The sequence below is a fragment of the Tachyglossus aculeatus genome (genome assembly GCF_015852505.1).
Source record: "Tachyglossus aculeatus isolate mTacAcu1 chromosome 12 unlocalized genomic scaffold, mTacAcu1.pri SUPER_6_unloc_2, whole genome shotgun sequence".
Taxonomy (NCBI): Eukaryota; Metazoa; Chordata; class Mammalia; order Monotremata; family Tachyglossidae; genus Tachyglossus; species Tachyglossus aculeatus.
This window is the reverse complement of record NW_024044829.1, coordinates 6,870,899-6,942,987: the sequence shown is the minus strand read 5'-3', so window position 1 is coordinate 6,942,987 and position 72,089 is coordinate 6,870,899. Positions and strand designations below refer to the sequence as shown.

The 72,089-nt window shown below is 49.9% G+C and overlaps 2 pseudogenes; both read right to left on the bottom strand.

The window, feature by feature from the left end:
* Window positions 1-39,787: 39,787 nt before the first annotated feature.
* On the bottom strand, window positions 39,788-49,226 carry LOC119921309 (annotated as a pseudogene).
* A 13,305-nt stretch (window positions 49,227-62,531) lies between these two features.
* LOC119921308 lies at window positions 62,532-63,278 on the bottom strand (annotated as a pseudogene).
* Window positions 63,279-72,089: the final 8,811 nt, after the last annotated feature.

Sequence of the window (72,089 nt, the reverse complement as noted above, 5' to 3'; positions counted from 1 at the left end):
ATTGTCTTTGTCCCGAAACGCTCTGGGCATGTTACTCCTCTCCTCAAAAATCTCCAGTGGCTACCAATCAATCTGCGCATCAGGCAGAAACTCCTCACCCTGGGCTTCAAGGCTCTCCATCACCTCGCCCCCTCCTACCTCACCTCCCTTCTCTCTTTCTACAGCCCAGCCCGCACCCTCCACTCCTCTGCCGCTAATCTCCTCACCGTACCTCGTTCTCGCCTGTCCCGCCATCGACCCCCAGCCCGCGTCATCCCCCGGGCCTGGAATGCCCTCCTTCTGCCCATCCTCCAAGCTAGCTCTCTTCCTCCCTTCAAGTCCCTACTGAAAGCTCACCTCCTCCAGGAGGCCTTCCCAGACTGAGCCACTTCCTTCCTCTCCCCCTCTTCCCCCTCTCCATCTCCCCATCTTACCTGCTTCCCTTCCCCACAGCACCTGTATATATGTATATATGTTTGTTCATATTTATTCCTTTATTCATTTATTTATTTATTTATTTTACTTGTACATATCTATTCTATTTATTTTATTATGTTAGTTTTTTTGGTTTTGTTCTCTGTCTCCCCCTTTTAGACTGTGAGCCCACTGTTGGGTAGGGACTGTCTCTATATGTTGCCAACTTGTACTTCCCAACCGCTTAGTACAGTGCTTTGCACACAGGAAGCGCTCAATAAATACGATTGATTGATTGATTGATTGATTTACCCAAGGTCACAAAGCAGACATGTGGCGTAGCCAGGATTAGAACCCACATCCTCTGACTTCCAGGCCCATGATCTTTTCACTAGAACATCTAATCATATGCAATTGTTTAAATACTTAATTTTATTATGTAGTATTACATTTCTATTTGCATATCTGTCTCTTTTGTATGATTCATGTGGGCGGGGCATCAACCAACTACAAAAGTGCTTGCTATAGTGCTTTGCACACAGTAAAACCTCAATGAATACCATTGCTGGCTTTACTGACCACCCATCTCCATAGAAACTGCTACCATTCTGATCCAAACACATCATTTACCACACTTTTTCATTCATTCATTCATTCATTCATTTATTCAACTGCATTCTTTGAGTGCTTACTGTTGCAAAGCACTGTTCTAAGCACTTGGAAAATACAATTCGGCAACAGGTGGAAGCAATCCCTACCCAACAACGGGCTCACAGTCCAGAAGGGAGAGACATACAACAAAACAAAACAAGTAGACAGGCACTAATAGCATCATAATAGATAAATCGAATTATAGATATATACACGTCATTGATAAAATAGATAGAATAATGAATATGTACAATTATACACAAGTGCTGTGGGGCGGGGTGGGGGTAGAGTAGAGGGATGAAGTAGAGGAGATGGGGAAGGGAGGAGGAGCAGAGGAAAAGGGGGACTCAGTCTGGGAAGGCCTCCTGGAGGAGGTGAGCTCTCAGTAGGGCTTTGAAGGAAGGGGGAGAGAACTTTTTTTAAAAAAGTGTTTATTATTCATAATAATAATATTTCTTAAGTACTTACTATGTGCTATGCACTGTACTATGTGCTGGGGGGATACGAGCAAACCGGATTCGCACAGTTCCTGCCCCATATGGGGTTTACAGTCTCTATTCCCATTTTATGGTGGAGGTAATTGAGGCCCAAAGAAGTTAAATGATTTGCCCAAGGTCACAAAGCAGACAAATAGGAGGGCTGGGATTATAACTCAGGTCCTTCTGACTCCCAGGCCCGTGCCCTACCGACTAGACCATTTGGTTTCTCTGCCTTGACTACTGAATCAGCCAACTCGCTGATCTCTCTGCCTCCTATCTCTTCTTCTCCAGTCCATACTTCATTCTGCTGCCGGAATCATTTTTTCTGAAAAGATGGTCAGTCCACATCTCCTCACTACTCAAAAATCTACAATGATTGCCTACCTACTTCTACATCAAATAGAAATTCCCTAAAACAGGCTTGAAGGCACTCAATAATAATGGTCTTGGTATTTGTTAAGCACTTACTCTGTAACAAGCACTGTTCTAATGACTGGGTACTGATACAAGGTAATCAGGTTGTCCCACGTGGGGCTCAGTCTTAATCCCCATTTTACAGATGAGGTAACTGAGGCTCAGAGAAGTTAAGTGACTTTCCCAAAGTCACACGGCTGACAAGTGAAGCAGAAGCGGTATGGCTCAGTGGAAAGAGCACGGGCTTTGGAGTCAGAGTTAATGGGTTCAAATCCCGACTCCGCCACTTGTCAGCTCTGTGACTTTTGGCAAGTCACTTCACTTCTCTGTGCCTCAGTTACCTCATCTGTAAAATGGGGATTAAGACTATGAGCCCCCTGTGAGGCAACCTGATCACCTTGTAACCTCCCCAGCGCTTAGAACAGTGCTTTGCACAGAGTAAGCGCTGAATAAATACCATTCTTATTATTATTATTATTATTATTATTATTATTATTATTATTAAGTGACAGAGCCGGGATAAGAATTTACGACCTCTGATTCCCAAGCCCTTGCTCTTTCCACTAAACCACACTGCTTCTCTATCAGCTCACTTCCTTACATTTCACCTCTCTAATTTTCTACTACAACCCAGTATGCACACTCATCTCCTCCATTGCCAGTGTACACTATGTACTTCGAGCTCATCTATCCTGTCGCCAACCCCTTGCCCACATCCTCCCTTGGGCTTGGAACTCAGCGTGGTGTAGTGGATAGAGCACAGATCTGGGAATCAGAAGGTTATGGGTTTAAATCCTTGCTCTCCCACTTGTCTGCTGTTTGACCTGAGCAAGACACTTAACTTCTCCGTGTTTCAGTTACCTCATCTGCAAAATGGGAATTGAGACTGAGCCCCTCATGGAACGGGGACTGTGTCCAACCCGATTTGTTTGTATCAACCCCGGCACTAAGTACAATACCTGGCACATAGTAAGCACTTAACAAATACCATAATTACTATTGTTATTATTCATATACCACTGTCCACAACTCTCCCCACCTTGAAAATCCTCCTAAAATCACATCTCTTCCAAGAGGCCTTCCCTGACTAAGCCCTTATATTGCTTATCTCCCCTCTTCTCACCATCAACTATGCACTTTTCTGTGTACCCTTTAAGCTCTTTGATACTCATTTCAGCCAAATGGAACTTATGTAAATATCTTGATACTCAACTATCTCTCCTATCTGTATTTTATTTGAATATCTGTCTCCTCTTCTAGACTGTAACCTCCTCCTTATGGGTAGGGATCATATCTACCAACTGTATTGTAATTGTAGTTTCCCAAAATCTTTGTACAATGCTCCGTACACAGATTGTTTCTTTGATTGACTGATTCAACACCTTCTCTGTTTTTGCTTCCCAATCTATTTTACCCTGAAGGTAATCCTCTCTTCCTGCTACAATCAGCTTCCCCACCTCATCCTTCCTGCTTAACCTTAATTATTTTCCCCCAAGGACTTTTGCCTAGCACACCCTAAACATTTTACCTCAACCAGCCCAACAGTCCCTGTTGGTACTGCCACCCTCAATTGACTTTCCCAGTCCTCCAATGGTTCATTAAGTCTTTCAGGGACTATGGATTTTCCACCCAATTCAAACAGCATTTTCCAGCTACAGAGATAGTCAGCAGGCCACTCTTGGCTTTCAGGATATTGCAGGATGCAGATTGGCAACCACACTGCAAAATTGTTACCATTGTGGTCAGTAACGGGGTGCCGATGAGTTTCCATTCCCCGAAACGGCTGCCTCGGCCCTCTCGGCTGCTGCCTTTGCAGTCCTGCAGAGGGAACCCTACTGTCAGGAGAGCCAGGTCTTTATTCTATTTCATTTTCTCTACCTACTGTCCTCAAACCAAGTTCCCACGCCGATTTCTAGGGTTTCCACATGCATCCTAGGACAGATGGAGGTGCATCAGGGAGGCAGTAATAACAGGTAGGCCTGCCCTCACCACGTTGAACCAATGATTCACACACAATTAAGATGCCCAGCATCCTGGGCTCCTGCAGCCTGGTCACAAACAGGTTGGGCAGGTTGAATCAGACCAACCATCCTTTAGTCCTAGTGGGACTCTTTGCCCCTTGGTGGAGATCTCCTAGCCAGGAACCATTGCTGTTATTATCATTGTTATGGTATTTGGTAAGTGCTTACACTGTGCCACACACTGTTCTAAGCACTGGACCAGATACAAGGTAATCAGGCTGTCCCATGTGGGGCTCACAGTCTCAATCCCCATTTTACAGATGAGGTAACTGAGGCACTGAGAAGTTAATCTACTCGCCCAAGGACACACAGCAGACAAGTGGCAGAGCCGAGACTAGAATCCACATCCTCTGACTCCCAAACCCGTGCTCTTTCCACTAAGCCACGCTGCTTCTCTTATTGATCCATCTTGATCACAGTGCTCCTACCCTGTCTGGCTCCACCTTCGGACCCTGCTCTCACTCCAACTAGTCTGCACCCTCTGAAACTTTCGAACACTCCTATGCGGACTGGTGGTAGTAGCAGAGAAGTTGTGGGAATGGATGGGTCATGGCAGGCAACTTCTCATACCTCTTTCCCTAACAGACTAATATATTCACTTCCCCAAAGCCCAGGTAAACACATAGTCCCTTGAGCAGGACTCTTGAAAAGCGCACTAGGACAGAGAAAGTTTAAACTCTGGGATCAGTAAACCGGTCAGTGGTATTTATTAAGCATTTACTATGTGCAGAGCACTGTATTAAGCCCTTGGGAGATTACAGTATAGCAGAATTAGTGGCTACATTCCCTGCCCATAACAGGTTGACAGTCCAGAGGGGGAGACCGATGTTATTACAAATAAATAATTTATAATATATAATTTAAAAATAGGTAGAAGGTATTGTGAGGTTGAAGGTGGAGAGAATATCAAATTGCCCAAAGGTCACAGATTCAAGTGCCTAGACGAGGAAGAAGGGAGAGGGAGCCAGGAAAAAAAGGGCTTAATTGGGTAAGGCCTCTTGGAGGAGATGTTACGTCCAAGAAGGGAATTAGGATTGAGGAGAAACGGGCAGGGAGAAGTTGAGGACAAGTATGTCCACTTACCTACCTTTTCCCTATCTCAGTTTCCATGGTTTGGTACATCCCCCAGCCACTTGCTATAGAAGCCTTTTGAGGTGGGGCTCCATGTAAAAAGCAGCTCTGGCTTAGTTGTCTACTAGTGGACAGTGGAGTGTTTAGCTCGCTCTACCTTCAACAACTATGTTGGGATGCCTGTCTAATTTCCAAGAGAGGCCCCAGTGTCCCTGACGCCAAAGGAGTTTGGCAAGATTGGATGTTGCAAGCCTTAGGGGATAGTCATATAATAATAATAATACTAATAATAATGATAATAATAATAATAATAATAATAATGGCATTTATTAAGCTCTTACTATGTGCAAAGCACTGTTCTAAGCGCTGGGGAGGTTACTAGGTGATCGGGTTGTCCCACTGCGGGCTCACAGTCTTAACCCCCATTTACAGATGAGGCAACTGAGGCATAGAGAAGTTAAGTGACTCGCCCAAAGTCACACAGCTGACAATTGGTGGAGCAGGGATTTGAACCCATGACCTCTGACTCCAAAGCCCGTGCTCTTTCTCACTGAGGCAGGCTGCTTCTCTTTGTGTGTGCTGTGGGCAATGTCAGGCAAAAATGAATTCCTGAAGCTCACCTTGGGGTTTCCCTTGATCTGCCTGGCTCTGGCACTCCTCAGCTGTTTGAATCTGGGTAAGTCACTTCATTTCTCTGTACCTCAGCTATCTCACCTGTAAAATGGGGGTTAATAATAATAATAATAGTTATTATTATTATTATGGTATTTGTTAAGTGCTTAACTATGTGCCAGGGACTGTACTAAGTGCTGGACTGGATGTAAACAATTCGGAGTGGACATAGTCCCTGTCCCATGTGGTGCTTACAGTCTCAATCCCCATTTTACAGATGAGGTAACTGAAACCCAGAGAAGTGAAGTGACTTGCCCAAAGTCACACAGCAGAAAATTATGAGCCCCATGAGGAAAACCTAATAACCACGTGTCTACCCCAGCACTTAGAACAGGGTTTGGAACATAGTAGGCGCTTAACAAATAACATCATCACCATCATCTGTTTTGCCACATCAGAATAGCATCAGCCACTATGGCTTCCAGTGCTCATAGGACACAGCATACCCCCAAATGTCTTTCTGGCCAATGGTAGAGAAGGTAGAGAAGGCCACTAAGGGCCGAGACCCCTCTACCAGCATGATGATTCTCCTATAGCTGAAGGTGCCCAAGAAAACACAGTTAGGTCTGGACTTCACACATTGTTTGTCCCCCCATTTGTCCATTTCCAAGACTTTAAGCCTTCATCTCGTATCCTCCACATGGCCTTGGGTGAGTAACTTGAGAGCTGTGCAAGAGCCATCAAATTAGGGCTATCCAGTCCATTCCCCCTGCCTCTATAACCTTGCCAATCAAAGTCAACAGCTTCCCCTTCTAATAAACAATACTTTGCATATCAGTTATGAGATCCTCAATTAACAACAGGGTAAAGGCCAGATGGGGTTTTGAATGAAAAATTGTCACAGACACTTTACAGGATGCTGCACCTATTCCTCACTCCTGGCTTGTGGCAACCACTGCCCAACAGATAGAAGGACCTTTTATGGGCCCTCACCAATATCAGGCAAGTAGACATGGAATATACTAGGCCTGCAGGAAGCTGAGATGGTGTTACATGTGCACTTTGCCCAAGTACATAGACCTCACTCCAACTAAAAGATTTATCTGGGGGACAGGTCCAGATAAAGACTCCCATGCTCCCAGGGGTATTCAATTTGGGGGCACCCACAGGGCCTGTGACATCATTATACAACGCTGCACTTACCAAGCCTCTCCTCCTCCTCTATCATGAATCCAGAGTCAGAGTTCTCCCCTCCCTCCTTCTGCCCTTACTCCCTTTTGTCTCTGTCAGGCTCCTGCCCCTCCCAGGAAATGGTTGGTAATTGTCCAGACCTCAAGTCTAGGGAATGGTTGGGGTTGTCCAGGCCTCAGAGCCATGGAACAGGTTGGTTATCAGAAAGCAGCCAAATCTAATTTGCTTCCCCTTTCTCCTCAGTCACCTGAGAGTCATTTTCCTACCCCTAAATGGAGAGACCTTCTCCCACCTTCCTGCCCCGCTGGCCCATGGAGTGAAATAAAGCTGGCTCCTTCCATACATCTGATTAGGCCTCATATATAACGCAGAAACTGGGGCCAAGTAGCATTTTGTCACTGCTCTCTTTCTGGAAGGTCTGCAAGGGGAAGGCTTGAGCACCATCTGTCCCTGGTGAACTTCACTTTGACCTAAACTCAGCTCTGTATATTTGACTCTCTCACTAAATATGTTTTCCCTGTGATAGGCCATCTCCTTACAATCAGCTCTAAAGCACTCAATCACTTTGTCTCCTCCTACCTCACCTTGCTACTCTTCTATTACAATTGAACCCAGACACTTTGCTCTTGCAATGCCAACTTTCTTACGGTACCTTTATCTTGTCTCTCTCCCCGCCAGCCTCTTGCCCACATCCTGTCTTTGGTCTGGAATACCTTCCCTGTTCATATCTGACAGACAAAGACTCTCCCCACCTTCAAAGTCTTATCGAAGGCACTTCCCCTCCAAGAGGCCTTTCCTGATTAAGCTCTCCTTCACTCTTCCCACTCCTTTCTGTGCTGCCTTGACTTGCTCCCTTTATTCATCCCCGATCCCAGTCCCACTGTGCTTATGTAAATATCTGTAATTTTATTTATTTATAATGAAGTCTATTTCCCCCTCTAGACTTTAAGCTCCTTGTGGGCAGGGAATGTGTCTGTTATGGAGCTCTCCTCCCTCCTCTAAAGTGCTATTCCGGCCACCTGTGTTTCAGACCCCATTCCCTCTCATCTCATGAAATCTCTCGCTAAATCCCTTGTCCCCTCCTTAACTTCCATGTTCAACTGCTCACTCCCCACTGGTTCCTTCCCTTCTGCCTTCAAACATGCCCATGTCTCTCCCATCCTAAAAAAAAACCCTCTCTTGACCCCACCTCACCTTCTAGATATCGCCCCATATCCCTCCTACCATTCCTTTCCAAACTACTTGAACGAGTTGTCTACATGCGCTGCCTCGAATTCCTCAACATCAACTCTCTCCTCGACCCCCTCCAGTCTGGCTTCCGTCCCCTACATTCCACGGAAACTGCCCTCTCAAAGGTCACCAATGACCTCCTGCTTGCCAAATCCAACGGCTCCTACTCTATCCTAATCCTCCTCGACCTCTCAGCTGCCTTCGACACTGTGGACCACTCCCTTTTCCTCAACACGCTATCTGACCTTGGCTTCACAGACTCCGTCCTCTCCTGGTTCTGCTCTTATCTCTCCGGTCGTTCATTCTCAGTCTCTTTTGCAGGCTCCTCCTCCCCCTCCCATCCTCTTACTGTGGGGGTTCCCCAAGGTTCAGTGCTTGGTCTCCTTCTGTTCTCGATCTACACTCACTCCCTTGGTGACATCATCCGCTCCCACGGCTTCAACTATCATCTCTACGGTGATGACACCCAGATCTACATCTCCGCCCCTGCTCTATCTCTCTCTCTCCAGGGTTGCATCTCCTCCTGCCTTCAGGACATCTCCATCTGGATGTCTGCCCACCTCCTAAAACTCTACATGTCCAAGACTGAACTCCTTGTCTTCCCTCCCAAACCTTGTCCTCTCCCTGACTTTCCCATCTCTGTTGACGGCACTACCATCCTTCCCGTCTCACAAGCCCGCAACCCTGGTGTCATCCTCGACTCCGCTCTCTCATTCACCCCTCAAATCCCAGCCATCACCAAAATCTGCCAGTCTCAGTTCCGCAACATTGCCAAGATCCGCCCTTTCCTCTCCATCCAAACCGCTACCCTGCTCGTTCAAGCTCTCATCCTATCCCGTCTGGACTACTGCATCAGCCTTCTCTCTGATCTCCCATCCTCGTGTCTCTCCCAACTTCAATCCATACTTCATGCTGCTGCCCGGATTGTCTTTGTCCAGAAACGCTCTGGGCATGTTGCTCCCCTCCTCAAAAATCTCCAGTGCCTACCAATCAATCTGCGCATCAGGCAGAAACTTCTCACCCTTTGCTTCAAGACTCTCCTTCACCTCGCCCCCTCCTACCTCACCTCCCTTCTCTCCTTCTACAGCCCACCCAGCACCCTCTACTCCTCTGCCGCTAATCTCCTCACCCTGCCTCGTTCTCGCCTGTCCCGCCATCGACCCCTGGCCCACGTTATCCCCCGGGCCTGGAATCCCCTCCCTCTGCCCATCCGCCAAGCTAGCTCTCTTCCTCCCTTCAAGACCCTACTGAGAGCTCACCTCCTCCAGGAGGCGTTCCCAGACTGAGCCCCTCCTTCCTTTCCCCCTCGTCCCCCCTCCGTCTCCCCCATCTTTCCTCCTTCCCTTCCCCACAGCACCTGTATATATGTATATATGTTTGTACATATTTATTTCTCTATTTATTTATTTATTCATTTATCTTACTTGTACATATCTATTCTATTTATTTTATTTTGTTTGTACCTTTGGTTTTGTTCTCTGTCTCCCCCTTCTAGACTGTGAGCCCGCTGTTGGGTAGGGACTTTCTCTATGTGTTGCCGACTTGTACTTCCCAAGCGCTTAGTACAGTGCTCTGCACACAGTAAGCGCTCAATAAATACGATAGATAGATAGATTGATTGATTATATTGTTGTGTTGTACTCTATCAAGCACATAGTACAGTGCTCTGCACACACTAAGCACTCAAATTCGATTGACTGGCTGAATGACTAACTCTAAGATGGCCATGGATCAGAGACAGAAGAGAAAGAATTAGTGGGAGAGTGAGTCAGAAAGAGAGAGGGTGAGGGAGAGGAAGAGAGAGAGAAAGAAAGAAAAAGAAAGAGAGAAAGAGAGAGAGAAAGAGCGAATGAGCATGTGAATATAAGAATGAAATAAGGAAATTCTGGAGGTGATCTGCAGGAGCACAAGTCAATGCCTGCTCCTGCTTACCACCCATACAATCTGAAGAGAAACATGTGCTCCCTGAAACTCTCCATGATGCCCTCCAGCAGATTTCACCTGGACCAGGTTAGGAGGGGAGGTAGAGTGGTTCACAACAACCATATCTGACCTGTTGGCTCCGGAAGGCATCCAGGCTCCTCTTCCTGCATACCCATCCTAATAGGTGGGCTGGCAGTGGCAGGAGAGTCAGAAGCATGCCAGAACAAGATCGGATTGCCACGTAATACCTAGGCTCCAGGTATGGCCTCTCCCTACACCCTCTCATCAGCCAAACTAGTCTTTCCAGACCAGAGAATTGCAGAAGAAACTAAAGATGCAGAAAGTAAAGATGGCTGCAGCAGGTAGTGTCTGAGGGGATGTAGGTGTCCAAGGTGGGGTGGTGATGTCGGGCGATGAGGACTCCTGGTTAGCTTCATCGCCTCCTCATCCCCTCAAATGTTGTGTATGTGTTAAAGCCATGTTAAGAAGGTCCTGTTTGAATGCCAACTTAGTAGTGTCCTAAGCAGTAGCCATGTTGTTATGATTAAGATTACTACCGGAAGTGGGAATGGCTCAGGTTGCATATCTCTGGAAGGTGATTTTGAGCTGTCTCCCTCTCACTCCTTTATGCCACTTATTCCAGGACTGCAGCTCCTAAAGTACCTCCATTAATCTGCCCAGCTAGGGACCCTTGAGTTGGTAACTGTTGGCAGAAGTTGTGGGGAAGGGAGGGAGAATTCCTTTAATTTTCAGTATCTGGCTCACTCTACCTTGATTGCTGCCACGTCTCAGAAATTGTACCTATGTTCAGAGGGACCAGGAAGATAAATGTGACAGCTCTGAAGAAAAACAGAATGATCAGCGTCGCCCTAGAGAAACACTCTAGTTCCTAGCTGATTCCTGCCAAATACTCCATACAATGTCATTGTATTACATTGGGTGAAAAGCCTACTGTATTAGCCTCCCTGTTGATGTCCCTACCTTCAGTCTCTCCCCACTTCATTCCGTAATAGTTACCTCTGCTGCCGGGATGACTTTTCTACAACAACGTTCAGTCCATGTGTCCTGAATCCTCAAGAACCTTCAGTGAATGCCCACCCGTCTTTGCATCAAACAGAAACGCCTCCCCATTGGCATTTCCCCAAGCACTCAGTCACCTTGCCCCCTTCTACCTCACCTTGCTACTCCCCTACTACAATTCAGCCTGCACTTTTTGCTCCTTAACCTACTCGATTTCTTCTATGTTGCTGCAAACCTCTCGACCACATCCTGCCTCTGGCCTGGAATGCCCTACCTCTTCATATCTGAAAGACAACTACTCTCTCCACCTTCAAAGCCTTAATGAAGATACATCTCCTACAAGAGGCCTTTCTTGACCTTCGTTTTCTCTTCTCCTATTCTCTTCTGAATCACATCATCAGCACAGTGGCCACATGCATTTTCTCTCCACACTTGGTCCAAACCTGGGAACATTTATGCTGAAAGTCTGCTGTCCTCTTATCACAGGAGACGGATGCAAGATCAAGAGCTGCCCACTTTCCGCAGCAGTTCCTACCTCTGCTCAGAATTTCCCTCATAAGCAGGTAATAGTCTCCCCGACTCCCCTGTCACCAGCCAGGGGAATACTCTGAATGATTATTTGTAATTCAGTCATGCAAAGCAGCTCAATTCTGATGGTTGGGCTATAGCAGCAGCCAGGATCAGGTTTAAAGAATATTTTCAGAGGGGGATTAATGGCTCATTCTTGCTTTATGAGGACCTAACTAGCCTTCAGCTGGTTTAGAATACACAACTGACTAGCTGTGGCAGCAAATCAGGAGCCCAGAGCCTAGGAGTATACGGTAGCCTGGAAGGAACCATACTCTGCAAGCCCAAGGAAAAAGAACATTATTTTCTAGGTGGAGGGGGGCGGAGGGGGAGTGTGCATGCAATACAGGGAGGAAAACAGGACAAGGAGGACTTGCCTGAGTCCTGGCCAAGATCTGAAGAAAAAAAATGATCACAGGATATTTTTTCAAAGATACTTTTTCATTGAAGCAGTAACCGTTTGGTCAGACACTGGCTGGAAAGAGGCAGTTTCATGATTCTGAAAAACACTTTACAAAAATACTGCAGCACAAGATTCCCGCTGTAAAGTAGGCTTTGCTGTAAACTTCCCTAGAGTTATGTGTTCATAAGACTTCAAAACTATTCTTTCTACCTCTCCAGGATGGTCTTGTGCTCTTGAAAAACTACAGAAGGTACTTGAAAGCTGCTTTAGGATTTGGTCAAATTATTTTGTTTGCTGTTAAGGTGTTGCTGTACTGGGCAGCGATGCAAGTTTTCATTCTAAATCATCATGGTGTTGGGATGTTTCGTTGATGACCTGTGAATAGCAAGTCGAGGGGAAGGACCAGGTAATGAGTGAACAACTGTCTGATGGCAGAGGTATGCGATTTAGAAACCTAATCAGATAACACATGCATGTTACCCTGGTGCTACCTTCAGAACCTCATTTTCCTTTAGAGAAGCTTGGTTTCTCCATTCTGACAGCTTTGTTTCCCAGAAGGAAGGGTGCAGGGTTGAGGGACAGTCAGAGTTTCAAATGCAGGCATGAGCTGCTGCCCCCAAGACATTGAAAATGCCAGTGGTTCCAAGAAGCCCTTCAGGCAGTAGGGTCTACCAAACGCTTATTCACATTTCAGAAGAGGCCAAAAGGCATGTGGAATACAGCCTAAACTAGAGCCTACTCATGGGAGCCAACTCAAGAACACCCAACAATGCTGTGGTCTTCCTACCTCCTAGGGAAGGTATCTGGATGACCCCCAATTACCTTTAGTTGTCTGGGCATGCATTAATGTAAACTATATGCTCCAGGGACAGTGAGGTGCAAAGGCTGGCTGCCCGTATAGGGCACTGGCCCTGTACAGTGGGGATCAGTTGGGTATATCCTTGGGACCCATCAGTGAGGTGAAGGGAATGGTCTTCAGGGTCAGGCCAGGGTCAACTGCCTGGACTTATAGAGCGTCCAAATATTTGTATGTGTATGGGTACTGGAGACAGGGATAAGAGACGTGCCAAGGTAAGGAAGATGTCCCTCTGAGCATGCCTGCCATTCCCAGCTAGCCCTGGGAACTGAACTAGTGAGAGTCCTTTCCCATAATCCCTGGCTGGGTGTGGGGCATATTGACGGTGACGCACGGGCCTTTCACTTCTTTCTGCAGACCACTCCTCTTCCCCCCGACTCCAGCCCCGTGATTTAAGAAATTCACATACTTGTCAATCCCTGGTTTCAACAGTCATGATAAGGAGTGTTCTTTTGGAATGGGTGTCCACCAGAGGGTGGGAGTCAATGTTGGTTTCTGAAAGATGAGAATAGCAATTTGTCAAAATGAGAGTTTAATGGTCCCTGCATATCACCCATGAGTTCTCTACACAGGAATAAGAGTCTTGTGTTTACTCCTGTTGAGAATCTTTCTCTTTCAGCAGGCACCATCTCAGTGCCTTGGGAGGTTTTAAAAGTTGCCAATATTGGCTTCATGATCAGCAATCCATGTACACAGGCTGTGTGAACTATTGATTGCAAAACTGAATAGCTATTCATAAAATAGGGATTTTTGGCTGTAATAAGTAAAAAAAGTTTAATCAACTTTGTGGCCCACAAAAATGAACAGTTACAAGCCTAGGGGTAGTCAATGATCAAGTCAATGAGAACATTGTATTAAGCAGAGTCAACTATTCAGGAATTGTGGGGTAAATTTAGTCAGGGTACATCTTGATTCTGACTAGCTCCTTTTATCCTAATCAATCATGTGACCAGCTAATTGGTAAGAATAATCTAAATTTCAGGGGAGCCACATTCTATTATTATTATTATCATATTATTTTTTAAGTGCTTAGTATGCATCAGGCACTGTATTAGGAACTGGGAGGATAGAAACAAGTTGAGTTGTCCCATGTGGGGCCCACAGTCTCTATCCCCATGTTACAGATGAGGTAATAAAGGCACAGGGAAGAGAAGTGACTTGCCCAAGATCACACAGCCGATAAGTGGCAGAGCTGGGATTAGAACCCATGGCCTTCTATCTCTCAGGCCCATGGGCTATACACTAAACCATGTGGGCCACTGTCACCTTATGCATGCATGATGTATGCATGGTAGCATACAGCGTGGTCCTGAGAAACCCATCTAGGGAAATAGGTGAGTCCTGTGCAAGCCACGGATACTCCCAGAGGGAGCCCCTACCCCCTAACTGCCGGTTTGATGAAGTGAGAGTATGCATGCATGCACCGTACCCCCAATTCCTGCACCTCCTCTCCAGATGGGTGACCTGTGCCAACTGCTTGGTTTAATCCCCAGAGAGCTGGTTTAGGGACTATGTTTGGGGTCCCACCCTCAAGGAACACCTTCCCCTAGAGTCACATCTTGGATTTGTACTATTCTTCAGCTTCATGGAGGTTCTTTGCAGCCACATTTTAATACTACTGGAGAACATCACGCAGCCACATTTTCGTACTGCTGGCGAACATCACTTAGGGCAGCAGTGTGATCGGGCTTAGTCACATCCACATTGATTTGGATGTGCTGTTCCTGAATCTGGGCCTGCAACTCCTGGATTGCATGGTGAAGAATAAGTAGAGAAAATCAAGTTCCTGCTGGCTTCCCTGAGAAGATCGGCTTAATTTACATTTCCCGATTAAGAGGAAGTCCATTACCTCGTCGTGAAATTTCTTCAAGAAGTCTATCTCTACTTGTAAGGATTTGACTTTCTGCTTGAGATCAAGGCGTGTCAATGAAGCACTGTCAACATCCTAATTGAAATGAAAGCCAAATTACTTATTCTAACCAAATCATTCATTGACTCACATTTGTTTTTAGAAAACATTTGTTGAAAATAAGCAGAGTCTACCATGCCAAAGCATCCGGAAAGAGTTGAGCTGAGCTTTCAAGTCTGAGGTTTGGAATTTGGCCATATCAATCTGGTTCTCAATTTGGAAATGCCGAGGTGAGAGGCGGTCGTTGTTTGGTAATTAGTCATAAGGGTAGGCCTGGTATCGTGAGAGTCCAAATGGGGACTTCTTTATTAAGACAGATCCTGGGTGGATCTTGTAGGCCCTGGTCACCAACAGGCAGGCAGGTTAGAAAGGCATAGCTCTGGCTCTGATTCTGGCTTCAGAAAGTGAAAAACAGATGTGTCAGTCTATCAGTTCAACTTGCTTTTCCCTTCTTCCAGAGGACGTCACAGCTTGGAGACAAGGGAGACAATGTAGCCTATTGGAACAAGCACAGGGCTGGGAGACAGGAAACATGGGTTCAGATCCTGGTTCTGCCACTTGTCTGCTGGGTGACCTTGACCAAGTCACTTAACTTCTCTGGGCCTGTTTCCTGTAAAAGGGGAATTCAATTCTTGTCCTGCCTCCTTCATTGACTATGAGTTCCGTGGGAAAAATGTACTCTTTCCATTCTGATTATTTTTTCTCTGCCCCAGCGGCTAGCACATACTGAGAACAACCACAGTAACTGCATATAGTATAGTAGTCTGAATACAGCAGGCTACGGCATTCAATGTATACTACTGGATGAATGAATTAATTGCAATATAGTGCCTTCTTCCCGTAGATGTTCTTTCTCTAATTGCTGCCCAAGCCTTCTCTCTGCTTTCCCTGCCTTCAACCTTTAATATTCTACCCAGATCATTTCTTAAAAAAAAAAATTATTCTGGGCACATCTCCCCACTCCTTAAAAATCCCTCATCTCAGTACATTACTCAGCACACAGTAAGCTCTCAATAAATACTATTGAATTAATGAATGAATGCCCCTCTGCTTTCTGCTCCTTTGCTTCTCAGACCCTCTGCCCCTCAGCTCTCTTCCCCTACCTTTCGTCTCTCCTTTCTCTTCCCCTCTGCTTTCTGCTGTATGTCTCCAACCTTCTTGACTGTGAGCCTATTGTTGCGTACGGATTGTTGATGACGTTGTACTTTCCAAGCTCTTAGTACAGTGCTCTGCACACAGTAAGCGTTCAATAAATACTAATGAATGAATGAATGAATTCCCCCTGCTTTCTACCCCCTGCATTCCGCTCCTTTGCTTCTCAAACCTCTGCTCCTCTGCCCCTCTGTCCTGCTGCCCTCAGCTCTCTTCCCTCTACCCTTCAGCTCTCTATTCCCTTCCCGTTTTCTGCTGTCTATCTCCCACCTACTAGACTGTGAGCCTGTTGTTGGGTACGGATTGTCTCTGTAGATGAACTGTACTTCCCGAGTGCTTAGTACAGTGCTCTGCAAACAGGAAGTGCTCAATGAATACGCTTGAATGAATGAATGAATGCTCCCTTCCCCTCTGCTCTGTACCTTCCTTCCACCCTGTGATCAGCTCTCTTCTTCTCTGCTCTCAGCTCCCTGCCCCTTTGCTCTCGGCTACCTGCCCCTTTGCTCTCGGCTCCCTGCCCCTATTCCCATCTGCACTCTTCCATTCTGGATTCGGCCCCACTCCTCTCTACCCCTGGTCTTTTCCCTCCTTCCCTCCTTCTCTTCCCCCCTTGTCTCTGTCCCCAGAGTTTCTGCTCCCCTAGACTCTAAAACCCAGCTCTCTGCCCCCCGTTCTATGCTTTCTGCCCTGAGCTCTCTGGATCCCCAGATTTGCACCCCTCAGATTTCTGCCACCGGCTATCAGCTCCCCTTGGTCCCTGCCCCTTAGTTCCCTGACCCCCTTCTCTCTGTTCCCTGCTTTCCTACCCTGCCTCTCAGTTCTCTGCTCCATGCCCCTTTAATCTCTGCTCCCTGTCCCTCCTCCCCCGCCCTCCCCGCCTCCCCCCACCCCCCACACTGCTCTTGACTCTCAGCCCCTCAGCTCTCAGATCTCTGCCTTTAAGGTCTGTATCTTTCTGTTCTCTGCCCCTCAAACGTTTCCCCTTGAATCCCTTCCCCCCTGATCTCTGGCCCTTGTTCTCTGCCTCCCCACTCTCTATCCACCTGCTCTCTGAATCTCTGTCCCCCTGATTTCTGCCCCTCAGCTTTCACCTCCCTGTGCTCCACCCCTCAGTTTTCTGTCCCTCAACTCAATTCACTCTGACCCTCAGCTCTCTGTGTCTTTGCTTCAGCTCCCTGCCACTCAACTCTCTTCCCTCTGCCCCTCTGCCTCTCAACTTTCACCTCTAATCGCTTCATTTCACTGGTCCTCATTTCACTGGTCCTTATTTCTCTGCTCTTTCCTTCTCTGCTTTTTGCTCTCTTCCCTTTTCTTCTCTGGCCTTCTCCTCACTGCCCACCCCGATCTTTGCACCCGGGCTCTCTACCCTTCAGATGCCTGCTCTCTGCCACCCACTCTCTGCCACCACTCTCTAACCCCAATTCTCTGCCACCAGCTCCCTGTCCCCAGCAATGTGTGCAATCTCCCAGCTCTTTGCCCTATCCCCCGTTCTCTGCTCTTCGTCCACCAGCTCTCTGCTCCCCAGCTCTCTCATCTCTTGCTCCCCAGCTCTCTGCTTTCTGCCTCCAGCTCTCTGGTCTCTGACACCCAGCTTTATGTTTGTCCAGCTTTCTATCCCTCCAGCTTTCTATCTTCCTGGCTGTCTATCCACAAAGGTTTCTGCCTCTCGGCCCATTTGCCCTCTACTCCTCTACTCTCTGTCCCTCTGCTATCTGCTACACCACTGTCTGCCCCTCAGCTATCTTCCCTCCTGACCTCTGTCCCCTTAATCCTTGCCCCCCTTTCTGTTCCCCCTGTTGTCTGCCTCCTCCTCTCGGCCCCACACTCTCTGCCCCGCTGATCTTTGGATCCCTAGCTCTCTACTACTCATCTCCCTGCCCCTCAGCGTCCACTCCCCAGTTTTAGGCCCCCCCAACTTTCTGGGCCACCAGTTTCTGCCCTCCCACTTTCTGCTCCCCCTGCTTAAGACCGCCCCCCCAGTTCTCGGTCCCACAACTCTTTGCTTCCTACCACTATCTCTTTGTCCCTCAGCTCTAGGCTCTCTGTCCTTCAGCTCTCTGTCCCTCAATCCTCTGTCCCTCAGCTCTATGCCCCTCAATTCTCTGCCCCCGAGCTCTCGGCTTTCTTCTAATCTGCTCTTTTCTTGCCTGCTCTTTGCCCATCTGCTCTCTGCTCCCTAGCCCTGCCTCACAGACTCCTGCCTCGTAGGTCTCTCTACCCCAGGTTCTCTGCCCCCTGGACTTCTGCTATCTTCCATAAGCTCTCTGCCCTGCCCCTCAGTTCTCAGCTTTCCATCCCCAAGCTCTCTGCTCTGCGTCCCCCAGTTCTCTGCAGTCTGTTCTTCAGCTATCTGCTGTCTTACCCTTATCTCTCTGCTCTTTGTCCCTCACTACCTGTTCCCCCAGGCTCCCGGCAAATCAGCTCAATTTCCTCCCTCAGCTCCCTGTCCAAATGGCTCTCTACCCCAGGCTTACTGCTCTTGGCCCCAGTGTCCTGCTTTTTCCCCCCCTTCCCAGCTCTGCGCTTTCACCCCACTCCCTGCTCCCTATTCCCAGACTCTTTGTCCCCCATCTCTCTTTCCCCCGAGCTTTCTATTCCCCACCCCCCAGCTCTCTGTCCCACCTAGCTCTCTCTCCCCCCAGCTCTCTGCCTGTCAGCTCTTTCCCCCCTGCTTTCTGACTTTTAGCTCTCTGCCCCCGCCTTACCCAGCTCATGGCTTTCTGCCCCCTGCCCCAGCTCTCTTCTCCCCCAAATTTCTACTCTGCCTCCCACTGCACCCAGCTCTCTGATCTCTGCCCCCAACCTCTCTGACACTCAGCTCTCTGGGTCCCTATCTCTCTACTTCTCAGATCTCTGTCACTAAACTTTCTCAGCCCCATGCCACTCCCAGCCCTCAAACTCACTACCCCACCAGCTCTCTACCCCCCAGCTACCTGCCCTATTACCCTCCAGCTCTATGGTCCCATACCTCAGGTCTCTGCCCCCCAGCTCTCTGATATCTTCCCCCCACCTTTCTAATCTCTGCCCCCGCTGCATTCTTTGCCCCCCAGCACTCTGCTCTCTGCCTCACCAAACTTTCTGCCCCGTGCCCCCAAGCAGTCTGCCCTCTGCCCTCTGCCCTCAGGCTCTCTCCTCTCTTCCTCAAGCTCCCTGCCCACTCTAGGCTCTCTACTCTCTTCCCACACCCAGCTCTTTTCTATCGTACCCCAAATTTCTGCTTTTTGCCCACCACTTCTCTGCTCATTGCACCCCAGCTTTCTGCTCTCTGCCTCTTGGCTCCCTGTCTCTTAGATCTCTAAATCACTGTTAGGATCTCCAGGATCCACTGGACTGTGGGGTTCTGACATTTGGTCCATAGCAGGGAGGTAAAAGAGAGGGTGGGGTTTTAAGGAGGGATGGAGGTTCGAATTGTGGGCCCAAATGGCGGCAGGAGAGGAAGGATAGGGTTCTTTCCCTCCCTTCTCTATCTGGGGAGACAAGGGGAGCAGGGGCTTCCGAGGATAGAATAGAATAGGTTCTATTTATCTAATTCGATTGTATTGATACCTGTCTACTTGTTTTGTTTTCTTGTGTGTCTCCCCCTTCTAGACTGTGATCCCGCTGTTGGGTAAGGATTGTCTCTATCTGTTGCAGAATTGTATCTTTCAAGTGCTTAGTACAGTGCTCTGCACACAGTAAGTGCTCAATAAATACGATTGAATGAATGATGAGGGAACTGGGCAGTGGTTATTTGGGAGAGGGAGGAGGAATCTCCGTTCTAGATAATGGCAAGGGACCCCACCCCTGAGTGGTTTGGCATCGTGCTTTCTCCCACATTAGAGAGGCTTATCCCTGGCCTCCATCTCTCCTTTGGGAAGCATCATGGCCTCATGTTTAAAGCATGGGCCTGGGAGACAGAAGATGTGGGTTGTGATGCCAGCTCTCCCATTTGCCTGCTGAGTGACCTTGGCCAAATGATTTCACTTCTCTGGGCCCCAGTTCCCACATCTGTAGAATTGAAATTAACATTGTGAGCCCCAGATGGGACATGGGCTATGTCCAACCTGATTCGCTTGTATCTCTCCCACCGCTTAGTACAGTGCCTGACACCTAGTAATTGTTTTACAAATAATCAATAAAAAAGCCGGCCTTGTCAGACTGAGTTTTCATGGTTTCCTTTTCTAGAAGGCATCAGTGAGGGGGTGGAAGGAGCCAAGCCCCTGGGCTCCTGAGAAGTGAGGGAGTATGGAACAGACCAAAGAATACTAGCTAAGAATCCTTCGAGGAAGACAGCATGTCCCCTTCCAGTCCCTTACCACTGCCCAAGGATTAGGCCAGAAAGTAAGGTGGGATTAGGCCAGAAAGTTAGGGTGGCCCTGGGCCCAGCCAAAGTCGAAGCAACCTGACGCATCAGAAGAGCCCAAAGGCTCTCGGTCCCACATGAAAAGGTAGACAGTGGAACATCCGGGCCCCTGCCTCTTCAGGTGTGACAACACATTGACAGGCGGGACAGTGGGGGGCGGGGGCGGATGTTGGTTACCATTCCTCTAGAGCAAATGCTGATTTGTTTCTCTTTGTGCAGGTCTTTTGGAGGGGCAGTCTTGTTCAGAGGCAGATAAGGTAGATCAGATGACAGATTAGCAGTGTGGCTCAGTGGAACGAGCACGGGCTTTGGAGTCAGAGTTCATGGGTTCAAATCCTGACTGCCACTTGTCAGCTGTGTGACTTTGGGCAAGTCACTTAACTTTTCTGTGCTTCAGTTCCTTCTTCTGTAAAATTGGAATTAAGACTGTGAGCCCCACGTGGGACAACATGATCACCTTGTAACCTGCACATAGTAAGCACTTAATCAACGTCATTATTATTAATATTACTATTATTTTTATTACTATTATTATTACTATTATTATATTTGTACCCTTTCTGGACTGTAAGCCCACTGTTGGGTAGGGACCGTCTCTGTATGTTGCCAGCTTGTACTTCCCAAGCTCTTACTACAGTGCTCTGCACACTGTAAGCGCTCAGTGAATTCAATTGAATGAATGAATGAGTTAATGAATTTGTGGGGTTCCTTGTCCATTCTAGAATGACTTGGTTGCTGAATTTAGCATCCTTTCCTGCCTGCTCCCGAGGACCCCATGCCGGCTTCTGATTGGCTCTACGGTGTCCAGCTCAGGAGATTGAGTGAGGGTGATGAACCGGTTTCCATGCTCATCTTGGTGGTTCCTGGAGCTGAAGTGGTGCAATTGGTTATCACACGGTTCTTACAGTGTGGTATGGATGTAGGTCATTCTATCTCCTCGAAGAAGCCTTCCCTGACTAAGCCCTCCTTTCCTCTTCTCCCACTCCCTTCAGCTTCACCCTGATGTGCTCCCTTTACTCGTTCCCCCCTCAGCCCCTCAGCACTCATGTCTGTATCTGTTGTTTATTTATTTCTACTAATGTCTGTCTCCCCTTCTAGGCTGTAAGCTTGGTGTGGGCAGGGAATGTGTCTTTTTATTGTTACCATAAATAAATAAATAAATAAATACACACATACATACATACATACATGCATACATACGTACATACATACATACATACATAAATACATAAATAAATGAATGTGCCCCTCAGGTCTATGCTCTCTGCAGCACTACCTCTCAGCTCTCTGCTCTCCACCCTTCAGCTCTCTTTTCCCCACTCAGTTAGTCAGTAGCATTTATTGAGCACTTACCCTGTGTAAAGCACTGTACTAGTTGCATGGGCAATACAATTTAACCATTAATCCACATTTTCCTTGCCCACAAAAGACTTACAGTCTAGAGTGGGAGAGAGGCACTAATAGGAATAAATAGATTATAAATATGTAAATAAATGCTCTGGGGCTGAGAGGAGGGATGAATAAAGGGAGCAAGTCAGGGCAATGCAGAAGGAGATAGGAAAAGAAGAAAGGAGGGCTTAGTCAGGGAAGACCTCTTAGAGGATATGTGCTTTCAACAATGCTTTGAAGGGGCGAGAGTAATCGTTGGATCTGAGGGAGAGAGGGAATTCCAGGCCAGAGGGAGGACATGGGCAAGGGGTTTGTGGCAGGGTAGATAAGATCGAGATATAATGAAAAGGTTAACATTAGAGGAGCTAGGTGTTGGGGCTGGGTTGTAGTGAGAGAGTAGGGTAGGTGGAGGCAAGGTGATTGAGTGTTTTAAAGCCAGTGGTGAGGACTTTTTGATCGATGTGGAGGTGAATGGGCAACCACTGGAGTTTCTTGAGTAGTGGGGAAATATGACCTGAAGGTCTTTGTATGAAAAGGATCCGGGCAACATAGTGATATATGGACAGGAGTGGGGAGATACCGAAGGAAGGGAGGTCAGCAAGGAGGCTGACACAGTAATCCAGGTTGTTAGGATGAGTGATTGGATTAATGTAGTAGATGTTTAAATGCAGAGGACAGAGCAGATTTTAGTGATGTTGTGAAAGTGGGACTGACATGATTTAATGATGGATTGAATATTGGGGTGGATTAAGAGAGAGGAATAAAGGATAATGAGGGACAGGAAGGATGGTGATACTGTCTACAGTCAGGGGGAGGACAGGGTTTGGGTGGGAAGATAAGGAGCTCTGTTTTGAACATTTTCAGCTTGAGGTGACAGGAGGATATCAAATAGAGATGTCTTGAAGCCAAGAGGAAATGCGAGACTGCAGAGAGGGAGAGAGATCAAGACTGGAGATGTAGATTTGGGGATCTTAGAGGTGGTAGTTGAAGCCACTGGTGCGAATGAGTTCTCCAAGGGAGTGAGTGTAGATAGAGAATAGAAGGGGACCCAGAACTGAACCTTGAGGGACCCCCACAGTTTGGGGGTGGGAGGCAAAGGAGGAACCTGAGAACGAATGAGCCTGAGAATGAGCGGCTAGAGAGAAAAGAGGAGAATCAGGAGAGGACAGTGTCAATGAAGCCGAGGTTGGATAATGTTTCCAGGAGAAGGAGGTTGTCAACAGTGTTTAAGGCAGATGAGAGGTAGAGGACAAATAGGTTATGCTGTTAGATATGGCAAGAGGCTCTCTTATGAATCAATGCCTTTGTGTCATCCTCGACTCCGCTCTTTCGTTCACCCCTCACATCCAAGCCGTCACCAAAACGTGCCGGTCTCAGCTCCGCAATACTGCCAATATCCGCCCTTTCATCTCCATCGAAACCACTACCCTGCTCATTCAAGCTCTCACCCTAGCCCGTCTGGACTACTGTATCAGCCTCCTCTCCGATCTCCCATCCTCTTGTCTCTCCCCACTTCACACCGCTGCCCGGATTTTCTTTGTCCAGAAACGCTCTGGGCATGTTACTCGCCTCCTCAAAAGTCTCCAGTGGCTACCAATCAACCTATGCATTAGGCAGAAACTCCTCACCCTCGGCTTCAAGGCTCTCCATCGCCTCACCCCCTCCTACCTCACCTCCCTTCTCTTCTTCTACAGCCCATCCCGCACCCTCCGCTCCTCTGCCACTAATCTCCTCACCGTGCCTCATTCGCACCTGTCCCGCCGTCGGCCCCCGGCCCACGTCATCACCCTGGCCTGGAATGCCCTCCCTCCCCACATCCGCCAAGCTAGCACTCTTCCTCCCTTCAAGGAACTACTGAGAGCTCACCTCCTCCAGGAGGCCTTTCCAGACTGAGCCCCCTCCTTCCTCTCCCCCTCCTCCTCCTCTCCATCCCACCCGCCTTACCTCCTTCCCTTCCCCACTGCACCTGTATATATGTATATATGTTGGTACGTATTTAATACTCTATTTACATATTTATTTTACTTGTACATATTTATTCTACTGATTTTATTTTGGTAATATGTTTTGTTTTGTTCTCTGTCTCCCCCTTCTGGACTGTGAGCCCACTGTTGGGTAGAGACCATCTCTATATGTTGCCAACTTGTACTTTCCAAGCGCTTAGTACAGCTCTCTGCACACAGTAAGCGCTCAATAAATACGATTGAATGAATGAATGAATGAACTTGAGAAGTAGCCAAGAATTGAAAGTAAGCAAAAAATCAGAGGACAAAAGAATCTGGTTAATGAACTGAACAGAGAAGTCCAGTGTGCTCCCAGGAAGGGCAAACAGGAATATTATAACAGCATATGGAATGAAATGGAAGTCAGCAACAAAAATGGGCAGACAAGATCAGTATTTCAGAAGATTAAGGAAATTAAGGGAATGTGTCGTCCTCGGATTTATTGTGTCAAAATAAAGATGGCCTGATGATAAATGATACCAAGTGGAATCAAACAGAGATGGAAAGAATGCACATAGGAACTGTATCTGAAAGATAGCAATATATAAGAAGTATTTGAGGAGGTTCATTTTGAATTAGAGTCACTTATCATGGAAAGTGAAGTTTTAGGTCAGCTTTATGCTACCTCACCAAAAACAAGGCACCTGGATTGATAAGCTTCTTACTGAGATGTTTCAGGCAGCTGAAGAGGAAGCAGTCAAAGTCCTTCCCAAATTATGTCAATAGCTATGGCTAATATGGCTAACCACTCAATGGCCATCTGATTGGGAAAGATTAGTTTATGCTCCAATACTGAATCAAAGACATATAACTAAAAGCAACAATTATCTACAGTTTCCTTTATCTCACATGCCAGGAAGGTACTGCTAAAAGCTATACAGCGTCCAATGGAGGCCTACAAGGAATATGAATTGCCCATTGCTCAGGCAGGATTCCAGAAAGGACAAGGGACAGGAGATATTATTGCTGATGTCCTTTGGATAATTGAAAGGACAAGAGAATAGCAAAAGGAAGTCAGCATGTGCTTTATTGATTTTAGTAAGGCCTTTGATTGTGTGGATCACAAGAAATTCTGGAGCACATTAAGGAAAATGGGCATACCAGACCATTAGTTGCATTAATATGGAATCTGTATAATAATAATCACTATAATTATAATAGTAATGGCACTTATTCAGTGCTTACTGTGTGATAAACACTGTTCTAAGCAATGGGGAGGTTACAAGGTGATCAGGTTGTCCCGTGGGGGGCTCACAGTCTTAATCCCCATTCTACAGATGAGGTAACTGAGGCACAGAGAAGTTAAGTGACTTGCCCAAATTCAAATAGCTGACAGTTTGCAGAGCCGGGATTTGAACCCGTGACCTCTGACTCCAAAGCCCGTGCTCTTTCCTCTGAGCAACGCTGCTTCTCTGTATGACAGACAGGTGGCTACAATAAGAACAGAATAGGGAGAAACAGTTTGGTTTTCCATTGACAAGGTTGTATGTCCAGGATGTATCTTATTGCCTTATCTGCTCATCCTTTACACAGAATACCTAATGAGAGAAGTCGGACTCGATGAAGACAAATGGGGAGTAAAGTTTGGAGGCAGGAATACAAACAAGCTTCGTTATGCTGATGATATAACCCTACTAGCAGAAAGTGAAGAAGACTTGAAGGGCTTAATATAAAAAATTAAGGGACAGATCAAAAAAATAAAACTCAACGTGTCCAAGACTGAACTCCTTGTCTTCCCTCCCAAACCCTGCCCTCTCCCTGACTTTCCCATCTCTGTTGACGGCACTACCAACCTTCCCGTCTCACAAGCCCGCAACCTTGGTGTTATCCTCGACCACTCTCTCGTTCACCCCTCGCATCAAAGCCGTCACAAAACCCTGCCGGTCTCAGCTCCGCAACATTGCCAAGATCCGCCCTTTCCTCTCCATCCACACTGCTACCCTTCTCGTTCATGCTCTCATCCCATCCCGTCTGGACTACTGCATCAGCCTTCTCTCCGATCTCCCATCCTCGTGTCTCTCCCCACTTCAATCCATACTTCGTGCTGCTGCCCGGATTGACTTTATCCAGAAACAATCTGGGCATGTTACTCCCCTCCTCAAAAATCTCCAGTGGCTACCAATCAATCTGTGCATCAGGCAGAAACTCCTCACCCTGGGCTTCAAGGCTCTCCATCACCTCGCCCCCTCCTACCTCACCTCCCTTCTCTCCTTCTACAGCCCACCCTGCACCCTCCGCTCCTCTGCCGCTAATCTCCTCACCGTACCTCGTTCTCGCCTGTCCCGCCATCGACCCACGGCCCACGTAATCCCCCGGGCCTGGAATGCCCTCCCTCTGCCCATCCGCCAAGCTAGCTCTCTTCCTCCCTTCAAGGCCCTACTGAGAGCTCACCTAGTCCAGGAGGCCTTTCCAGACTGAGCCCCTTCCTTCCTCTCCCCCTCGTCCCCCTCTTCACCCCCCATCTTACCTCCTTCCCTTCCCCACTGCACCTGTATATATGTATATATGTTTGTACATATTTGTTACTCGATTTATTCATTTATTTTCCTTGTACATATCTATTCTATTTATTTTATTTTGTTAGTATGTTTGGTTTTGTTCTCTGTCTCCCCCTTTTAGACTGTGAGCCCACTGTTGGGTAGGGACTGTCTCTATATGTTGCCAACTTGTACTTACCAAGCGCTTAGTACAGTGCTCTGCACACAGTAAGCGCTGAATAAATATGATTGATGATGATGATGATTATATATTACAATGTCAAGAAAACAGAGATCATGGCAACTGAAGGTTTTAACACTTTAGTCCTCGACGGAGAGACGTTTGAAATAGTTGATAATTTTTTCTCTCTTGGGATGGATAATCAATAATAAATGAACTAGTCGCCAAGCAAAATGCCAAAGATTAATGATAGGAAGAGTTACAATGAAGAGCCCAGAAAAGACATGAAATGTGCTGTGCTGATGTACCAATTGCCACAAAAACACACATGATTAAGCTCTATGGTATTCCTAGTGACAATGTATGGATCTGAAAGCTGGACACTGAAAAGACAGGATACAAAGAACATCGATTCTTTGGAAATGCGGTATTGGAGAAGGCTTTTGCAAATACCATGGACTGCCTGAAAACCAAACAAATTAAACCCACGTGGTCTTTTCAGGGCCAAAAGTCTCCACTTACATTAGCTTATTTTGGACATGCAATTAGGAGGACTGATTCTCTGGAGAAGACACTAATGCTAGGACAAGTCCAGTAAAAACGTAGAAGAGGTAGATCGGCAGCTAAATAGGGACCAAAACAACAATAATGGAAGAACCGTTAGAAAGATTACGGATTATGTCAGAGGACAGGACGTTCTGGAGAAAGTATATCCATGGAGTACTATGAATCTCAAATGACTCAAAGGCACAGAATAATAATAATAATAATAATAATAATAATAATAATAATAATAATAATAATAATAGGGTTCTAAGTTTTTCTCTGCAATAGGCATCCATGACTAAACCTGGACATTCAAGAGGAGATGGTGAGATGAGAAGAGGTAATAGATGACCTGTGGTTTGTAGGGCAGTTAGTACATCTGTGAAACTCACTGGTCCCGTTTGAATCGGGCAAACTCAATGCCAAATTCAGGGTCTTGTGGTGGCTGGTGAAGTGGCCTGGCAGAAGTGTTGGCAGGGCAGATGTGGTGTCCTGGTGGAGATGTCAAGATGGGTGATGGCGATAGCCCAGCGGAGGTGTCAGGGCAGATGATGGGGGTGACCCAATGGAAGCATCATGGTGGTCGGTTCAGTGGTCCAGAAAAGGTGTCCGGGGAGTGGCCGCGGTGGTCTGTCAGGGGTGTTGGATCAGGTGGCACCACTGGCCCAGAGGAGATGTCCGTCGGCTGGTGTGGTGGCCCGCCTGTGGTGTCAAGGTGGGTAGCAGTGATGGCCCACCTGAGGTTTTGGGGTAGCAGGTGCGGTGGTCCAGAGGAGTCAGGGTGGGAGGCGGTAGTGGCCCAGCAGGAGGCGTCAGGATGGCTGGTCTGGTGGCCCAGTGGAGGTGTTGGTGGCCTTGGAGGTGTCGGGAGTGATTGACAGCAGTGGCCCAGGAGGAGGTGTCAGGTCGGCCAGTGCGTTGGCCCAGGTGAGATACCCAGGCGGCTCGTATGGTGGCCCATCAGAGGAGTTGAGGCCAGTGGTGTTAGTGGCCCAGTGGTGTCGGTGTGGGAGGTGGAGGTGACAGGACTGAGGTGTTGGGATGACAGAATGCAGTGGCCCAGTGGAGGTATCATAGCAGGTGGCCCAGCTGACCCAACAGAGGCTGGTTTGCTGAATCTTGGGGCAGCCCAGAGGAGTGTCAAGGAGGGTAACATGGAGACTGTACCTGTAGCCTGGAGGAGGCATCTGGAAGGTGGCACCTTGACAGGGCCAGCTGCCCTGAGGAGGTGTCGGGGGCTGGGGTGTTAGGATGACAGTGCTAGTGGCCTGGTGGTGGTGTCAGCGGAGGGTGGCATGGTGACCCAGAGGTGGTGTCAGAGAGGTTGGCACGATAACACTGCCAATGGCTTGGAAGTGGTTTCAAGAAGGGTGGCAAAATGACTGTGCCAATGGCACAGAAGTTTCATGTAGGGGAGGCACAGTGACTGTGCCAACTGCCTATAGGAGGTGTCGGCCAGGGTGGCACGATGATGGTGTCGGTGGCCCATAGGAACTGTCAGGGAAAGTGGCGCGATGACACTACAGGTGTCCTGGAGGTGGTGGCGAGCAGAATGGCACAATGATGATGCCAGTTGCCCAGAGGAGGTATCAGGAGGAGTGGCACAATGATGGTACCTTCTGGTCCAGATGGTAGCACAATGACAGTGCCGGTGTCCCAGAGGTGGTGTCGAGAAAGGTGGCACTATGACGATGCCGGCTGCATATGAGGTGTCAGGTAGAGTGACACGATGACAGTGCCAGCGGCCCAGAAGTCATGTGTGGAAGGGTTACGGATTGAAATTGTCTGTGGCTCCAAGGAGTTGTCAGGGAGGCTCGTAGTTGACAGGGCCGGCTGACTATGAAAAATTTCAGGGAAGCTGGCACGATGCCAGTGTCAATGGCCTGGTGATAGTGTCAGGGGTTGGTGTCATGGTGACATTACCAGTGACCGAGGGGAGATGCAGGGAAGGTGGCACGATGATGGTGCCGGGGTCCCAGAAGAGCTGTCATGGAAGGTGTATCGATGATGGTGTCCACAGCCTCAGGTGATGTCGAGAAGGGTGATACTGTGATGATGTTGGTTGCTCAGAGAAGGCATCAAGGAAGGTGGTACAGTGGCACAGTGATGGGGCCGCTGTCAGGGAGGCAGGCACGGTGACTGTGCAGGCTGTCCAGAGGAGGTGTTGGGAAGACTGGAGTTGGGATAGTACCACAGATGTCAGGCCGGTGGTGGTGGTGGAAGGTGGCACGGTGACAATGCCAGTGACACAGAGGTGGTGTCAGGTAGGGTGGCACGATGACTGTTCTGGCGACCCAGAGGTGTCATTGAGGCTGACACAGTGACGTTATTGGTTGCCCAGAGGGGGTATCGGAGAAGATGGCAGAGTCATAATGTCAGCAGCCCGGTAGTGGTGATGACAGAAGGTGGCACGGTGGACAATGCCGGTGACCCAGAGGCGGTGTCAGTGAGGGTGACACAGTGATGGTCCCGTGGCCCGGAATTGGTGTCGAGAAGGTTGACATGATGACGGTGCCAGAGACCAAAGGAGGTGTCAGAGAGGAGGCACCTTCAACTGGCTTTGGGAATGGTAGGAGTGGGTGGCAATTCCCTAACCTGAGTGGAATGTGCCAGTGGAGGGTCCCCAAAACAACGTTACCCACCGGTTTGGGTGGAGAATTCCCCGAGCCACTACAGTCCCCACTCCACTCCTCGCTGGGCCACAGCTGGTATCACCTGCTATGGAGAACTTGAAGCCCTGCAGAGGAAACAGAAACGAATGTCCATCCTCAGGTCAGGTTGGCACTGAGTCATCTGAACGCTCCCCATCCATCCCCAAACCTAGCTACAACTCGATTGGAAGCATATCAGCGAGGGAGTTCTGACTGTGTATGTGTGTGCGTGTGTTCGTAGCTCCAAAACGTCCCGGATGGATTCGAGCTGAGCAGTGGTTGAGGGCCCAGGACTGGGTGGAAATGTTTAGCAGACCCCCTTCCCCCCAGTAGGCTCTCGGACTCCTGAGCGATAGGGATATTTTCTCCTTCATCCGGGGGTAAGGGACTCACGGGACTGCCACCTTCTGACTGGAAAATATAACCACCCAGGTTTGGACCAGCTATCTAGAGAAACAAATTCCAAAAGCCTCTAGAGAGACCCTACCTGCCAGGTGGCCAAGGGAGAAACTCGGAGATTCATTTAGAACAAATCTTAACAGCGAATTTGTCATGGGTGCTGCCCTCTCAGATTCCTCACAGAGAAAGGAGAGGTAGCTCTGGGGGTTGCCCATTTTCTAGGGTTTTATACGGTGAGGTTGTCAGGGTTCTATGAGGTCACGTGATGATATTGAGGTCGTGGGGTAAGGGGGAGGGGCAGGGACCCTTGCTCACAGGGTAGGCACAGGACCTGTCCATGGAGCCCAGCACATGATGATTGATCACCACAACTACTACTACTAATGATGGCATTTGTTAAGCGCTTACCATGTGCCAAGCACTGTTCAAAGCACTGGGGTACATAGACGGTAATTGGTTGTCCTACACCTGGGGCTCACAGTCTTAATCCCCATTTTACAGATGAGGTAACAAAGGCACAAAGAAGTCTGGTGTCTTGCCCAAAGTCACACAGCTGATCAATGGCAGAGCCAGGATTAGAACCCACGAATTCTGGCTTACAAGCACATGCACTTTCCACTACGCCACGCTGCTTCAACTACAATTACTGTCACTCAATCAGTCATATTTATGTTGCACTTACATGTGCAGAGCCCCATTCTAAGAGCTTGGGAGAGTACAAAACAACAGAGTAGGTAGACAAGTTCTCTAACAAACGGTGGATCACAGTGAGGATTGGGGCCTGAAATGACTGCCAGTGACCAAGCACAGAGGGGTGCGCTGTTCCACTCTCCAGCCTGGATTTCTCGATAGCATTGTACTCAACGTATGGATGGTTCTATGCATGAGGCTGACTGCGATTAAAGCTGGATTTACTCTGTAAATGTTTGTAATTGGGTGTAGTTGATAGCCTAGAAGCTATATCAGTGCCTCATCATTTAACAACATCAGGACATGAAGCCCTACTGTAAAAGAAAGCACCGGGCTATTGGAGTAATAAGACAGAGAATGCTTACAAAACATCAATAGTAGTAGTAGTAGTAATGGTATTCATTTACTCATTCATTCAGTCATATTTACTGAGAGCTTAGTGTGCACAAAGCACTGTACTAGGCACTTGGGAGAGTACAATATAACAATCAAGATACACATACCCTGCCCACAACAAGTTTATTAAGCACTTAATAAACCTAAGTACTAGAAAGAGATACAGATGTTGGAATTAGACATTACTACAGGCATAGTAGAATCCATAAAAGACAACTCAAAAGAAACATAAAAAGATTAGAACAAATTGACCAAATAAAAACAGAATTCATTAAAGTACTGGGTCGAGAGGAGCAGGATTTCAGGTTACATGTAGCTAAGAGTATAAGGCTCATCGGTAGCCACAGCATCTGATACAGCAGCCCCCTCCCCACACCCCACGTCAGTCTTCCTGGGATTCTGTGGAGTCCTCATGGGGCTTTTGCTTTCGTCTTTGCCCCCGAGAGGTAGAAAGCAGGATGGAATGAAGGCTCATCGATGCCACAGAGAAGAGCCGGTGTTGGTACCCGGTGAGGTAGTCTGGTGTCCCAGTTTGAAATAAAATAGTGGGAAACAGTGACTTCTGAAAAGGAAGATAACAGATGGTATAATAATAATAGTTACAGTATTTGTTAAGCACTTACTACATGGCAGGCACTCTACTAAGCTCTCGGATGGATACAAGCAAATTGGGTTGGACACAACCCCTATCCCAAGTGGGGCTCACAATTTCGATCCCCATTTTACAGATGAGGTAACTGAGGCACAGAGAAGTGATGTGACTTTCCCAAGTTCACACAGCAGACAAGTGTCAGAGCTGGGATAGGAACCCATGACCTTCTGACTCCCAGTCCTGCGCTCTGTCCACTATGCCATCCATAGCATGCCATAGGAAATCTGAAAACCCTGAAGAAGGGAAAACGTTTGCAGAATTTTCTGTTTTTCCACATATAATAAGGATCAACTAAAATAAGGCAAAAAGTGTGGTTCCATGGATCACCAATCATTGATCACTTGTTAGCCAAAAAAAAAAAAAACTAATAAAGGAATACTTGCTGGAGTTTAATGATGGAGTTGTCTCAATCTTCATCACCCACAAGATTTTTTGAACAATTTCAACGAATAGACCACTAGACTAGACACTTGGAAAAATACAGTAGCAATACAAGACATGGCCCCTGTCCTTGAGCAGATTACAATCTAATGGCTAAAGCTTTCAGAGGTGAAGCCTGCAAGACAGGGATTTAGCATAATGAACTCAAAGGTTTAGATGTTACTTTCCATTAAGAGAAAACATCATGCGTATTGGATTATACTTTCAAAGATGACACGGGCTTTTAGTACACTAACTGGAGCGAAAGAATGCAGTACTTTGCCTTATTTTCGACTAGAAAAATTCCTTTGAAACTGAAGAACTATGAAATACGACAATTATGGATATAATATATACGCACCCATAAAGGGTAATAAGTTTTACCTTTTCTCACTTGTTTCCCACTGTCTTCTCAAGCCGTTGGTTTAATTATGCCAGAGGAATATCTGTACAACTTTGTGTAAGAGTCATTCTGGGTGTAGAGACAAATTAGTAAATAAATTTAGCAAATATCATAAGATTTTAAAAAATACCTTCTTTAAAGGAGTTTCTCACCTAGCAGGGATTTATTAAAAGCAGAGAGTTTCAAAGCTCGGAGTTTCATAACATACTTCTAAGTCAATTGGGTTAAGTCAAAAGAATAGGGAAACTGAATATCATTTTCCTATCAGTGGAGCTCCTGCATTTAGAATGTACAATGTTTCTCTTCCAGGAGGAATTGTTGATAGGGATCTCTGTTGTTACTTGAATTTACAGTTCCAGAAAGGATTGGTCGATCACGGTCTTCAGGAAATCATAGAGGCCAACCCCCACCACTGCACAGTACCATGTGAGTGTGACAAAGCATTCTTTTTTATTTTCCTTATGCCAAAATGGATGGAGGACCCCCAAAACGATGTAAATACTTTTTGTTAAACCCCTTTCTGAAGGAACACAATGAATACCAATGACACTGGTTTCATTTTTCAGGATCTCTTTCTTCAGGACGTTGATATCCCGAAACTGCTTTGGATAAATTGGTATTGGGGATTCTTTGTGACACTGGCTTAAGTTTTCAGTTTCAGAAGCTATTCTAAACACTGTTTCTGACACTTGTGATGTTCCAGTTCTGTACACAGAGGGTGTTTTCATGATCAGAAGCTAGGATCAGGCTGATAATATGCTGAGAGTTGGATCTCATTCTAAAGGGAGAGAAAGGCCCCTGGAGTCGCACGGTTATACGATGTTCCCAGAAAATCCTAGCTATGACCAACTATCAGTGACTTCATGCATATGCTGATTTGTCGCATCTGAAATTGTTTCAGTTTCAGTTAAAGTCAAGTAGAGTGCTACAACCTGCTCTGAGAATAATGACTGAGAAGTGTCTCTCTCTCTCTTTCTCTCTCTTTCTGATACATATGCACCCACCCCCAAATAGCAACTCCTGCCCCTCATCCCCCACCCCCATCACCACCATAACTAGATCTGCCATAGTTCCCTCTAGAAGCAGGGGAAAAGATCCACAGATCAAATCTAGCCTGGGTAAGTAATTAAACATCCCTACATATTTTAGGGAAGCAAAATGTAAACAATTGATCAGGAAACTCTGTCCCAGGAAATCTTCCCACGAAGGAAGCATTTAATGCAAGGAGTAGCAAATTGAGAAATCCTCTATCCCTCACCACCCCAGTGGAAGTATTAGCACAAAGTTGCAGCAAACACTGTCAGTTTTCTACGGTCAATGGCTAACACACTAGTCAGCACACATGGACAGATCCCTCTCAGAGGTGAGATAATGCTCATGCTTCTGCTGAGACCCACATCATTACAAATGGCACAGGGTCTCCTACCTCTGTCCTAACTTCAACCAGCAATGACTTGGGTTGGTTGTAATGGATTTCTAACCTTCTCCCAGAGAGAGACTGTAAATCCCCTCCTCCTCCTTCTCCTTCTCACACTGCACCGAACATAGAGTGGACCAAGGACTCAGAGAATTCTTTGACAATACAGGCTGTGAAAAATGCAGAGGAAATTAAGGGAAAATACAAGAAGCAAGGATTTGGGGTTGAAATCTTGACCTTATATAGGAACTGTGGGCCCCGTGCTGAAAGCAGACATTGATTTGAAGCTGTCTTCTAAATTTACCCAATCCTGGAATTTGACCACAAACTTTTCTATTAAACTATTTGAAAAACAAGTCTTGTTTTTTTTGTGAGTTGTACTGAACTTTCATCCAATAAAAATGTCCATCAACAGTATCGTCTTCCCAAAGAGAAATCGTTCCCAACTGACAGTTTGCCGATCAGAAATTATACTTCTCGTCATCCTGGGCTTGTCAGGTGAATGTACCTCGAGACTCTTGCTTTTAAATAAGAAGTTGAGGGCAGGGCATCCTTGAACCTGTACAGGTTTGTCATTCTAATGGAGGGCAGAAGAAGATGGATTAAAGTAAGTGACTGTATTATTTTTGACACTGGGCTTGATTCTCTTTCTAAACTGTGATGTTGTCAGTGATGCTGTATGAATTTATCTTTGGTGACATAAAAGAAAGGAGATCAGAAATACCACAAGGAAGACTCATGCATTTCATTGTCTTTAAATACTGAAGGAAGATAAGAAGTTGACTTTCTGATATACATGCCTCAACCTCTACCTCAGGTGCACAGATGGTCGAACACCTTTTCCTCTCTAGTACTGTGGCAGGGGTCCTTTACGAAGCCTCAGCCTTACCCGTCCCCGGGTAAGCCAAGCACAGTCTGGGTTGTCCTAGCTCCCCCTCCCGTTTACAAGGAGCAGGAGTTAGGAGTGCACATGGCTTTAATGGGGGTGGGCGTGGAAGTGGCCGCTGGGAGTTAATATTTCCCTGACCAACCTGGTCAGCAACTCAATATCACCGCCATGTTTGGAAAAGATGATCTGCCTGTAACACGTAACATCGAAATTCTTCTGCATGGGCCCTACTCTACATAGAAACGTGTTTTCGTGGATATGGCAGGCGAGAATTTATCGGGGCATTGGGGTGAGATGTTTAGTCCCTGTGAAGTGCAATCTTGAGCCATATCTTCACAGTGTGGCCTCTAACTATAGGTCTTTGTTACCCATACATAAACAACGCAGAGCATGTAACAATTCCCAGATAACAGAGGAGAAGGCAGGCCTTTCCAAAATGGAGTCGGTTGGGCTGGCTCTGGTAAGGCGACTCTGAACGCAGCTCGCGCTGGTCTCACACTCCAGCCTGTAGCCAAGGATGTCCGACCGACCAGGTACAGTGTTACTCTAGGCAGAGCGGTTTCAGGTAATCTTCGGGGAGCAGCAGCGGGAAATCATGTATAGAGAAAGCTGGAGACCAAGAGAGCACAAGACCATTTCAGCCATGACATGAGCGAGGAATGTCAAAATATTCCAGGGCCAATGTGGGAGGCCACATTGAGGAAATGTGAGGAGAGGAACGCCCAAATAACCTCCAGTCTTTCGGAGTCTATTCGGGCTTTCCCGAATCCCATAGACATGTAGGACCAGGTCTCCCCTACTTTGGCCATCTGGTTTTGGAGGTTAAATATAGTGTCAGCTGCACAGATGAGATGCTCAGTGAACTTGGCAAAGTCCTCCGCATATATTTTCTTTCGTGAAGCCGATGCCTACATTCCTAGGCTGACATCCCAACCCGTGGCCCAGTGGGGCTCTTGAGTACCCTACGACTAATGCCATATCTGCCATATCTGGACAGGCACGAGGGGCATCCCATTTCCTCCCTTCCATGCTATTCTTCCGTGATTTCCTCCCCTACATTCCATCCATAGAACCTTGCCAACGACTAGGCTCAAAGAGCAAGGATTTTCTCTTCCGGGCCTCAGCACTGGATACCACAACAGCACCGAAGAACAAATAGGACAAAACAAAACATAATTACAAGGCAAGCAAGGAAAATTCAGGCACCGAGGTTCCCGGAGAGGGAAGACATCCATTCCCAAGGATGCCAAGCTTTTTACTGCATGTGGATATGAGCTGCCCTACAGTGGAGGGTTGTGTGAGGGATTGGGAATAAACAACGTCCACATGGCCACCATTCCTGCTCCTCATAGATGGGAACCGGGATGATCTCATATCCCAGCCCACAGCCGTGGCCTATTCCAGGTGCTCTCTCTCCTTCTGAACCTTCCCTGAATCTGTGCCAGTGCCCAGAAGGGGCCGCTCTCCCTGAGCTCATGGCATTGGCTGTCCTTCTGTATAATGTAATCCCCACAAAGAGCCACGGGGTTTCCCCCCACCCCGGTGCAGCTTCCCCTCTGCTGGCGCTACCCTTGCTCCCTACTCTCACCACACAGGCCCCTCTCTCCTGGTTGTCCCTGCCTCGGGTCCCCAGGACCCGCCACGGTGCCAGAAGACCCCCTCCCATCTCCTGCTCCTCTCACACACTCCAGCGTAGGCACCCAAGTGCGGGTCGCAGCCCTGGAGTTCCTAGAAGCCGTGGCAGGCAGTTGGTGACTGAGGAAGAAGTCTACCTGCAGTAGGACCTGGTCCGCTGCCTCCTCTTGCTCCACTATAGGACGAACACCCGACAGAGCACAAAGTGAGTCTCCCCACCCTCCACAGTCCCCACGACCCTCCACAGTCCCCATCCTCCACCTGGCATTGGTTCTTCTACACTGCCTGGTCCCGGCTCTCATCCTCCGTCCAGTCTAGGCCGTCCTCTGGCGCCTGGTCTTGGCCTTCCTCCTCTACCTAATATGGCCCTCCTCCTCCACCTGGTCCTGGCCCTCCTTCTTGGCCTGGTCCTGGCCTTTCTTCTCCTCCACCTGGTCTTGGTCCTCCTACTTCCTCTTCTGTCTAGTATTGACCCTCCTCCTCTCCCTGTTCCTGGCCCTCCTCCCCTGCCCAATCTTTGCCCTCCGCCTCTACCCAGACCTGACCCTACTCCCAGGCCTAGTCCATTGTCCACCTTTTCCCCCGGACCTGGCCCTCCTTCTTGTCCTGGTCCAAACCCTAATACTCCACCCAGTCCTGGTCCTTCTCTACTGCCTGGCCCTGGCCCTCCTCCTCTGCCTGGTCTACTAATACCTCCTCTGGCTGTTCTTGGCCCCCTCTTCCGTCTGTTCCTGGCCCTTCTCTTCACCCTGGTCCTGGTCCTTTTCCTGCGCCTGACCTCGATCATCTTTCCAACGCCCCCCTCTCTGACCCGGCCCTGGGCCTCCACCTGTGCCTGGTCTTAGCCCTCCTCCTCCTCCTCCTCTTACTCCTGGTCCTCGCCCATCTCCTCCCCCTGGTGCTGGTCCTCCTGCTGTGTCTGATTATAGCCATCCTCTTCCTCCTGGTCCTGACTCTCTTCCTCCACTTGGTCCTGGCCCACCTACACCCCCTGGTTCAATTATTCCTCCTTCACTTGGTCCTCGTCCTCCTTCTGCACCTGATCCTGGCTTTCCCCAAATACCTGGTCCGAGACCTTCTCCACCTGGTCCTGACCCTCCTCATCTGCCTGTCTGTGGCTCCCCTCCTCAGCCTACTCCTGGCCCTCCTCCTCCTCCTGCACCTGGTCTTTGCCCCCTCTCTTACCACGGTCCTGGTCCACATCATCTACCTCCTCGGTCCTCCTCCGCTGGCTCTTCCATGATCTCTGCTTGGTCCTGGACCTCCTCCTCCACCAGTATTGGCCATCCTCCTCCACCTGATCCTGGCCCTCCTTCTCCTCCGATGGCATCACACAGAGAGCCTGGAATCCAGTTCTGACCTGTGGCCTTGGGACATGAATAGCAGTGTCCCAGAAGCAGGGGGGCTGAACCGTCCAGTGCCGACGTGTCACCCCCTCTCCACCGCACCCCTAGACTCTAGTGGCACTCCAATCTAAACCCCGCCCCAACTCCCTACCATCCTGCTGGCTGAAGGAAAGTCAAGCCCCACCCCTCGGGAAAGAAGTGGGATTTTGACACCGGCTCGGTCCTGTCCCCACAGTCCCAGAGTCCTGGAGTTAGAGTCCACACCCAGCCTGGCCTCCATGCTCCCGGGGGCGGCCAAAGCAAAATTGGGGGATCTCGGAGAGGGCCGAGTCCCCTGAGCCACCTTCCCTCACATGGCTGTCTCGGGACGGGATTCTGTCCATTCGTCTGGGACCAGAACCCATGGCACGTCCCAAGGCAGCCCCCGCTGCTCCAGACCCGGTGCCACAGGACCGTCCTAATGCCACCTAGTCCTCCTAGGTTTCTTTTCTCCCACGGGGTGGGGGCCCTCAGAAGAAGAACGGTTCATCGTTCTCCTTCAGTCTCCGTTCGTAGGTGTTCAGGAATCTGCGAATCTTGGACGAGGAGTCGTTTTTCAGAGCTTCAATTTCTGAAAAGTGGTGCTAAAGAACACGTGAGATGCAAGGCAATCCTCCACTAGGAGCTGTCCCCCTCGCTCACTTGATCATGCCCCGGGAACCTGGGAAGAGTCCTCCATTCTCCATCCAACTCCAATCTCTTCAGCCCATAACTTCCCCTCGCCTCGTTCTGTCCTTCTACCACCATCCACCCAGGGCTGCGGAGATGGGAAAGCCTGAATCGCGAGATAGAGGAAAGAAGAAGGCAGAGAAATCAATCCATCAGTCTATAGTATTTCCAGAACGCTTTCCTTTGTGCAGAGCACTGCGTTAAGCGCTAGGGAGAATATAGTCAACTAGAATGAGCAGACAGATCTCCCAGCCCATAAGGAGCTAGCATTCTAGGGCGTAAATAGCTGCTAGAGGCTCAGAGGGCCAGCATTCAGAAAGGTGAGTGAAAGAGAAAAGCAACATAGAGGAGGAAGCACAGAGCATGACGAGAGACAGAAGAGGGAAAGAGAGAGAGAGAGAGAGAGAGAGAGAGAGAGAGAGAGAGAGAGAGAGAGAGAGAGAGAGAGAGATTAGGGGATAGATGGAAAGTGTGCGTGTCTTTGTTTGGGACTCACTGTGGAAAATGATTTTGAACACCTTGTTGGAGAGCAGCGGGCTTGCGGTATAGAGAGTGATGGTGTGGACTGTGAGGAAAGGAAACAAACCATTATTTTCCTCGTTTGTTTGCCCATCCATCCGTCCACCCGCTTCTCGGAAGGACTACTGGAAGGACTTGGCTTCCATATCCAGCCCCCGGAGTCAGGGAGGAGGAGCCAAGAGAGGCCTCCTCAGGGATCTGGCCAAGAAAAGGGGTCGGGCCAGATCGTGTGGCATTATTTCGTTGGTTTTTGGTTTGTATGATTGCTCGCTTTCCCCAGTGCCCTCCACTCCCCACTCAACGAGGAAGACAACGGCGGCAAATTTCACATCTGGTTGGATGCAGTTGGTATAGGCCAGAGCTTGGGACAAGAAAATGGGATGGAAGTCCCCAGAGCTCTTCATCTGGGGAGGAGGAGAAGGAGAGTGAGAGAGCCCAGCCCATCCCCAACCTCCTTGACGATGTGCCCCAACTCTCCAAATTCCACTTCCACTACAGGACACGGGGCTCTCAACCTCCTCCTGTTCCCTTTCGCAAAGCAACCCCTCTAGACTGTAAGGTCATTGCGGGCCGGGACCGTGTCCACCAACCATTCAACTGTGCTCTCCGAGGAGCTCGGTACAGTGCTGTGTACAGAGTAATTACCCAACATATCCTACCGATGTGCCCCGCAGGAGGGATCCGCAACCACAGTTCCCACCCCAGACCCAAGGACACCCCCTCCCAGCCCCCACCCATCCCTGATGTACTCACCAAGGCCAACCAGATGGTACCGTAGGCCGTGCTCTCCCTCTCTTCCCACCTCAACATCCACCCGACGACTCTGGAGTGCCTACAGCCGATATTCTGGGCCAGCCAGAAGAATGTATATCTGGCTTTCTGGAAACAGAGAACCCGAGGGGTGGGTGTCAGGGGGCGGCAGAGCCCCAGACCAGGGGCCCAGAGAGGATGGTTACTGTGGAGGGTGGGGGAGACTCACTTTGGCCACTGTCGGGTGCTCGTCATTCAGGTGGAAGAGGACGGGGAGGAGGCAACGGATAAGCTTCTGACGGAGATGGGATTTGGGATCCGTCACACAGCCTCCGGCCACGGCTACCAGCAGCTCCAGGGCTGCCACCCGCACTAGGGGTCTCTCCTGAGGATAACTCCCCGGTGGAGTTGGGGGGGGGGGGCAGGAGATGGGTGGGGGGGCGGGAACCTGAGTGGGGGCTGGGGACCCCAGGACAGGGACAACCAGGGGACTGAGGTCTTCGGGGGGAGAGTAAGGAACGAGAACATCGCCGGCATAGGGGGGACGCAGTGCCTGGTGGGGGGCGGGGAAGAGCCGTGGCTCGCCGCGGGTGTGACGAGCTACGGAAGGGCAGCCGATGCCCCGAGCCCTATGGGAGCTGTGGAAGCTGCCGCCTCTGGGCTCTGGCACAGCCGGGATCAGGGCGGGAGGTCCCGGGCTCCGGCCCTGCGGCGGCTGCTCCCCTGTCCCCTCGAGCGCCTCTGAATCACGTCGTCAAAGAACGTGTTCAGCATGAGGACGATGGTCTTACGGAGGTGGCCGAGTCCCCGACTGCCCAGGCTGCGGGCGGTGAGTGTCGCGGCGTCCATGGCCCCTAGGAGCCCCTACTAGTCCTTCCGGGTGATGTCCTCCAGGAGGAAGGGGAGCTGAGCCCGAAGCCCTGGGAGCTGAGGAGACGAGGGAAAAGAGGCGGCGGCTAGGCGGTCCGCCTCGTGACGGCTCTCCCGCCCCGTGACGGCTCCTCTGGCCCCTCGATCCCGGGCCCCCATCCGGACTGCCCACCTCCGGGCCGCCCCCGACCGCTCCCGGGAGTCCTTTGTCGCCCCACGTCCCCTGCCACATCTGGGCCCTCCCCGGGGGCGGGGGGCTCTGAAAGACAGTCCTGATCCCGTGCTGGGGTTACCTCCGGCCCTACACTCTATGGGGATGGCCCTAGGCCTGGGCCCCTGACCTTGTCGTGGTTGAGGGGCAGGCTGGTGAGGACCTGCAGGCTGATGACCCGCACCACGGGGTCGGGGTCCTTTAGGCCGTCCCGGAGGATGAACCGCACGACCTTGGGATCCAGGACAGTCTTCAGGCCGGGGGTCCAGATCAACTGCCAGGGAAAACCGTGTCTGCGCCTGGACCGCGTAGGCGAGGGGGGCGGGAGCCTGATGCTCGGGAAGGCAGAGCCGGGACCCGCAGAGAGGGGCAATTGGTGCCAAACTGTTTGGGACGGGGGCGGGTACCAGTACCTCCCCGCTCCCCTCCAGCCTCTGCCCACCCTTTCACCAGGGGTTCCGGGTCGGTGGTCCCTGCCTGAAGGTGACAGTGCCCACTGCGGATCCGAGCCGTCTCTCCGGGGCCATAGGCCCCCGTTCTTACCTCGGCCAGTGGCCCAATGGCCACACTCCGGCCCAGCGGGCCTTTCTTCTGCAAAGAGCTGGCCACCATTTGCAGGAGTTCGGCCACCATCGGGCACCTGCTCTGGACCAGGGTCCCTGGGGGAAAAAGCCCCGCAGGGCTGAGCTTAGACCGGAGTCCGGGAAGCCCCGGGGCCGGGGAATAGGAGCTCGGGGAGGGCCAGGGGTAGGGCAGTTAACTGAGGAGGCTACTCCCCACCCGCTCGCCCAGCCCCATTTCTTGGGGGATCCTGCCCACCCCGTGACACACACACGCACACACACACACACACACACACACACACACACACACACACACACACACCTGGCCAGAAGGGCCACGGCCTCCTGGAAGGTGTTGAGGGATGAGAAGAGGTGCCAGCCATCCTGCAACTCCATGGATATGAAGCTCTGCCAACATCCACTGGTGGACAGAAGCCCCCTCAGGGCCTCCAGGGCCGTCCTGAAAGCAACGAGGGTTGGGGGTTTCAGGGCGGGGTGGGTGGTGCGAGAGGACCAGAGGGTGTCCCTCAGTCCTGCCGATTCTGGGCATGTCCCAAAAAAGCCTTGTCCTGTCACAGGCAACCCCTACCCCCAGGGGTAGAGCACACGAGACCTGACCTCCAAATCGACCATAACTGCCATATTTGGTCACCAACACAGCAGGGACAACCTGGACCAGGAGCTCCCTGGAATTTCTGCCATCTCCGGCCTCCCAGACCACCGGACCACCGGCTCCCCAGCCCCTGGGAGCCCCCCGGCCACGACGCAGAGTCCCCGAGGGATCTGTCTGGTGATCGGGGGATGAGCCATCCGCACTTGGAGTATCTCCTTCACGGGTCCCTCTCCCCAAACTCCGCATCCCTCCGGTCGCTCACCTCCAGGTACTGAGGGCGGAGGGGACAGTGGGCTCCACGGCCAAGAGCACCAGCTCCCCCACCAGGCCCAGCTCCAGCACATACTGGATCTGGATGATGAAGCCCAGGAATCAATCAATCAGTCAATCAATCGTATTTATTGAGCATTTACTGTGTGCAGAGCACTGTATTAAGCCCTTGGGAAGTACAAGTTGGCAATATATAGAGACAGTCCCTACCTAACAGTGGGCTCACAGTCTAGAAGGGGGAGAAAGAGAACAAATCCAAACATATTAACAAAATAAAATAAATAGAATAGATATGTATAAGTAAAATAAATAAATAAATAGAGTAATAAATATGTACAAACATATATACATATACACAGGTGCTGTGGGGAAGGGAAGGAGGTAAGACGGGGGATGGGGGGGCGAGGGGGAGAGGAAGGAGGGGCCTCAGTCGGGGAAGGCCACCTGGAGGAGGTGAGCTCTCAGTAGGGCCTTGAAGAGAGGAAGAGAGCTAGCTTGGCGGATGTGTTGAAGGAGGGTATTCCAGGCCCGGGGGATGACGTGGGCCGGGGGTCGACGGCGGGACAGCCGGGACCGAGTCACAGTGAGGGGTTTAGCGGCAGAGGAGTGGAGGGTCCTGGCTGGGCTGTAGAAGGAGAGAAGGGAGGTGAGGTAGGAGGGGGCGAGTTGATGGACAGCCTTGAAGCCAGAACAGCCAGGAACAGCTGGGGGAGGAGTTGAGCCACATCCTCCGAGTATTCCACAGCAAAAAGAAGCTCATATAGCATTTTCACAGCCTGGTGGGGTGGCACACGGGCTCAGCCAGAAGTCTCCTCCAACCCAACCTGCCCCCTGGCCTCTGTCCACGGCTCCCTTTGACCCCGCTCCCAGGGCCAACTCTGGGCCGAAGCCCCGTGCAGGGATAGGCAGCACCCAGCTCTGTGGCCCGTCTTCGGGCTTGGCCCCCTGTGCCCTCGAGGACCGCCCCCGACTCCCACCCCTGGCACCCTGGACAACGTCCCCAGGCAGCAGGGGATTGGTCAGAGGGGGTGGGAAGAGGTGGGGCAGGTGTAGGGCTCAGGGTTGAGGGCTGTGGGCTCTAGTCCAGGCCTGCCCTTTGATCCGTCCTTCTGGGGCTCACCGTGATGTGGCCTCGGATGTGCCTGTCCCACTCGGTCCTGTTACTCTCCTCAGGTAGAGGTCGTACCAACACCCTACGGAGCAGTTCCCGCAGCTTGCGGGACACGATGGAAGCATCCGCCCCGACAGATTTCCAAACCTCAAGGACCTGCCTGTGGAGCCACAACCCGGACTCAACTTTTCCCACCTCTCCCCCAGCACCGGCCTAGGATCCAGCCTCAGAGGGGACCAAGGAGTTGCGGGGACCCTGGAGTGCAGCCTTTGGGGCCTGGGAATCTCCCCACCACCCCCCTGCCTGCACCTCCCACCCAGGACCGGCCCCTCCGATGGAGACCAAGGAGAGTCGAGACACCCAGACTCCATACAACTGCCGAGGCCCGCACTAGGCCCCCACCCCGGAGGTATCCGGTGTCGTTCTACCCGGGTCTGTCCCAGTTGGGGCCTTTCTGTCCCGAGGAGCTGGGAGGGCGATGGTGGCCGTACCCATTAAGACCTGCACTGTCTCCCGAGTGTCGTGACAGGCCAGCAGGGCCAGGGCTTCCGTGAAGCGGGTCTTCCCAGCCTGGGGGCAGGAGGAGATGTGTTGCTCAAACACGCTCCTTGCCAAGTCGACCACCTGTAGTTCAGTGGGAAGGCAGACGGTCAAATTCGAACTCGACAATCCCGCCAGACATCCCTTCCCCTCGTCCCCTCCCAGCCAACGACCGCCCTCCACCCCCAACTCACACCCCTGCCCGGCCCGGCCGTCTGGGCCCCAAGCAGCAAAGCGGTGAAGGCCCCACCACCTCACAGGACCGGGCCTGCTAGTCTGGCTCCAGTCCACAGAGCAGGGGACCGGAAGTGCTGGCGAACCGAGCGGGGAGAAGCCACAGAAGGGAGAGCGAGAGACTCCCACTCCTCAGGAACATCCAGTGGTTTCCCATCCACTTCCACATCAGGAGGAAACTCCTCAAGAGTGGGTAAGCACACCTACACCTTGCCCCCTATTTCCTACTGATTTTCTACTACAACCCAGCCTGGGCACTTCGCACTTCTAATGCCAACTTCCTCACTGTACTTACTGTATTCAAGGTACTCACTCTACGTCCATCTCATCCAGACTGCCGCCAACCTATCGCCCACGACACACCTCTGGCCTGGAACACCCTCTCTCCTCAGATCCGACAGGCAATGACTTACTGAAGGCACATCTCCTCCACGAAGTCTTCCCTGAATAAGCCCCCTACCTCTCCTCTTCTCCCACTCCCTTCTGCATCACCATGACCTTCTCTCTTTATTTATTCCCCCAGCCAGCCAGTCAGCGAGTCAGCCCCACGGCACCCACGTCCATATCTCTCATTTTTTGTTTTCTCTTACTATCTGTCTGCCCCCTCTAGAATGTCAGCACATGATGGACAGGGAATGGCTTCATTTGCTGTTGTATCAGACTCTCCCATTCACTTAGTACAGTGCTCTGAACACCGGAAGTGCTTAGAAATATGATTGACTGACTGATTTTTCCTGTTCTTTGATGTTTAGTATTGTTTACTGCCCTTATAGAACTCCCATTTTTTAAACTTTGAGAGACTCATAAATAGAGATTCCAATGAATCCAGTCCCGTGGAACGATTTTAAGTATCACCCCACTGCGCTACTGCACATTCAGCAGGGCGTAACCGAAAATAAATCAGGATTGGGTAGCTGGAAGACTATTTTGTGTGCACACCGCCACGATTCCCAGGGACACATTTCACCTGCAACGGTACCCTAAGAAGTTGTGTTGTGCACCAGGGACATCATTAAATAGTACAGACACACGGGAAGATAAAGAAGTAGGAAAATGTAGGTCTCAGAATGCCTAATCCTTTGGTTTCCATATCTGGAAAAATTGCCATTGCAGATAAAACGTGCCAGTTTTGTGGAGACGACAGATAGGGAGAAATGATATGTTCACTTCAGTTATTGATTCCTATTCGTTCATTCATTCACTCAGTCATTCAACTGCAGTCATTGAGCGCTTACTGTGTATCAGGCACTGTACTAAGCGCTTGGGAGAGTAAACTAGAACAACCAACAAACACATTCCTGCCCACGACGTGCTTACAGTCTTGAGGGGGCTACAGATATTAATCTAAAACAGTAAATGATAAATAGATTAAAAGATAAATAAATTACAGTTCTAAGCAGATACATACCGATGTGCTGTGGGGATCAGAGTGAAGATGAATGAAGGAGCAAGTGAGAGCGGCACACAAGGGAGTGGGAGAAGAGGAGAGAAGGGCCTAGTCAGGGTAGGCTTTTTGGAGGAGAAGTGCTTTTGCTAAGGTTTCGAAGTGGGGGACGGAAAGTAGATGAAGCAGAGAAGCAGCGTGTCTCAGTGGAAAAAGCCCGGGCCTGGGAGTCAGAGGTCGGGGGTTCTAATCCCGGCACCACCACGTGAAAGCTGTGGTACTTTGGGCAAATTACTTAACTTCTCTGTGCCTCGGTTACCTCATCTGTAAAATGGGAATTAAGACTGTGAGCACCAAGTGGGACTTCCTAATAACCCTGTATCTATTCCAGGGCTTATAACAGTGCTTGGCACATTGTAAGCACTGAAGAAATACCATTACAATTATTATTGTTATCTGTCTGATATGAAAGAGGGTGGACATTCTGGGCCAGAGGGAGGATGTGGGCGAGAGGTCGACGGCGAGACAGAAGAGATCAGGGTAAAGTGAGAAGAGTATCATTAGAGGAACGAAGCGTGCTGCCTGGGTTGAAGTAGGAGAGAAGCGAGGTGAGGTAGGAGGGGGCAAAGTGATGAAGTGCTTTAAAGGCCAGGGTGACGGGTGTTTGTTTGAAGCAGAGGTGGATAATAATACAATAATAATGATGATGGAATTTGTTAGGCGCTTACTATGTGCAAAGCACTGTTCTAAACGCTGGGGGGATACAAGGTGATCACGTTGTCCCACGTGGGGCTCACAGTCTTAATCCCCATTTTACAGACGAGGTAACCGAGGCTCAGAGAAGTTAAGTGACATGGCCAAGGTCACACAGTAGACACGTGGGAGAGCCGGGATTAGAACCCATTACCTCCAAATCCCAGGCCCGTGCTCTTTCCACTGATAAGCAACCGATGGAATTTCTTGACGAGTGGGGATACATGGTCTGAACGTTTTTGCACGAAAATGTTTCAGGAAGCAGAATGGAGCATGGACTGGAGTGTAGAGAGAGAGAAGGCATGGAGGTCAGCAAGGAGGCTGTTACATTAATCAAGGAGGGATAGAATAAGTGCTTGCATCAGTGTGATAGCCGATTGGGTGGAGAGGAAGGGGGGATGAGGACGATATTGTGAAGGTAGAACTGAGGGGATTGATTGCTGGCCGGACTGTGTGGGTGGAAGGAGATAGTGGAGTCAAGGCTCAGGCCAAGGTTATGGGCTTCCTGTGCCCATCTTCCAGGAATTTTTGTGATATTTAGCATTCCATTTTCTGTTGAGTTTCTTTTTGTGAGGATGGGACTCTGTATATATGGGTATATATGGGTACACGGTGGGTCTCCAATTTAGACATGGTTAATGAGAGAATGCCTTCCTGTCTGGGAAATCCTCAGCCTAATGGTTGAGCAGGCAAAGAGGCACAATGGACTTAGGAAAGGATTTGGATAACGCAAAGGTCCAGGAGCTTTCTTGTCTGATACAATTACCTCCTAGAGCCCCACCTTTAGGGAAATGGGGAAGTAGCCAGAGGAGTGTTTCCGTGAGGGAGCAGGGGGATGTGACCACCGCCTAATCGTGACTTGAGAAGGGTGAGGGAGGTCTAAGGTGGCAGAAAGCCCCAAGACCAGGAAACTATAGAGCATCCCCAAATCATTTATTCGGCATCATATCCATCTCCCGCTTCTAGACTGTAAGCTTGTTGGGGACAGAGAATGTGTCCACAAACTCTACTGTGTGGTACTCTACCAAACTCTTAGTCCAGTGATCACTCGATCAATGCCATCGATCGATGGTGCTCGCTTACATCAGAGGGACTGGCTACAATCAGGGTTTAGGGTATTGGTTAAGCAATTGGCATTTGGCAGTCACTGCACTTAATGCTGGTGTAGGTGCATGATTATCGGGATGGTTACAGTAGCTGTACCACTTAGGGCTCAGTGTCTTGATCCCCATTTTTCACATGAGGGAGCTGAGGTCCAGAGATGTGGAGTGACTTGCTAAGATCACACAGCAGCCAAGTTGCTGAGCCAGAATTGGAATACAGGCCCTCCTGTCTCCCAGGCCCGGGGTCTAGGACACACTGGGCAACTCTGCCTCTCTCTGTGACGTGTCACACCACTGTGCCTTGTGTCTCTCAGTTGGTCTACAATCCCGAGCGCTCCACCCCAACATGCCACTTATTGCCTAACATCAAAGGTCAATCCCACTCCCAGTCCCTCCCTCCTCAGACCCCTCCCTCCCCCACCCCCGGGTTCCTACCTGATTTTCTAAGGCTGTGTTCACCTGAAGCAGGATGGAGAGTATCCGCATTGCCTGCCCCACCCTGGTCAGGTTGGGGCTCCTCAAACCATACAGGACTTGCAGGGAGAGGTTACTCAGCTGGGACGATGTCAGGATCCTCGTCCAGGACTGGTGGGAGGAGAAGCGGGTGTCAAGGAGCAATGGCACATTCTGACCACTTAATAGTAAGAACAATGATAGCAATAATAATAATAGTACTTGTGACATTTGTCAAGAGTTTACAGTGGGCCAGTCACTGTATAAAGCTCTGGGGTGGCTCCAGGCAAATCGGGTTAGACATAGTCCCTGTAGCACCTGGGGCACACGTTGTCAATCCCCATTTTCCAGTTGAGGGAACTGAGGCCCCGAGAAGTGAAATGACTTACCCAAGGTTCCATAGCAGACAGATGGCAGAGCAGGGATTAGAACTCGTGTCCTTCGATTCCTAGGCCCCCTGGCCTATCCCCTCCCCACTCCTGCCTCACATAGCAGGGAGACCTTCCCACCCCTGCCCTGCCCTCAGCCTCACACCCCCGGCCCCAGAGAGGCCCAGGCCCAGAGGGATGACCAGGCCCAGGGAGTGTTGGCTCTTACCACCAGATCCCCGTGGGACTGCGATGAATCAATCAATCAATCAATCGTATTTATTGAGCGCTTACTGTGTGCAGAGCACTGTACTTAGCACTTGGGAAGTACAAGTTTGCAACATATAGAGACGGTCCCTACCCAACAGTGGGCTCACAGGGATCTGTAGAGCTCAATGAGCACGAGATCAAAACACCACTCTGGGAAGGATGGAGAAACCCCGCGGTGAGAACTGGCTTAGTGATGATAATGATGTTGGTATTTGTTAAGTACTTAACTATGTGCCAAGCATTGTGTCTGGGTTTCTTTGCCCCCTGCCCCCAATTCCCTTCCCCAGACACCCCGCCACCTCCAGAACATTCTGAAGATGGGGCTGCACCCGGCCCCTCGCCACTCCCCCACCAAAAAGAACCAGGCCTCTTCACCCCACCCTCCATCTCCTCTTTCTATTACTTTTGTTTACGGTACTTGCTATGTGCTTACTCTGTGCCAGACAATCTACTAAGCGCTAAGGTAAACAGAAGGTAATTGGGTTGAACACAGTCCATGTCTCACATGCGGGTTCACAATCGATCCCCATTTTCCTGATGAGGTAACTGTGGCATGGGGAAGTGATTTGACTTGCCCAAGGTCACCCAGCAAACAGGGGCAGAGCTGGGATCAGAACCCAGGTCCTTCTGTCTCCCAGGCCCGCACTCTGTTCACTACCGTGTCTCAGGCTCCTCACCGTTGCTCATCACTTCCTCCTTGAACTCTGTGTCCTCGAGGGCTGGAGTGACCCTGGAGGTGCGGGTGAAAAGCCTTCTGGAATGAGCCTTTCGGGCCCATTCCAGGCAGCGCCGCATCCTGGAGTTCTCACTCGCAGAAAAAATTCTCCCGGAGCCGTAGGAAGAGTTGAAAGAGAAGGAGACGTAAAGGGGGTTGAACGAGGCTCCTGGAATGGGGCACGTCCCTCTCCCAGTCCCCCGCCTTGGCCTCCCCTCGCAGGTTAGGAATGGGGGAGGCACCTCCAGTACCTCCCATAACTGCCGCTGCCCTCCCCTCCTCCCCTCCCCTTCGCCTCCTCCCTTCTCCTGCTCCTCAGCCCATGATTCCCCTCGGCCCCCTACCACTGGCCCCAGACTGGACCCCCGCCTGTTCCCCCTCTCTTGCCCTCCCAGCTGACCACATCCCGTGCTCGCGGACACAAGAGTAGACTGACCGGATGAATCGAGACATTCCTCTGATCGTTATCATTCGACGCTACTCTACTCTGCTCTACTCTACTCTTCTCTAATCTAACTAAAGACCCCTCCCTAGCCCAACAAGTCCCCCCCGTCCACCTAGCCCCTCTCTAGCCCCCCGCCTCTTCCTAACCCTCCCCAAACACCTTCCCTCAACAAATAAACGAAATCCTTCTCTCTCCTCTCTACGTTCCAATCTACTCTCACGCCCCAAACCACCAAACTACCACCGAAAGCACCACTAACTCTCCAACCACCACCAACACCTCGGCCAACGATCCAATAAACACTTTCCGTCCCCAGCGGGCAGACACCTCGCGCCCTGGCTCTTATATCAATAGTACATAACAATCGGTAGCCAGGCAGGGCTCGAGCCCCTCCCCTTTTTGCTCCCCCGCCCCTCCTTTCCTCCTCATGATCCCCACCCGCCCAACCTATGGTCTCTGACCTGCAGTCTTCGTCCATGTTCCCTAAGGATCTGCCTTTTCCCCGCTTTCTTTGTGGACTGTGCCCCCTGCCTCACCACTCACCTCCCATAAGGGCACGAGTCAGAACTTGTCCAGTCTCTGCTTCGCAGTTTGGGATGGGGGTAGTGCCCTTTGGCTTTCTGAAATGAGAAGCCTTCCCAGAGCATGGCCAGTCCTCTAATCAGAATCAGAATCATGGAATTTGTTAAGGGTTTACTATGTGCCAAACATTTTCCTAAGAGTTGGGGTGGATACAAAGTAATCAGTTTTAATAACCTCCATGTCCCACATGGTGTTCACAATCTGAATCCCCATTTTAGAGGTGAAGGAACCGAGGCTCAGAGAAGTTAGGTGACCTTACCCAAGGTTACAGAAGCCGAGTGGCAGAGCCGGGAATAGAAACAATTTCCTCTGACGCCCAAACCTGTGCTTTTGGGGCTGCACAAGTTCTCCAGTATGGAAGCTCACTATGGGCAGGGAACCAGTCTGCTAATTCTGTTGTATCAGACTTTTCCAAGGGCTCAGTACAGTGCTTTGCACATAGTAATAATATTAATAATAACAGTAATTGTGGTATTTGTTAAGCGCTTACAATGTGCAGACCACTGTATATTGTGCTGTGGTGGATATGGGCAAATTGGGCTGGACACAGGGCCTGTCCCACGTGGGGCTCACTGTCTCATCCCCCATTTTACAGATGAAGTAACTGAGACACAGAGAGCTAAAGTGACTTGTAGTAAGCACTACATAGCTCATAGCTCTTGTAAGTGCACATAGCTAAGTGCTTCTGAGAGGCAGCACGGCCTAGGAGTCAGAAAGACCTGCCAGCTTACAGTGCTTGGCACATAGTAAGTTCTTAACAAATATCACACTTATTATGATTATTGTTGCATTATCATTACTATAATTACTGTCAATGAATACCTTTGATTGATTGGTAGAAAGAGTGGAGAAGACTCTCTAGCTCTCCCCGTCTAGGAGTCCCCTGTTTCAAGCCCAATAAATGGAGAAATTGGACTAAGCTAAAGAAGGGGGGCAGGAATTACTTCTCTTCCCTATGATGGGGGTCCCGCATAGAGTTCAAGGTTAAGGGACGGGGGGCACCCATACACCCTTCGAGCTCCCTGTGCCCTGACTCTAGGGAAAGAAAAGGGAAGTTCTCAAAAAAAAATCCATGACCGATAAGGGTGTCATGAAAGAGGAGGTCCCAGGATTAGAAGTGTAGAAAACAAGAAAATCTTTCAATCTGGATCGAGTATGCTCACCCGTGAGATTACTGGTGGAGAGACGCCTTTTAGGGTTCACTCAAAGTAAGCGGGGTTCATAGCTAGAAAGGTTATTCTCGTTCCCACCTGGGGGCTCGAGTTCTTTATTATGGAGGGGAATACAATACCACCACAAATAATCATGACATTTGTTCAGCATTTATTATGTGCCCGGGACTCTACTAAGCTCTAGGGAAGATACAAGTTAATCAGTTTGGACACAGACCCTTTCCCACATGAAACTCACGATCTTAATCCCCAGTTTACTGTTGAGGTAACTGATGCCCAGAAAAGTGAAGTGACTGGCCCAAGGACACACAGGAGACACGAGGTGGAGCCAGGATTGCCTACTTGGGAGAGACTTTCCCGTAACAGCTCCTACTAATGATAATCTTATTTATTTAGTGCTGTTTATGCGTCGAGTAATAATCATAACTATGGTATCTGTTAACTGCTTACTATGTGACAAGCACTGTTCTAAGTATTGGAGTAGATATAAGGTAATCTGATCAGACACGGTCTCGATCCCATTCGCAGCTAACAGCCTAAGAAGTAGAGGTTACTATACTCTCTCCCCATTTCACATGGCCTAGTGGATAGCGCATGGGCCTGGGTGTCGGAAAGACCTGGGTTCTAATCCTTGTTCTGCCACCTGTCAGCTTTATGACCCTGGGCAAGTCACTTCACTTCTCTGGACCTCATCTTTAACAGGAGAATTAAGACGGTAAATCCCATGTGGGACAGGGACTGTGTCCAATCTGATTATCTTCTATCTTCCCCAGGGTTTAGTCCAGTGCCTGGCCTATAGTAAGCGCTAAATGATTGCCACACTTCTTATGATTATCGTTATTATTTCACAGATGAGGAAACTGAGGCACGGAGAGATTTAGTAATTTGCCGAAGGTCACACAGCAGGAACTTCGTTGCACTGGATTATTTGTATTAAGGTCTGTGTTCCCCTCTAGTTGATGAAGCTTGGAGCTATGCAATCTAGGGTTACCCATAATGGAAAAGACTAAGCCGAAGCATCAGGCAGAGTCGAATCGCCTGCCCTGGGCAGCTGCGGCATGGGGAAGAGTCAATGACGAATGGTCGATTTGTTGTGCAAAGACAACAGCAGAGATTCGAGTTTTTACTGTTTGGAAGAAGGCAATGGTGAACCACTTCAGTATCTTTGCCAAGAAAACCCTATGGATATGCATACTGGGATGACTTGATGACAGAAGATGGGACATTCTGGAAAGGGTGTCTCCATGAAGTTGCGCTGGATTCCAAACAGCTCGATGGCGTTTGAAGACCCCCTCTACATTCTGAACCCATTGTGGACAGGGAATGGGTCTACCGACTCTGTTGTATTGGACTCTCCCAAACGTTTAGAACAGTGCTCCTCACATAGTGAGTGCTCAATAAATGTGATTGATTAACTGAGTGATAAATTGTAGTCTTCTGAGTAGCAAAGCCATGCTCTTGCCAGCAGGCCGCACTGCCTCCCACGAAGCCCCTTAACAGGAGACGATGCAGTTTCCTTCTGATGTTGACATTCCCTAAGGTTCGTGGTGGGGATGAAATTTCCAGTCAGGATCAGGTTTTCAGTGCCTTGCTCTCGGGCCCCTAAATGTTGCAAAACACTCGGGGTGAGGCTGGATTTTTAATAGGGGAACTTGGTGTCCTCACACTGCCATCCCCCGCATGACCGGATCAAGGACAGGCGGGCCACGGAGGTTTCTCTGGTCATCAGGGTGTCTTAAGGGACCCCCGAGTTCTGGTCACCTGGTGTCAGTGTAGGGCTACGTAGCAACAATCAAGAGAAACACTTATATCATTCAGTAGCTATTCTGTACCAATGAAAATATTCAGTGTCACCTTCTTAAGTAATAGTTTGGGAAGCAGCATGCCCACTGGAAAGAACCCGGGCCTGGAAGTCAGAAGGACCCGGCTCCCTCCCTTGCCTGCTGCATGACCTGGGGCAAGTCGCTTCATTTCTCTGTGCCTCAGGGCCCTCATCTGTAAAATGAGGAATAAGACTGTGAGCCTTATGTGAGACATGAACTGTGTTCAACTTGATTTGCTTGTGTCTCCCCCAAAGCTTGTTACATGCCTGGCACATAGGGCAGGGATTGTCTCCGTTTATTGTTGCACTGTACTTTCCCAAGTGCTTAGTGCAGTGCTCTGCACATGGTAAAGACTTAATAAATACGATTGAATGAATGAAAGAATGAATGAATGAATGAAGTGACTAACCAGTACCCTAAAAATAAAGATTTGAAACACCATTTCTCCTTCTACACGGAAAGAGACAAACTGTACTTTTATGGCATTTCTTAAACACTTACCATGTGTGAAGCACTGGGGTTTCTACAGGTTAATCCGGCCAATTACAGCCATGCCCAATATGAATCCCCAGTTTACAGTTGAGCAAACCCAGTCGTAGAAAACTGACCTGACTAATGTAAGATCACCCTGTGGGTAAGTGGTGGAGCTGGGACAAGAAACCAGGCCCTCTGACTCCCAACCAATGCTTTATCCACTAGGCCGTGCTGCTTATATGTAACTTGTTGGGAGCCTGTGCTTTATCCATTAAGCCAAGCTGCTTTATCTGTATCTTATCCTTTCTCCTGATTGTGTTTTGTGCACAGAGAAATGTGTCTACCAACTCTGCCATATTGCATCAGGTACGGTATTGGAACTCAGATGGATATGCGTTCTGATCCCATCATCATCATCATCATCATCATCATCCATCGTATTTATTGAGCGCTTACTATGTGCAGAGCACTGTACTAAGCGCTTGGGAAGTACAAATTGGCAACATATAGACAGTCCCTACCCAACAGTGGGATCACAGTCTATAAGGGGAAGACAGAGAACAAAACCAAACATACTAACAAAATAAAATAAATAGAATAGATATGTACAAGTAAAATAAATAAATAAATAAATAAAGAGTAATAAATATGTACAAACATATATACATATATACAGGTGCTGTGGGGAAGGGAAGGAGGTAAGAAGGGGGGGATGGAGAGGGGGACGAACGGGAGAGGAAGGAAGGGGCTCAGTCTGGGAAGGCCTCCTGGAGGAGGTGAGCTCTCAATAGGGCCTTGAATGGAGGAAGAGAGCTAGCTTGGCGGATGGGGTGAGGGAGGGCATTCCAGGCCCGGGGGATGACGTGGGCCGGGGGTCGATGGCGGGACAGGCGAGAACGAGGTACGGTGAGGAGATTAGCGGCAGAGGAGCGGAGGGTGTGGGCTGGGCTGTAGAAGGAGAGAAGGGAGGTGAGGTAGGAGGGGGCGAGGTGATGGAGAGCCTTGAAGCCCAGGGTGAGGAGTTTCTGCCTGATGCGCAGATTGATTGGTAGCCACTGGAGATTTCTGAGGAGGGGAGTGATATGCCCAGACCGTTTCTGGACAAAGATAATCCGGGCAGCAGCATGAAGTATGGATTGAAGTGGAGAGAGACATGAGGATGGGAGATCAGAGAGAAGGCTGATGCAGTAGTCCAGACGGGATGGGATGAGAGCTTGAATGAGCAGGGTAGCGGTATGGATGGAGAGGAAAGGGCGGATCTTGGCAATGTTGCAGAGCTGAGACAGGCAGGTTTTGGTGACGGCTTGGATGTGAGGGGTGAATGAGAGAGCGGAGTCGAGGATGACACCAAGGTTGCGGGCTTGTAAGACGGGAAGGATGGTAGTGCCGTCAACAGAGATAGGAAAGTCAGGGAGAGGGCAGGGTTTGGGAGGGAAGACAAGGAGTTCAGTCTTCGACATGTTGAGCTTTAGGTGGCGGGCAGACATCCATATGGAGATGTCCTGAAGGCAGAAGGAGATGCGAGCCTGGAGAGAGGGGGAGAGAGCAGGGGCAGAGATGTAGATCTGGGTGTCATCAGCGTAAAGATGATAGTTGAAGCCGTGGGAGCGAATGAGGTCACCAAGGGAGTGCGTGTAGATCGAGAACGGAAGGGGACCAAGCACTGAATCTTGGGGAACCCCCACAGTAAGAGAATGGGAGGGGGAGGAGGAGCCTGCAAAAGAGACTGAGAATGAACGACCGGAGAGGTAAGAGGAGAACCAGGAGAGGACGGAGTCTGTGAAGCCAAGGTCAGATAGCGTGTTGAGGAGAAGGGGGTGGTCCACAGTGTCGAAGGCAGGTGAGAGGTCGAGGAGGATTAGGACAGAGTCGGAGCCGTTGGACTTGGCAAGCAGGAGGTCATTGGTGACCTTTGAGAGGGCAGTTTCCGTGGAATGTAGGGGACGGAAGCCAGACTGGAGGGGGTCGAGGAGAGAGTTGGTGTTGAGGAATTCTAGGCAGCGCGTATAGACAACCCGTTCAAGGAGTTTGGAAACGAATGGTAGGAGGGATATGGGACGATAACTAGAAGGTGAGGTGGGGTCGAGAGAGGGTGTTTTTAGGATGGGAGAGACATGGGCATGTTTGAAGGCAGAGGGGAAGGAACCAGTGGAGAGTGAGCGGTTGAAGATGGAAGTTAAGGAGGGGAGAAGGGATGGAGCGAGAGATTTCATGAGACGAGAGGGAATGGGGTCAGAAGCACAGGTGGCCGGAGTAGCGCTTGAGAGGAGGGAGGAGAGCTCCTCTGAGGATACTGCTGGGAAGGATGGGAGAGTCGCAGAGAGTGTTGAGAGCCGGGGGGTTGGAGAAGGGGGGGAAGTGACTTTGGGGAGGTCGGACCTGATGGATTTAATTTTGTTAATGAAGTAGGAGGCCAGATCGTTGGGGGTGAGGGAAGGAGGAGGGGGAGGAACCGGGGGCCTGAGAAGGGAGTTGAATGTACGGAAGAGCTGTTGGGGGCGATGGGCATGGGTGTCAATAAGGGAGGAGAAATAGTTTTGTCTGGCAGAACAGAGGGCTGAGTTAAGGCAGGAAAGGATAAACTCGAAGTGAACGAGGTTGTCACAGTGTTTAGACTTTCGCCAGCAGCGTTCGGCAGCTCGAGCATAAGAGCGAAGGAGGCGGACAGTGGCAGTGATCCAGGGCTGTGGGTTAGTGGTACGAGAGCGGCGAAGGGAAAGGGGAGCGAGTGAGTCTAGCTGAGTAGAAAGTGTAGAGTTGAGAGCAGTAATCTGATCATCAAGACTGGGTAGAGAGGAGAGGACGGCGAGGTGGGGTGTGAGGCGCCCCGAAAGATGGGTGGGGTCCAGAGAACGGAGATCTCTGTGAGGGAGTAATACGGATTTGCAGGGGAAAGGAGTGTGAGTGAGGAGGCAGGTGAGAAGATTATGATCAGAGAGAGGGATTTCAGAGTTGGTGAGGGTGGACACAGTGCAGCGGTAGGAGATGATGAGGTCGAGGGTATGACCAAGTTGGTGAGTGGGTGAGGTGGGGTGGAGGAAGAGGTTGGCAGCATCAAGGAGAGATAGAAGGCGGGCGGCAGAGGAGTCGTTAGGAATATCCATGTGGATATTGAAGTCTCCGAGGATCAGAGTGGGCATGGAGGAGGGGAGAAGGAAGGTGAGGAAGTGGTCAAAGTCGTTAAAGAAGTTGGAAGTGGGGCCTGGAGGGCGGTAGATGACGGCTACAAGAATCTGGAGGGGGTGGTAGAGGCGAATAATGTGGGCTTCAAAGGAAGGGAAGGAAAGGAAATCCCAGCTCCGCCACCTGTCTGTCGTATGACCCCTATGTGGGAGGGGCACTTTGTACAATCTGCTTATCTTGTAATCTATCCCAAGCGCTTAGTACAGTGTCTGGCACTTAGTGAGTGCTTAATAGATATTGTTAAACAACAACAACAAGCAGCGTGGCCTGGTGGATAGAGGTCAGGGCTTGGAGTCAGAAGGTCTTGGATTCTAATCCCACTTCCACCACTTATCTGCTGTGCAGCCTTGGGAAAATCACTTCACTTTTCTGGGCCTCAGTTTCCTGATCCGTGAAATGAGTATGAAAACAGTGAGCCCCATGTGGGTCAGGGACTATGTCAAACCGATGATCCTGCCTCATCCTCAGGCCACAACATATTGTGCCTAGTACAGTGTTCTGCACAGAGTAAGCACTCGTTAAATACCATTGATTGATTGATTGTTATTTCTTCCATCCACATATTTAAAAGCATATGTAACAGAAGCCTACTTTCTTGGTAATGTCCTGAGGGGGTGTGGGGGATCCAAGCCATAAAGTAACGGGTTACGTCCCATATGGGGACCAGATCAGTCAACCACTCAATCGGAAACATTTAAGCAACCCTTGGACAGGTATAGCACCGTGGTAAGTGTGGGACGAACACACAGACATTGATTCATAAACAGCCTCCAGTATCCTACAGAGTCCCCGTCCCCGCACCCCAGATTACTCTTTTGCCCTCTTGTTCCACCGTAGGAATCTCGTAATAATAATGATGGTACTTGTTGAACCCTTTTCGATGTGACCAAGCACTGTTCTGAGAGCCGGAATTGATGCAAGTCAACCAGGTTGGATGGACCCAGGCCCTGTTCCTCGTGGGTCACATGCTCTTAATTCCCTTACTTGCAGATGAGGTAAGTGAGTCCTAGAGAAGAAAAGCAACTTTCCCAAGGTTACAGAGTAGACATGTGGTGGAGCCGGGATTTTCATTCTTTCATTCGGTCATATTTATTGAGCACTTACTGTGTGCAGAGCACTGCACTAAGCGCTTGGGAAGTACAAGTTGGCAACATATAGAGACGGTCCCTACCCAACAGCGGGCTCACAGTCCAGAAGGAGGAGACAGACAACAAAACAAAACATATTAACAAAATAAAATAAATAAAAATGTACAAGTAAAATAAATAAATAGAGTAATAAATAAGTACAAACATATATACATAGGTACCGATGCTGTGGGGAGGGGAAGGAGTTAAAGCGGGGGGGATGGGGATGGGGAGGAGGGGGAGAGGAAGGAGGGGGCTTAGTCTGGGAAGGCCTCCTGGAGGAGGTGAGCTCTTAGTAGGGCTTTGAAGGGAGGAAGATAGCCAGCTTGGTGGATGTGCGGAGGGAGGACATTCCAGGCCAGTGGGAGGACGTGGGCCAGGGGTCGACGGCGGAACAGGCAAGAACGAGGCCCAGTGAGGAGATTAGCAGCAGAGGAGTGGAGGGTTCAGTCTGAGCGTAGGGGTATTTGGTGTCCAGTCGGTTGTCCGCGACCCTCCTCCAGGGCAGCAAGTCATTGCTGCAGGGGTTGGGCATCACATTCTAGCCAATCCCGAGGACCTTGTTTTCCATGTTCACGATGCAGTCGCCCACCTGGGAGTTAGGTTCCTTGCTCCGAATCCAACCCGACTGACTTGTATCTACCTCAGCACTTGGTACAGCGCTTGACCCATAATCAATCAATCAATGATTCACCCAATCATTCGTACGTACTGAGGTCGAACTAAGGGCCAAGCACTGAACTAAGCGCTTGGGTGAGTACAGTAGAACAGAGTTAACAAATACGTTCCCTGCCTATAACTAGCTTATCATCTAGAGGGCACACTTGGCAAATGCCATCATTAATTAATCATCCGACAAGAGATTTCAGACACCGTTAAGCCCTCACCCCAGAGCAGTAGGATTAAGCCCTCACCCCAGGACCATTGAGATTTCTCCTACCGCGAGATGATCGGTCCGAGTACCGACTAAGACCCACGAGAGCATCCCTGGTTCAAAAGTCTCCACCAGCCGGTCCTTCAGTCGGGCCCACCGTATCCCCTTTCTAGCTACCCTGCTCAGTGGTGGGTGGAGCTGTTGGTCTGCTTACCCCAACCCGGGTCAGCAGCCTCAGGAGAACAATGGACTACCGACGTATCCCGAAGGAGGGAGTTCATTGGTGGACACTTAGAGTCAGGCATGGAAGAAGGAAGCAAACAGACCCAGTGAGTTTGGTAATGAAAACTATGGCTTTACTATGAAAACCTACGTAAAGGCTAAGGCTTTGATGCATGTGTCTATGGAAAAGCTATGGCTTTACTGCATAAACCTACAAGAGCTGTGCATCCGTTTACAAAACATGCTCATAACTCAAATGAAAGGTATTACATCCTTTAGGGACCCAATGTCTCGCCCCACCACGGGGCTGTTTGCGCTAATTCCTCAACCTCAATCTCAGATAGACAGGTCCTCGAACCCCGTTTCCTCTCTAGAACTTGTCGGGGCCCTTACAGAGCCTCGGGCCGGGAGTCCCAGGCTAAGCCAAAAACACACTGGACTGTCCTAGCCTCCCCTCCGGGTTGCAAAGAGCAAGAGTTAGTTAGCCCAGGTGCACATTGTTTTGATGGGGGTGGGCGTGGAAGTGGCAGCTGGGCGTTCATATTTCCCGACCAACCAGGCGAGCAATCCAATATGACCGCCATGTTTGGAAAAGATTATCTGCCTGTAATGCGTAACATCGAGCTTCTTCCGCATCATCAATGGTATTTATTGAGCGCTTACTGTGTGCAGAGCACTGTACTAAGCGGGCCCTGCTCTACATAGAAACATATTTTTGTGGACGTGGCAGACGGGGAAGATAAAGGGGTATTTGGGTGAGATGTTTATTCCGTGTTAAGTGTAACCTTGAGCCATATCTGCAAGGTGTGGCCTCTAACTACAAGTCTTTGTTACCCATACATAAACAACTCAGAGCATGTAGCAATTCCCTGATAACATAGGAGAAGGAGGACCTTTCCAACATGGGGTCAGTTTGGCTAGCTCTGGTTGGGAGACTCCCAAAGCATCCCGACCAGTCAGCACCAATGTTGCTCTAAGCGGAACGCGTGCAGGTGGATCTTCGTGGAGCAGCAGTGGGGAAAAAAGCTATAGAGAAAGCTGGAGAACAACAGAGCACGACACTATTTAAGCCATGTCTTGAGCGAGGAAAGTCAAAATATGCCAGAACCAATGGGGGAGGCAACATCGGGGAAATATGAGGAAAGGAATGCCCAAATAACTTCCAGTTTCTCGGGGTCTATTCGGTCCTACCCGAGTCCTGTAGACCTACGGGACCAGGTCTCCCATACCTTGGCCGTCTGGTTTTGGAGGGCAAATCCAGTGTGAGCCGCGTGGACAATATGCTCAACGAGCTTGGTCAAGTCCTCCTCGTATATTGTCTTGTGCGAAGCCGAAGCCTACATTCCTAGTCTGACATCCTTCATTCATTCATTCATTCAATCTTATTCACTGTTCGCTTACTCTCTGCAGAGCACTGTCCTAAGCACTTGGAAAGTACAATACGGTAACAAATAGAGACAATCCTTCCCTAACGGGCTCACAATCTAGAAGGGGGGAGATAGACAACAATAGAAAACAAAACAAATGGACAGGCATCAATAGCATCAATATAAATAAATAGAATTATAGATGTATACACATGATCAATAAAATCAGTAGAATTATAAATATGAACATGTATACACAAGTGCTGTGTGGTGGGGAGGGGTTGTAGAGTAGAAGGAGGGGGTAGAGGCGATGGGGAGGGGAGGAGGAGCAGAGGAAAAGCGGTGCTTAGTCTTGGATGGTCTCCTGGAGGAGGTGAGCTCGTGGGGGTCACGTACCTATGGGGATGAAGAGAAGGAGCCCCATGTGGGACAGGGACTGGGTCCAAACAGATCTGGTCTTATCCACCACAGTGCACAGTGCCTGGCACATAGCAAGCGACTAAAAAATACCACAGTTACTATTATTTGACTGGGTGCCCCATGTGGCACAGAGACTGTATTTTGACCTGATGATCTTGTATCTAGTCCAGTGCTCAGAACAGTGCTTGGCACCTAGTCAGCGCTTTACAAATGCCATCATTATAATTTTTCAGACCCCCAATCACCTTCCTAAAAATGAAGCGGAAGCTGAGCCGATTTATGAATCCTACTCTCCCTATCGCTCGGTAAAGTGCTCTGCCCCCAGTAGGCACTCAGTAAATCCCATCGATTGGCCAAAGAAGCAGATTCCCCCGAGTCCCCTGGAGGTCTTGATGGCAGGCATCAAGCAATTCAGGACTGAGGGCTAGACCGACCTTAGTTATTTATATTATAAACATATCTTATTTTTAGTAATGTAAATACTATGTACTCTAGATTGTGAGCTCTTTGGGGACAGAGAATGTGTCCACCCACTCTGTGGTACTGTAGACTTTCAAACACTTAGCAAGGTACTCTGCACGCAGTAAGCTCTCAAGAAATCTGATGGATCTACAGATTAGTTCTCCAATTCGGACACTAAATTTAGCTAATTGCTACAAATAAAGGCAGAGCTTAATCTCTACCCATCGGGACGTATCTCCCTTTGTTCTATCCCACGCTTTGGCACTGGTCCACCCGTGGCCCTGTGGGGCTCTTGACGGCCCTACAGCCAATGCCTTATCTGGACAGGCATGAGGGGTATCCCATTTCCTCACTTCCATGCTATTCGTCTGCGGTTTCCAACAGCAGCACACATCAAATAGGACAAAGCGAAATAGAATAGGAAAATTCACGCACCGAGGTTCCAGGGAAGGGAGGACATCAACTCCCAAGGATGCCAAGCGGTTTACTGCGTGTGGACCTGAACCAACCTATCGTGGAGTGTTGGGAATAACCACTGTCTGCATGGCTACCGTTGCTGCTCCACTCCGATGGGAACAGGTCCGATTGCATCTTCCAGGCCACAGCCGTGGCTTGATCCAGGTACTGGGCTAAAGTTCAGGAGCGGTAATGAACTATCACGACAAGTGCTGAGAACTCGATCTGCACATTTCTCATCTCCCACATGCAGAGGTAGAATAAGAATCATGACGTGAGGTTATTCCTAGTGCTCCCAGGCTGGGGGAGAATAGGAAGCCTGTGAGAACGAGGCCCAGAGCCAAGTGTGAGGCCCGAAAGTCCACAAACCTGTGGGGACAATAAACCACAGCCTGGGTCGGAGACCTCCACGAAGATACCGAGATCTCCCCACGGACGGGCTACAAACCAGCAGGACCATCAACCACCGCCCGGGTCAAGGACCTGCCCTCTTCCCATGTCCTTCCCCTCCTACACACTCCACCATGGGTTTCTCCCGAGTAGCTACCCCAAGTGCGGGTAGCAGCCCGGGAGCTGCTGGCAGCTGTGCCTGGCAGCTGGGTGATGGAGGAGGAAGCCTGCCCCCAGCAGGATCTGATCCGCTGCCTCCTCCCCGTCCTTTTCCACATGAAGGACGAGCACTCGACAGTGGGCAAAGTGAGTCTCCCCAACCCTGCACAGTTCCTTTCATCTCGGTCCCTGGTCCTGGCCACTTCTGCCCTCTAAAACTCATCCTCGGATTCTCCATTTCTAAAAAGCCAGATACATATTCTTCTGGCTGGCCCAGAGCATCGACTGGGGGTACACCCAAGTATTTGGGTGGACACTAAGCGGAGAGGAGAGGGAGAGCACGGACTATGGTACCATCTGGGAGTACTTGGTGAGTACGACTGTGATGGGGGGGAGGGTGTTGGAGGGGCGTCCTTGAGTCTAAGGGAGAATTGTGGGCGCGGATCTCTCCTGGGGGGCACATCGATGGGGTATCGGGGGTAATTAGAGTGTGCAGAGCACTGTACCCAGCGTTTCGGAGAGTTCAGCTGAACAGCTAGTGGACACGGTCCCGATCTGCAATGACCTTCCAGGCTAGAGAGGTTGATTTGGGAAAGGGACAAGGAGGAGGTTAAGAGCCCAGTGCCCTGGGGTGGAACTACGTTTTGGGGACTTGGGGGTGGGCATCTAAAAGCATGTTGGGGATGGGCAGTGGTCTCTCACTTTCCTTCTCCTCCTGCTCAGATGTCCTGCTTTGAGGACAACCATCCCATTTTCTTGTCCCAAGCTCTGGCGTATACCAACTGCTCACAACCAGATGTGAAATTTACGGCCGTGCTCTTCTTCGGTGACTGGAGAGTGGAAGGCACTGAGGAAAGAAAAGAAAACAAGCAAAAAAACAACAAAAAAGCGTCATGTTCTGGCCCAGCCCCTTTTCTTTGCCGGGTCCCAGAGGAGGCCCCTCTTGGTTCCTCCTCCATGCCTCTGGGAACTAGATATGGAAGCTAATGGAAAACGGGTGAATGGATAGCCAAATTAGAAAATAAAAATACAAACCGGCGGGACCATCAACCCCTGCCCGGGACAAGAACCTGCCCCGTTCCCATCTCCTGCCCTTCCTACACACTCAAACGGGGGTTTCGTCTCAGGAGAGACCCCAAATACAGGCTGTTCCCCTGGAGTTGCTGGGAACCGTGGCAGGTGGCTGGTCGATGGAGAAGGAAGCCTGCCAACTGCTACATTGATGTTCCACTGCCTCCTCTCTGTCCTCTTCCATGTAATGGACCAGCACCCTACAGTGAGCAAAGTGCGTCTAACCCAGCTTCTGCAGTCCCTGCCCATTTTGGGCGTCTGGTCCTCGCCTCCCTCTCCCTCTGACACCCCCTTTCCCCCCGCAACCCCCAGTCTTGTTCTCCATTTCCAAAAGGCCTTCTGGAAGGCCTACATATCTTTTTCAGTATACATCATCAACATCGATCTAGATAATCTGTGGCTCTTCGGCGAAGACTTGCAATTCCTTTCCCAGCACGAGTCCCAATCGTAGTCTGTCTGTCTGTCTTTCTGTTTGTCTGTCTGTCTGTCTGTCTGTCTGTCTCTCTCTCTCTCTCTCTCTCTCGCGCGCTTTGTGCTTCCTCCTCCGTCTTCCTTTCCGTCCCTCTTATCCTTCTGAACCTTCCCGACCCCCGACCCGGCTGTGCCATAACCCAGAGGGGGCCACTGCCCCTGGGTTCGTGGCATCGGCTGCCCTTCACAATAACGTCACCCCCGCAACGAGCCACAGGGCTTCCCCCGTGCCCGGGCGCAGCTTTCCTTCTGCCGGCGCTGCTTTTGCTCCCTACACTCCCTCGGCAGACATCTCTCCCCCGGTTGTCCCTGCGCTGGTGTCCCCAGCCTCCGCCGTGGTGCTAGAAGCTCCCCACACATCTCTTGCCCCTCTCACATACTCCACCGGGTGTCTCTCCTCAAGAGAGAACCCAAGTGCAGGCGGCCGTTTCCACAGCTCCCATATAGCGTGGGGAATCTGCTGCGCTTCCTCAGCTCGTCACCCCAGCCGCGACCCACGGCGCTCCCCCACCCTCTTCCCGGTAGTGCGTCTCCCCATCTTCCAGCGCTGCCCTTGCCCCGGAGATCTCAGTATTCCTGTTGTCTCTGCCCTAGGGTTCCCAGCCTACGCCAGGGTGCCAGCAGCCCCCCACCCATCTCCTGCCCCTCCTACACACTGCACCGGGGATTTCTCCTCAGGAGAGTCCCCAGGTGCGGGTGGCATCCCTGGAGCTGCTGATATCAGTAGCCAGCAGCTGTGTGATGGAGAGGAAAGCCGGCCTCCATCAGAAGCTGATCTGCTACCTCTTCCCCGTCCTCTTCTACCTGAAGGACGAGCACCCAATAGTGGTCAAAATGAGTCCCCCCCACTCTCCACAGTTCCCATCCTCTCTGGGCCCCGGGTCCTGGGTTCTGCCGCCCTCTGACACCCACCCCTCAGGCTCTCCGTTTCCAGAAAGCCAGATATACAGTCTTCTATTTGGCCCAGAATGTCGGCTGGAGGCACTCCAAAGTAGTCGGGTGGATCTTGAGCTGGGAGGAGAGGGAGAGCACGGCCTATGGTACCATCTGTGAGGCCTTGGTGAGTACGTCTGGGATGTGTGGTGGGTGGGTGGGGGCGTCCATGGGTCTGGGGTGGGAATTGTGTGTGCGGATCCCTCCTGGGGGATACATGGGTAGGATACCTTGGGTAATTACTGTGTGCAGAGCACTGTACCGAGTGCCTCAGAGAGTACAGTTGAACAGTTGGTGGATACGTTCCCGGCCTGCAATGACCTTAGATTCTAGAGGTGGTGATTTGCGAAAGGGACCAGGAGGAGGTTAAGAGCCCAGTGCCCTGGGGTGGAACTAGGAGTTAGAGAGCTGGGGTGCACCTGCAAGGAGGTTGGGGGTGGGCTAGCGTCTCTCACTCTCCTTCTCTTCCTCCCCAGATAGAGAGCTTTGAGTATAGCCATCTCATTTTCTCGTCCCAAGCTCTAGCGTATACCAACTGCCCTCAGCCAGATGTGAAATTTGTGGCCATCGTCTTCCTTAGTGAGTGGGGAGAGGAGGGCGCTCGGGAAAGAAAAAAGAAGCAAAAAACACCTCTGCAAAATATGCCTCATTATCAGGCCCGGCCCCTTTTCTTAGACGGATCCCAAAGGAGTCCTCTCTTGGCTCCTTCTCCCTGCCTCCGTGGGGTGGACATGGAAACCGAGCGTCTGTTGTCCTTCCGGGAAGCGGCTGGACGGATGGATGGGCAAACAAACGAGAAAATAATGGTCGTTTCCTTTCCCCTCAGTACACACCATCACCATCATTCTAGAAAGCCCGCAGCTCTCCGTTGAGGACTTGGGAATCCTTTTCCAGAGAGAGCCTCAAATACAGATACTCTCTCTCTCTCTCTCTCTCTCTCTCTCTCTCTCTCTCTCTCTCTCTCTCTCTGTCTGTCTGTCTCTCTGCCCTACATCTCATGTGCTCTTTACCACCACCTTTTCAGAAATTCAAACTCAAGAAAACGACTGCTCGACAATGATTCGCAGATTCCTGAGATCCTACAAGAGTAGACTGGCAGAGAACGATGGCCAGTTCTTCTTCTGAGGGCTCCCATCCCGTGGGAGAAGAAGAAGCCTAGGAGGGCGAGGTGGAAACAGGACTGTCCTTGGGCTCCAGGTCTGAGGCAATGGAGGCTGCCTTGGGACGTGCCATAGGTTCAGGTCTCCGAAGAATTGAGAGGATTCCGGCCCCAGACAGCCATGTGAGAAAAGCAGGTTCAGGGGGCCCGGCCCGCTCCATCACCGCCCATTTTTGCTCTGGCCGCCAGCAGGAGGAAGGAGGCCAGGCGGGGGGTGGACTCTAAGCCCAGGACTCTGGGATGGGGGGAACTGGACCGTGCCAGTGTCAAAACCCTACCTCCTTTCCAGGTTGGGACCGCCTTTCCTTCAGCCAGCGGTGTCGGTAGGGAGTGGGGGCGCTGACAGTGGAGCGCCATTCGAGTCTGGGGGTGGGCCGGGGAGGGAGAGATCCGACTACCAGGGTAGAGCCCGAATAGGTTTAAGTGCTGGGCTTGGGCACACTTTTGGTGAGGCATGGGCGGCCCAGGAGGGGGTTGGAATGGCATTCATCCATCCAATCGTATCTACTTAGCACTTACTGTGTGCAGAGCACTGTAATAAGCCCTTGGGAATGGCACCTGGATTGGGGCCAGAAGTGGGTTCCAGCCTGTCCATTTGATGTCATCGGAGGAGGAGGAAAGCCAGGATCAAGTGGACGAGGACGGCTAATAACTGGTGGAGGAGGAGGGCCAGGACCAGGCAGAAGAGGCCAAGGAAGAGCCGGAGGAGGAGGGCCAGAGCAGGCAGAAGGTGTGGGTCAGGACCGTGGAAGGAGGAGGGAAAGGAACAGATGGAGGAGCAGGAGGATGAGGACAAGGGGAAGGAGGTTTGCCAGGGCAAGGCAGATGATGAGGGTCAGGATTAGGTAGAGAAGGAGGCCTGGGATCAGGGATTGGAGGAAGGCCAGGATCAGGTGCAGGACGAAGACCAGGACCAGGTGGAGAATGAGGGCCGGGACCAGGATGAGGAGGGAGGTCATAGTCAGGCACAGCAGGAGAACCAAGACCAGGGTGAGGAGGTGATCCAGTACCAGGAGGAGTAGGTGGGCCAAGACCGGAGAGAGGTGAAGGATCAGGACTAGATGGAGGAGCAGGGCCATGACCGGGTAGAGTACAAGGGCCAGGACCAGATGGAGGAGGGGGAGCAGGCCCCGAGAAAGGAGGAGGAGGGCCAGAACCAGGAGGAAGAGGAGGGCCCAGGATCAGGGAGAGACGGGGTTCCGGACTAGGCAGAAGAGCTGGATCATGAACCGTTAGAGGAGGAGGACCAGGGCCAGTCAGAGGAGATAAATCAGTACCATGTGACGGAGGTGGACTAGGACCAGGAAGAGGAGGAGGGCCAAAACCAGACAGAGTAGTAGGAAATCGAGTGGCGGTAGTTCATCCCGAAAGCGAGTGGACAGATGAATGGACAAACAAAGGAGTAATTAATGGTTCGGTTCCTTCCCCCTCAGTATACACCATCACCATCAATCTAGAAGCTGAGCAGGGTAAAGAGGGAGAGTCCCTTCTTTTGACCAGTCCCGAAGGGAGGCCCCTCTTTGTGCTCCTCCTCCAGAGTAATCCCTCCGGGAAGAGGATAGATGGATGGATGATGAAAATAGAAAATAACGGCATGTTTCCTGTCCCCTTGTCATTACCATCAGTGTGGAAAATCTGCGGTTCCCCGAGCAAGACTTGAAATTCCTTCCACAGCATGAATCCCAACCGTAGACTTTCTCTCTCTCTCTCTCTCTCTCTCTCTCTCTCTCTCTCTCTCTCTCTCTCTCTCTCTCTCTCTCTCTCTCTCTCTCTCTCTCTCTCTCTCTCCCTCTCTCTCTCTCTCTCCCCCCCCGTCTCTATGCCTTCTCGGTTCAATGCTTCCTTCTCCATCTTCCTTTCCTCCCTTACTCTCCTCTCTGAATACTTGCCCGCTGGGCCTCTATCGGCTATTTCTAATATTAAAAAAGAAAAGCTGCCGGCCCCTGCAGCCAGTGGCTTCTTCCCAGACCAGGAACTCTAGTCAATAAGCATGGAGCGTTCAGTGTGTGGCCATGTAACAAGGGTTTCCCGCAGCGAAATGGACGCTGGTGGGGTAATATTTGTCTCTGTCTCCATTAGTCTATGCCAGTCTGTAAAAGTCTAGGTCTGCCTGTACTATTCTGTGGATACATCAACTCCCTAGGAAAGATTAGCACCATTAATGTATCAATATCCACATGGTCTGTGCTATTCTTGGAGGGGCCTGTGGAATCTGTACTGAACTCACTGCCCCTGAGTTGAGTGAAAGGTGGGGACAATTAGAACGTATGTAGATGAATTTTCCTTCTTACAATCCTCTTAGACAGAGCCTGGCTGCTTGTGTTATTAGGCGGTCCTTTGAAGTTGGTAGGCCAGGAAAATGGGCAGGCATCTTTCCGTCTGTTTGTAGGACTATCCAGAATGACAATGATGGCTGGCTATCATTAAGAGTTCAAAAGTTAGAGGTCTTACAAGTGAGGCCGATCTGATGATAAAGAGAAGAAAACATGAGACCCTGAGGCTGGGTGAGTTGATGGAGACACTCCCACTATAGGACTCCCAGGGGAAGGGGAAAGGAAGCCAGTAACCTTTGGCAATATTCTTGACTCATCTCTCTAATTCAACCCATACATTCAGTCCATCACTAGGTCCTGTCAGTCCCACCTTCACAACAACACTAAAATCCACCCTTTCCTATCTAGCCCAACTGCTCCCAAGTGAATACAGTCACTCACCCTATCCCTCCTGGATTATGGCATCAGCCTCATTGCTGACCTCCCAGCCTCCTGTCTCTCCCCACTACAGTCCATAGTTCTCTCTGATTCCTAGTGCATTTGTCTACAGAAACGTTCAAGACATGTTACCCCACTCAGAAACCCCAGTGGCTGCCCATCCACCCTTGCATCAAACAGAAAACTCTTCACAAGTGGCTCTAAAGCACTCAATCACCTTGCCCCCCTCTTACCTCACCTTGTTACTCTCTTACTAAAACCCGGCCCAAACACGTTGTTCCTCTAATGCTAACCTTCTCACTGTGCCTCAGTCTTGTCTATCTAGCCACCAACCCCTCGTCCGTGTCCTGCCTCTGGCCTGGAACGCCCTCCCTTCTCAAATCTGACAGCCAATTACTCTTCCCCACTTCAAAGTCTTACTGAAGACACATTTCCTCCAAGAGACTTTCCCTGAATAAGCCCCCACTTTTCTCTTCTCTCACTCTCTTCTGCATTGCTTTGCCTTCTTCCCTTTCCTCCTCCCTCCTCCCTGCCCCACAGCATTTAGGTATATATCTGTAATTTGTTTATTTATATTAATGTCTGTTTCCCCTCCCCACTCCTCTAGAATGTAAGCTCGTTGTGGACAGGGAATGTGTCTGTTTACTGTTCCATTGTACTCCCCCAAGCACTTAGAACAGTTTTCTGCTCACTGTACGTGCTCAATAAATATGACTGACTGACTGAATGAATGAACGAACAAAGGGACAATTGCGCAAAATAGGCTGAGGATGGTTGAGATGAGGAGCAGTAGAGAGGATGAATCAGGGATGCTGGTGACATCTGATAGGGACAGGACAGGAGGAAAAACAATAAGAAATGACTGCGTATGAAAGGGAGATGCAATCAGTGTGGAATTGCTGGTAGTAGCCCGGTAATATCAAAGGGTCTCTCCCTGTATTCATGCGTTCATTCAGTCGTATTCATTGAGCACTATCTGTGTGCAGATCATTGTTTAGGAGAGTACAATAGGACGGTAACCATTCGCATTTTCTGTCTGTAGACTTTAAACTCCCTGTGGGCAGGAATCCTGTCTACCAACTCTATATTGTATCATGTTACTCGAAGTGCTAGGTATAGTGCTCTGCCGCCAGTAAGTGCCCAAGAAACTGTGGGCAGAGATTGTATCTGTTATTTTGTACTCTCCCAAGTGTTTAGTGCAGTGCTCTGCACACAGTAAGTGCTCAGTAAATACTATTAGAAAATAAAACAAAACGAGGGATAATGTTGCCCATGAATAGACACTTCGCAGAGATTCATTCAATGGGAAGCCATCAAAACAGCAGATCAGGCAAAGAGAAAACATCAAGACTGAGTTGAAGAATAGAATTCGGCTATTGAAAAGCTACTTTCAATAAAACAGGTAATAGTAGATCTACAGCCTCTGGGAGTTCTCATGAACCCAGCTAAACAGAGGCTTGCAAAATCCTGCTATGAAACTCACAGCTCAAGCTAAGTTATATGGCCGAGCAGCCAAAGCTAATGAGGTCCAGAAGATGTCTATGTGTCACTAGGCTAAGTACTTTTATTTTTCGCTAAAAGCATTTCTGTGTTCCCCTTACAGTACCGCTACACCAGTGAGGAGTGCAGATGCAATTACGCTCATCACAGAGCATTATACTTTGGAGAGTTAAGTAGAATTAAAACACATATATCCTCCCCTTAAGGAACTTGAAAATCAAATGGGGGAGATGAACTAAAAGTACTGATGAATAGTGGGAGCAAGCAGGAATAAGGACATGCCTAAAACAGGTGGCAGTATTGATATTGTGGATGATGTAAAAAACCTGAAAGTACAATTGAATACACAGACAATTTTGAAGTGACAGCGTTAAAGGTAGAATGGCACCGTAGGGACCATAATCAGAGTATGCCTCATGGAGTTGTTGGTTTACTCTATAGGGAAATTTGAAAGTTGCAGGGAATTTTGGCAAAGCTAAAGTATAGCTTCTCCCTGCTTCCATCCAGCTTGCATGCAACTGCCCATATGGCATCTGTTCAAAATGCCAATGAGTAGTATTTGTTTAAGCTCTTACTATGTCAAGAGCACTGAGCAAATGCCACAATTAATAGGTGCTATTCCGGGCAGGGGAGGCAGCGTGACAAGTCACAGGGACACATTACCTGCCTACAATGAGCTTACATTCTAGAAGGGGTAACTTGATGCTGGTGACTTGAAATGAGGGGAGTAAAGAGCAAACTCTTTCTCATCCTAATGTGTCTGTTAAAGTCCTTCCTTCTCTCAGTGTGTCTCCATTCCTAGTCAAGCAAGAGGAAAAAGAGAGACATAAATCAATGAAGATATAGAGAAAGGAGGGAGGGAGGGAAGGAGATAGGCAGTGTGCGACAGAGGAATGTGTGTGTGTGTGTGTGTGTGTGTCTGTGTGTGTGTGTGCCTGTGTACTAGTGCGTGTATGTAGGTGTATAGAATAACTCGCAATCAAAACTGGACCTGAGAGCTCAAGGGGCAAATCAAATATCAGGTTGAAATTATTCAAATTAATCAATCTGTGCCCATTCCATTCAAGAGGCAGCTACCATTCCATCCGCTAATATTCAGGGCAGCTAACAAGTACCCTTTTTTTGTTACTGGTGTTTGTTAGCCTTTGTTGCAGCTATCCTGTAGAACGTTAAGCGGCCCTGAAGCTGGAGAATCCAGATCATTTTTACAGGGCATTGGCGCCCAAACATGTCTCCTCATTGAGCACAGGCTGGATCCTGGGCATTACCCACTTCACTTTGGCCCCAGCCTGTCGGGGGTTGGGAGTACTGCTTCATATCAACCTGGCAGCAGGTGGAGGAACAGGGTAGGCAAGCTACCAGGAGCCTGGAGGTGCGGTTGGGGTTGGTGAGGGTAAGTGGTGCTTTGCTTGCCTGCTGATGCTTATTTAGCATCTAATTTTAGGTTCGCTCAAGATGAATTCTGGCCAAAAAGTGTATTTTCTACAGAAAATTTCCTTTCGGGAATAATGCCTGTTCTAGGAAATTGCAGTCTGTTGCTCCAAAAGAATGGAGAAATAATCTTTCTTATAAAAAAAAATCTGGGACTGCAAGTAGGTCCATAACCTTGGGGTTTGAGCTGCACCACCACTTGGGCTGATGTTAGTTCTCTTTGCTGCTTGCAGAGCTCTGGTTCTCTTTTGTGATTTAACCATCCTAGACATAAATCATGGGCAGTAAATACAACATGACTGAATTCATCCTCCTGGGACTGTCTCAGAAGCCAGAAATGCAGAAAACCCTATTTGTGGTGTTTCTGTTTGTGTACCTTGTGACTGTGGGAGGGAATATGCTCATCGTGACCACCATCACCACCGGCCACAGCTTCCTGGCCCTCCTATCCTTTTTAGCCTCCTGCTTCTCCTCGGTCATCGCTCCCAAAATGA